The sequence below is a fragment of the Chelonoidis abingdonii genome, chromosome 3, assembly GCF_003597395.2.
Source record: "Chelonoidis abingdonii isolate Lonesome George chromosome 3, CheloAbing_2.0, whole genome shotgun sequence".
Lineage (NCBI taxonomy): Eukaryota > Metazoa > Chordata > Testudines > Testudinidae > Chelonoidis > Chelonoidis abingdonii.
Genome location: NC_133771.1, coordinates 52,102,857 through 52,174,945, shown reverse-complemented (window position 1 = coordinate 52,174,945; position 72,089 = coordinate 52,102,857). Strand labels below are relative to the sequence as shown.

General features: G+C 42.7%; 1 protein-coding gene across 1 annotated transcript; it reads left to right on the top strand.

Annotated features, from left to right (window-relative positions):
- The first annotated feature begins 30,464 nt into the window (after positions 1-30,464).
- Positions 30,465-70,076, top strand: LGSN (lengsin, lens protein with glutamine synthetase domain). Its single transcript, XM_032796443.2, has 5 exons — positions 30,465-30,494; positions 36,710-36,784; positions 47,468-48,464; positions 66,018-66,196; positions 68,877-70,076. The coding sequence occupies exons 1-5, from the start codon at positions 30,465-30,467 to the stop codon at positions 70,074-70,076; spliced, it is 2,481 nt and encodes an 826-aa protein (XP_032652334.2).
- Positions 70,077-72,089: the final 2,013 nt, after the last annotated feature.

Below are 72,089 nucleotides of genomic sequence, written 5' to 3'. Positions count from 1 at the left end.
TGTCCATAGCCAGCCCCTGCCACACCCCCTGCCCTGCCTGTAGCCAGCCCCGCACCCCCTGCCTGCAGCCAGCCTCTGCTGCACCCCCTACCCTGTCTCCAGCCAACCCCTGCTGCACCCCCCCTGCCCGAAGCCAGCCAGCCCTGCACTCCTTTGTCTCAGCCAACCCCTATGCACTCCCCTGTGGCCCTGCCCGAAGCCAGATAGCCCTCCCCCTGTTTCCAGCCAGCCCCGCACCTCCCTTCCCTGCCTGCAGCCAGCCCCTACCGCCAGTCAGCCTCTGCCCTGCCTCTAGCTAGCCCCACATCCCACGTCTCCAGCCAGTCTGGCACCCTCCTGTCTCCAGCCAGCTCCGCACCCCCTACCCTGCCCACAGCCAGCCCCGCACCCCCTGCCTCCAACTAGCCATGCCCCATGCTCCCGTTTGCAGCCGGCCCCATATCCACTGGTGCACTCCAGTTCCCAGGGCAGTAACCCTGCACACCTGCTTCAGTGAGGGGGGCAGGGAGCAGCTGGGACCCACACACGTGCACACCTAGGGTAACTGGACAGCAAGTGTAAAAAATTGGGACAGGGGGTGAGGGTTAATAGGAGCCTATATAAGAAAAAGACCCCAAAATCGGGACTGTCCCTATAAAATTGGGACATCTGGTCACCCTAGCACACCTCCAGGGAGTGGCGAGGACCCACACATGTGAAACGGAGCTCATTTTTCATTCAGGCCCATCTTTTTAAAAAAGAACTTTAGGTAGGATTAACATATAGACGTATTTTCCTGGACGTCAGGCATTTTGGTTCTTAAATCACGGTCTGCACTCCCCCTGGGAAAATATGGGCATATGGTAACCCTATTGATACAAAAAATACATTCTGTGGCACATCCCTTAAGTCAGAACTTTTTATAGGGAACCGGTTGTTAAGATTTTGGCAGCTCATCACTGCTTAAAGCTATATTTTATTTAGTCTCAAGCACTTATACATGTTCACAGCAGGTTAGTAAAACATCCTCAACCCCCAATAATTACCAAAGTTTGGTGTGACTTTTGAGTGGTACAGAGGGATTGGCCTATCTTTCAGCTGCTGTTTGGGGCTCTAAACTGAGTCCATGATCCCAAAGACTCCAAACTTGTCCCATCTTATTTACGTTAGTAGACAATGAGACATTGATCAAAAAACTTGTTAGGCTAGCAGTTTCAGAAGCTAAGCAAGAGGTTTCCTCAGATTACTAATTAGCCAGATGTGTTCCTGCAGGGTTTGCATGTCTTGAGGCTCTTACAGATCCCAGAAGGCAAATATAGATAAGCTTCTTGCTTTCCTCTTAACAATCAGACCCCAGCATGTCCAACAGAGATTTTATCAGGGAGGGGTACAGGGTCAGGGAAAGGCTGAGCAAAAGGATTAGTCCTCCTGGGTTAGTCATACTAAGGCTGCACAGGCCTGCAAAAAGGCCTATTAGTTTTGGCTTGCTGTTAGCAACGAGTATGATAATCAATATTACCTATTGATAGTGGTCCCTGGCCTTTTACTGGTCTGTAAAAATCACCCTGTACAACATCAGCCGGAAAACCCCCATGTGCACTGTTATGAGGATAATCAGGACATCAGTCTGCAGAGCTGTCAAACTATTAAAATGAAACTTTGCAGTTCTTCATTTTTAAAATAGGATGTTCAATTAAGGCATTTTTGTTTGGTTGGTTTTGTATTTGTTTTGATCTGTTTGGTTTGAAGTTTGACATAAAATGTATATTTCAGAGGAAAAACACACACACTCCCCAGCGTGTCAGCTGCTGGCTGCACAGCGCTGAAGTACACCCCCAGGGCTTGGGGTGCAGTGTGTTCCAGCCTTCCATGGGGATCCCCTATCCCTGCCCCTACTGCTCCTCAGGAGGCTGTGGGGAAATTTTGGGGCTGGCTTCCGCTCACCACCTTGACAGTACAGGGCCAGGTTAACCTTTTGTGGGCCCAGTGACAAACATATCTGTGGCCCCCACGGGGGCAATGGAGCATGGTGCGGGGAGGTCAGTCCACGGAATGAGGGGCCAGCCAGGCGCATTGGGCATGGCATGGTGGGAGTGGCCTGCTCTGCCCAGCCCAGTGCAAGGGCACAGTATACAAATTGGCAGTTGCCAGACGCACACTTGCCCACCCAGTCCTGTGCTGCCAGCGTGCCTCTTCCCTTCGGTGGTGGGCCCATGCTGTGTCACGCAGCCTCTGACTCTCTATGCCCAATATCCCTCGGAACTGGTATTCCAGCAGCCCCCTCCCACAAATGCACAGTGCCTTGCACCCCGCTTCACAGCATCCCTCCTCATTGCCAGACTACTACTGCCCAATGCACTTCCCCACAGCCCACCACCACAACTACACAGCAACCCACTCAGACCCCCGCACTGCCCAGCACACAACCCTCCCCCACCTTCCCCCAACAGATCCCCCACTGTTTAGCACCCAAAACACACAAACCTCCCCCACTTCCCAGCAGCCCCACTGCTTCTCAGCCCCAGCACTCCACGAACCCCCCAGAGACCCACTCCCTCACACCCTGCCCCACAGCCACAGTCACCGGCCCTGCTGGGAGGTCTCTTCGTTTGACAGGCTGAGTGGGGAGTGCGGCCACGGCCGGTCCAGTGCCAGGGTGGGGAATCACTCCGGCTTCTCGGCAGTGGTGCAATCAGCCAGGCCAAGGTCTGCCCCTGCCCTGGCCGGGCTCCCTCAGGACTCACTTGCCTGGAGGTAGGGTGACCATAGGTCCCATTTTGGCTGGGACAGTTCCCTTTTTAAGCTGTGCCCTGGCTGTCCTGACTTTTTTTTGACAAAAACGGGGATTTGTCCCATTTGCTCTTGCCAGCTGATCAGTTAGCAGGAGCAAATGAACAAAAGCCCAGTTTACCAAAAATCCGGGTGCGCCCTCCCCCAGTAGGACGTGGAGGAATGTGTGTGTGTGGGGTGGCGATGCGAGGAGTCAGGTAGTGGGCTTGGGGAGTCACCCCAGTCCCGGGTGGAATGGAGTTCGGTGGGGGGAGGTTGTGGCCAGCCCAAGCCCTTGGCAGCAGTGCAGGGAGTTCAGGGGGTGTCGGCCACAGGTCCTGGCAGTCATGTGGTGTGTGGGGAGCTGGGAAGGGGTCAGCCTCAGCTCCTGGCAGCGGCGTGGGGAGCTCAGGGGAAGGAGTCAGCTCCAGCCTCTGGCTGTGACGTGTGGAGCTCAGGGAGGGGAGGAGAGGCCAGTCCCCAGAAGTGTGGAGCTGGGGGTGGGTCACCAACCCTAGCCACACGGCATGGGGCTTCAGCTCTTTCAGCCCTGCTATGGTCAGGGCGGGAGAAGAGCTGGAGGACTGGAGTAGGGGACAGAGAGGAGCCCTTGGCCAGCCTGTGACCCAACAGGAACAAGCAGTGGGTGGGTGGGGGACAGAGGACAGAGAAGAGTTGGCAGGGCCTCAGAGTGCGGCCCAAGCAGAGAGAGCCAGGGTCCCTTCTGAGCCTGGGCCTGGTGCCATGGCGCCACAGGCACCATTGTAAACCGTGTACTGTGACAGTGCATGCTGCCTGGGAACCTCTGCACACGTAGCCTCAGGGAAGGCAGAGGAGGCCTCAGAGCAAGGGACAAGAGCAGAGTGGGGACCAAGTGGCTTGCCTGCAGGGAGGGAAGAGCGGCAGAGTTCCTAGCTCAGCATGTCTGGGTGAGGGATGACTCCCAAAATCCCAGTGGCTAGGAGCCACCTCCTGCCTACCAGCTTTGCTCCCTGCTGTGGGCAAGCTCTGCACAGTAACAAAGAAGAGCCAGAACCAGAACTACCATGAGAGGAGCAGGAATAGGGAGTGTGCTCGGCCAGGCAGTTATAGTTCTTCAGGTTGCTGTGGTGTGTAGCCAATGATTTTACTTTATTATCCATTTAATGTGTGACATTATGATTAATCAATATGTTATATTACATATATTCATTCTATGTTAATTAGAGTTAATCTGTAGGATTATAAAAGTATAAGATTGATCAGTATTTAGAGGAACCAAGTGTTAGACATGAGTAAGACAAGTTGAAATGCAAGAATCTGTAGGTTGAGGCCTGCAAGGGGTGGGCTAGGTCCCCCAGGATCGGTACCAGCATTTCAGCATTCTAAATGGTAATCTGCAGGTCAGGAGAGAAAGTTCCTACTTGTAGTTTTCTGAAAATTCCTGTATTTTTAAAGATTCAAGTGTCATGAACCTTCCCTGACCAGCCCACATTGATGTCAGTGAACCCCAGTGATCACCAGTCCTTGCATAACTATAGAAAAGTAGCCCTTTCTGTTGATATACTCTGTGGCAAGGTGTTCTGGGGCCAAAATAGGGATATGCATGCAGTCTATCACTCCACTACAGTTTGGGAACATCATTGCTGCAAACCCATCCACTCATTAGTTTCTGCACATTGCTCAGAATCACAGTTCTGTGTGGCAGGCGATGATTACCGATCCAGCACAGTGGCCTCCATAGTGGATTTCCCAACTCCAGATTGATTTCTGACTGACTGGTAGCAATCTGGTGTTTTTCATAGATTCATAGATTCGAGGGCTGGAAGGGACCTCGAGAGGTCATCAAGTCCAGTCCCCTGCCCTCATGGCAGGACCAAATACTGTCTAGACCATCCCGCATAGACATTTATCTAACCTACTCTTAAATATCTCCAGAGATGGAGATTCCAAAAACCCCTAGGCAGTTTATTTCAGCGTTTAACCACTCTGACAGTTAGGAACTTTTTCCTAATGTCCAACCTAAACCTTCCTTGCTGCAGTTTAAGCCCATTGCTTCTTGTTCTATCCTTAGAGGCTCAGGTGAACAACTTTTCTCCGTCGTCCTTATGACACCCTTTAGATACTTGAAAACTGCTATCATGTCCGCTCTCAATCTTCTCTTTTCCAGACTAAACAAACCTAGTTCTTTCAGCCTTCCTTCATAGGTCATGTTCTCTAGACCTTTAATCATTCTTCTTGCTCTTCTCTGGACCCTCTCCAATTTATCCACATCTTTCTTGAGACACAATACTCCAGCTGAGGCCTAACCAGCACAGAGTAGAGCGGAAATAACTTCTTGTGTCTTGTTCACAACACACCTGTTAATGCATCCCAGAATCACGTTTGCTTTTTTTACAACAGCATCACACTGTTGACTCATCTCATATTTAGCTTGTGGTCCACTATAACCCTAGATCCCTTTCTGCCGTACTCCTTCCTAGACAGTCTCTTCCCATTCTGTATGTGTGAAATTGATTGTTCCTTCCTAAGTGGAGCACTTTGCATTTGTCTTTATTAAAACTTCATCCTGTTTTTACCTCAGACCATTTCTCCAATTGTTCAGATCATTTTGAATTATGACCCTATTCCTCCAAAGCAGTTGCAATCCCTCCCAGTTTGGTATCATCTGCAAACTTAATAAGCGCATACTTTCTATGCCAACATCTAAGTCATTGATGAAGATATTGAACAGAGCCAGGTCCCAAAACAGACCCCTGCAGAACCCCACTTGTTATACCTTTCCAGCAGGATTGGGAACCATTAATAACTACTCTCTGAGTACGGTTATCCAGCCAGTTATGCCCACCTTATAGTACCCCATCTAAGTTGTATTTGCCTAGTTTATGATAAGAATATCATGCGAGACCGTATCAAATGCCTTACTAAAGTCTAGGTATACCACATCCACGCTTCTCCCTTATCCACAAGACTCGTTATCCTATCAAAGAAAGCTATCAGATTGGTTTGACACAATTTGTTCTTTACAAATCCATGCTGGGTATTCCCTACCACCTTACCACCTTCCAAGTGTTTGCAGATGATTTCCTTAATTACTTGCTCCATTATCTTCCCTGGCACAGAAGTAAAACTGACTGGTCTGTAGTTTCCTGGGTTGTTTTTATTTCCCTTTTTATAGATGGGCACTATATTTGCCCTTTTCCAGTCTTCTGGAATCTCTTCTATATCTCATGATTTTTCAAAGATAATAGCTAGAGGTTCAGATACCTCCTCTATTAGCTCCTTGAGTACTCTAGGATGCATTTCATCAGGCCTTGGTGACTTGCAGGCATCTAACTTTTCTAAGTGATTTTTAACTTGTTCTTTTTTTATTTTATTTTATTTTCCAAACCTACCTCCTTCCCATTAGCATTCACTATGTTAGGCATTACTTCAGACTTCTCGGTGAAGACCGAAACAAAGAGGTCATTGAGCGTCTCTGCCATTTCCAAGTTTCCTGTTATTGTTTCTCCCTCCTCACTGAGCAGTGGGCCTACCCTGTCCTTGGTCTTCCCTTGCTTCTAATGTATTGATAAAAAGTCTTTGTTTCCCTTTATTCCTGTAGCTAGTTGGAGCTCATTTTGTGCCTTTGCCTTTTTAATTTTGCCGCTGCATTCCTGTATTGTTTGCCTACATTCATCCTTTGTAATTTGTCCTAGTTTCCATTTTTTATATGACTCCTTTTTTTTTTTATCTCATGCAAGATCTCATGGTTAAGCCAAGGTGGTCTTTTGCCACATTTTCTATCTTTCCTACCCAGCGGCATAGCTTGCTTTTGGGCTCTTAATAGTATTCCTTTGAAATACTGCCAACTCTCCTCAGTTGTTTTTCCCCTCAGTCTTGATTCCCATGGGACCTTACCTATCAGCTCTTTGAGCTTACCAAAATCCGCCTTCCTGAAATCCATTGTCTCTATTTTGCTGTACTCCCTTCTACCCTTCCTTAGAATTGTGAACTCTATGATTTCATGCTGCAAGTTTCCACATTGCCACTTGCTTTTCCATTGTCAGTGTAGCTATCGTGTTGGTGTGCCCACATTCAAGGACTGGGGCAAGCTCAGTGCACAGATCCAGGAATGTGGCTTTGTGCATCTGAAAGTTTTGCAGCTACTGCTACAGTCAGTGTTTGTTTCTCAGGCCCAGAACTGGTGCTCCACATCTGCAGCCACTCTGTGAATACCATCAACAACCTTGACTTGGTTCTCGTTATGTCCTACAGCAATCTGTCCTCCAAGGAATCATGTTCCCCACTTATTCGGTTCTTCTTGCAGCTCTGCAAATATGCCAGGATCATGCATCCTATGCTTGCAATGCTCATGAGAATAATGAATAGCTGTGCAGGCTCCATGATTCTGTTAGAGATGGCAGACACTGAGGAGGGCTGTGTCGGTTTGTGGGATTTTGCAAAAAGGGTGCAAAAATTATGGGATACAGATAACATTATGGGATGAAGACATTGCAAACTGGGAAACTGGGTGCTTCCAGTCACCCTTGTGTGACTCATTTTTGCCCCATCACGTGAGCCAAGGTGCATATGTATAGACATAATAAGAACAGTTTATGGAATGCAAGGTCCACGTAGAGCATCTTGAGACCTAAATTGGAAGAGCAGAGAAACATGGAATCATCTATAGGATTGCATATGAGATCATTGTAGAGTGGGACCTCCTCAGAATCAGCTGGTCTTGTGATGAGAGGGTATTAAGAAGGAATGGAGTGAAATATTCCCTTGAATGAGACCCACCATTTAATAGAGATAAAGATGATGATCATCACTCTTATAACAAGAAAGTACAGATGGGAAGCTGTGTGGCATCCTGTGGAAAATTTTGATTTTGCAGAAACTGCATTTTTCATCAAAAAGTAATTTTGATGGAAAATTTACAACCTTTTCTGACTATGTTGTGACTGATAGAACAGTTCAGTGGCCTAACTAAAGTGTCATCTGGACAGATTTCTAGAAAGCAATAGGGGAGAAGTCTGGAAATTTATTTTAGATTACTATGAAAAAGACGCTATGGTCATTTTCTGGTTCTATGGGCAGGCCTGCTAGTTAGGGGGAACTTCAGATTCTCAATACATGGAGGAGGATAGAGAAGGGTTTTTAATTTATTAATTGCTGAGGAACATTTTAGGAAAAGGACAGCCCATACAGAAGAGCCACTTTCATGAAAATGGAATTAGACGACTGGCACAGAAATGAACATGGTTTTGCGGGATTATTTCAAACAAGGTCCAACAGGTTATTTGAGCCAAACAGGAATCCTTCACAAAATAAAATCCAGCTGTGGTGAAGGAATAGGAAGGAGCATAAACAAGGACTAGTAAAATGTACACATTGTATGTAAAATGATATATTTTATAAGACAGTGAGAAACACTGTATGGAAAAGTCAATAAGGGTAAAATTATAATGCTGAATTCATTGTGCCTATCAGCACTAATAGCTATCTGAAGTTAATTTCAGGTGAGGTCCAAATGATAGTAACAAGTATGACTGGGTTCTGTGATTATGAAATATCATGACTGTATCGTGTGATATTGCCCACGACCCTTCCTTGCATCTTGCAAGATCTGCATTTAGAAAGAGGACAGATTTGAATTTGAAATTAAAAGGTAGTGTTCTATATCTTTAATATGAAGAAAAGCTAAAAAAAAATGACAATAGTTTTTGATTAGTGAACTTGTATCATGTCTGTGTAAATGAATATTAAGTCTCAAGCTTTGTTTGGCACAAAATGTCAAAGACGGAGGCATTTTTATAATGTTATTTTGCCAGTTGGGGCACCAACTCACTTAGTAAAATAAGAAAAAAGTCAAATCAAAATAAAATCTATTTTCATCTCAGTCTCTACCACAAGAAATACCTAGGTGAGGCTCCTGCACCCCAGGCTGCACTGTGCACATGGCAGTAGGGGGCGCCAAAGCAAGACTTCAAGAAGGACACCTGCAATTCAATCAATAGTCTGTCATATGCCAGCAATGCCCCTCTGCTATGTACATCGGCCAAACTGGACAGTCACTACAGAAAAGGATAAATGGAAACAAATCAGATATCAGGAATGGCAATATACAAAAACCTGTAGGAGAGCACTTCAACCTCCCTGGCCACACTATAGCAGACCTTAAGGTGGCCATCCTGCAGCAAAAAAACTTCAGGACCAGACTTCAAAGAGAAACTGCTGAGCTTCAGTTCATCTGCAAATTTGACACAATCAGCTCTGGACTAAACAAAGACTGTGAATGGCTTGCCAATTACAGAACCAGTTTCTCCTCCCTTGGTTTTCACACCTCTACTGCTAGAACAGGGCCTCATCCTCCCTGATTGAACTAACCTCGTTATCTCTAGCTTGCTTGCTAGCATATATATACCTACCCCTGGAAATTTCCACTACCTGCGTCTGATGAAGTGGGTATTCACCCACGAAAGCTCACGCTCCAAAACGTCTGTTAGTCTATAAGGTGCCACAGGATTCTCTGCTGCTTTTACAGATCCAGACTAACATGGCTACCCCTCTGATACTAGTCTGTCAGAGACTGCAGAGGACTGAGAGCAGCTGAGTGAGTTACAGCATCCCAGATGAACCTAGTGGCACTAGTGCCACTCTGCTATTGTAGAACAATAGTAGAATTGATTAGCTTCAGGTGGAAAGACAAAAACGAACTGCAGCATCAACTGTATGGAAATAAAGATATACTTTTCTGGAGATGCAACCATAATCCAACTGTGTAAAACACTTTGGCTTGAATTCCGTGCTGATATACACCCACTGAAGGCAGTGGAATTGCACGGGTTGCACAAATTGTGAATTAGTATTAAATCATAGAACAAGGTTAAAAATACTTCACCTAGTTTGTAGCGGTGTTGTGAGGATTGGCAAAGTTCTTCATTTTATAGTGTTATTGGAGGATTAATTAATTGATCTTTTCACAGCTGTTTTGAAGATGAAAAGTACTAGAAGGGTATTATTTTTACTAATACTTAAGGACAAAAGATACTAGTTTTATGCAAATATCCATTGTAATAAAGAAGAACCTCATAAAAATCCCTCGGAGTTCTATCACACAAGGAGAATGGTTTCTACATGGAATGTTTTTCAAAGTTTTCCATGAGACAACAGTAGTTCTCTAAAAGGAAAGGAGCCATTTCTAACAGCAGTTCCAATGAAGTCTAGTAATAGATAATGCATTTAGAATTATTAACCTGAATACATGAAACCAACTATTTTTATTTATTTTCAATTATAAAACAAAGTACTTATAGGTGCCCATGCTATGCACTGAGCAGTCTAGCCCACAAATTAACACACACATACAGAGGGACTGCCCATGAATATAACCACCTCAACTTAAACTCTCTCACATATTGGGGGATAATTCAGTTTGTTTTATGTTTTATGGGCTTAGTTATTAGACTAAAGAGGGCTGCCTCTGCCAAAAGACTAACGCCCCCCCCCCCCCGGAAATGAAAATGGGGGAAAATAGATTGAATCACATGAAGGGAATATAGAATGAGCATCGCTGACAAATGAACAGGGGCGGCTCCAGGTCCCAGCACGCCAAGTGCATGCTTGGGGCGGCAAGCTGCGGGGGGGGGCACTCTTCCAGCGCTGCGAGGGCGGCAGGCAGGCTGCCCTCCAGCGGCTTGCCTGTGGAGGGTTCGCTGGTCCCGCGGCTTTGGCAGACTTCCCGCAGGCACGCCTGCGAGAGGTCTGCCGAAGCCGCGGGACGAGTGGACCCTCCGCAGGCAAGCTGCGGAGGGCAGCCTGCCTGCCCTGCTTGGGGCGGCAAAATTGCTAGAGCCGCCCCTGCAAATGAGTCACTATCCACCCAGTCCAGTGAAGAAAGAAACCCATGCTTCAACTATATTAGGAATCTAAGCTCTGCTCATAGGTGTACGGAAACCTCATTAATGTAATGCATACATATATAAAAAGAATAGACCCTCATGACCCTCAGGAGGATAATAAAACAAGCTTTAATATTTGGCTAGCTGCATGCTTTTAAACAAAGATATTTTTCGAAGTTGATTAAATAAACAAGAAAGAAAAGATAGCATGACAAATTGTGAATCCTAGGAGCAATTTGACTGACAGAGGAAAATACTTGGTGTACTTGCAGAGCTACCTTGTGTCACCACAGCAGCATGAAATATAAACCCAGAGCCTTACCCCAGGCAAGGAAAACAAAAATGGAAACAGTCTCTTCCCTCAAAATCCATGTTTCAAGTTCAAGCATAACTGAGGAAAGTATCTTCTTGGTCCCATTCTCTGCTGTTCTGCTGGTGTCTGGTAACATTCCAAAACCAATAGAATATCAGAAAGCAGCTACTATGTTCAATTACAGTGCTGGCTACTATTAGGAAGCAGGCTACTGGAAATTAGAGCTGGTAGGAAAGTGGGCTTTTTGTCCCTTATAAACACATATGGTGAAAAATTTAAAGCTGAAAATGTTCAACCAGAAACTTTTAGTTTAAACCAAAAAAGTGGATTTGGAAACACTGCCATGGTGCCTCATGGGAGTTCTGGTTCAGTGCTCCATGCCTCCATTCTCTAATTTTTGTTCTTGGATGGTTGGTTTTTCAATGAAAAGTTGAAGTCTTCAGCAGAAAGCTAATGCTTTTTGCAAGAAAATTGTTTAGTCAACCCCCCCAATTTTCAGTGGAAAACCAGTTCTGACGGGACATTTTCACCCAGTGCTACTTGCAACATTCATCAGTATCCAAACTGTGACGCACAGAAAGTAGAAGGCATAGCTATGTTTTCCATTTGCAAAACTGTGCTAAGAGCACATTCTAAATTCCACTTGTTATGGTATTACCATTCTATGCAGAAATTATAAACAGAAAACTAGGTGAAAAAAACATTGTTGAAATTGCAAGGTCAAACTCTTGAATGTAAGGAAATGCCAGATTTATGGTTGTCTGTGCAACCCTATTTCTGTCTCCTGATGCATCCATCCTCTGCACTGAATGAGGCAGGAGTCCTGAGGGGAAAATAGTTTGTAATCATGTAGTTAAAGACTGTATCAGAATGCAAACACACAAAGGAGCAGAATTAAGGTCGCATGGAGAATCATAAATCTGGCATTTCCTAACTTCTACATACTTTATTTTGCAAACCTAAATAATATTTTTAAGACAGGTATTTTTAAAAAAGGAAAAAAGGTCAAAATAAATTCTCTTATGTGCATCTGTAACAACCCCCAAATTATGCACCACCATCATCAGTGTTTGAATCCTCAACCTCCAGCACCACCATATAGCTTGCTGCCACTTGAGGACTAACTGCTTTCTTCAGCTGTTGGGGAAGGCTGTTATTCAAGAGTGGGGGGAAGGCCCGCTGGGTCCACATTCTGCATCCTGCGTTAGTTCGTGGAGGAAGAAGCCCACCCTTACCCACCTGTTTCTTTCTCTTTCCCCATCCCTTGCAATCTCCCCACCTCAGGATCTGGGGAATTTCTGCCCCATCTGGTGCCCCCAGATGGTGCATGGACTATGGGGGTCACATCCTGTATCAAAGGGGTCTCTGGGAAGTTCTTTCCCTGACTCTTTTGCTGTCTGTCTCACACATGGGAGTTGGGGGGAGCACCCACCCTATATGGTGGCCCCAAGGAGGGTAGAGTCTGGGGGATGGCTATTTATTGGGATGGGAGAGTCTTGCCTGGTTCCTGCCTCATGTGGTGTCCCCGGGTAGCATTGGTCATATGAAAAACCTAAGGGAAAGGAGAGGACCAGCCCAGCTCTCTAGTCCCATAATGCTGCAGCACAACTATGGTCTCAGAATATTTGTGCATTTAGTTATTTTAATAGACTACTAAAATTTTTCAGTGAGGGGTAAAGAATTGACCAACCTCAAACAACCAAACCTTTACCCCCATCATAAAGTGTGGGGCTTTGGGGCCTGCATACCAGGAACAAGGGCCCCAAAGCCCCACACTTTCAAAGGACCACCACTGCCTTTCTGTGAAGGGCCAGTGTTATGTTATCACTATGGGCAACCCAGACACATCCAACAGGAATGCCCTATGATGGAATACAACTATTTAGGATGCCTCTTTGGCCAAGTGGGGGAGAATACAAACCTACCAAGAGAACTGACTCAGAGGCCCTTCATGGTCATGATATAAATAGGTCTACATTCAGGGGAAGGACTGATAGATTCGAGTTATGGGCAAACTCTCTTCAGTGGGACTTAGTCTCTCCCAAAGCCCTGGATTCATAAATTTCCTGCCTCCTTTGAGAAATCTGTATGTACCAATGACCTCTGCTGTTTTTCAGGTAGCAGATCAGATATGGTACCTCTGGGTAGGAGTGGCAGATCACTCTACTCTGGCCAGTGATCCTTGGATGTGGCTGGAAACATGTTTGGACCTTCCTGGGAGGGGAATTAATTCCTTTCAGCCCAGACCCCCTTCAGATTCAAGGAAAGTACTCCCTTGAGGATGCCTGGGACCTCTTACCCGTCACTCAGTCTGATCTTTCTGAAGTCTCACAAATGTTCCAGAGCTCACAGAATCTGCCAATGACATCTCAGAAATGAGGATGAGCCTGTGCCTGTGCCAGAGGCAACTCCATGGAGCCTGGAGAAGAATCTTCCCTAAGGATAGATCTTGGGGATGGAACATCTGAATGGTTTGTTGGTTATCTTCCACTCACGGACACAGCTCTGCCCCCTTTCCATCCTACAGCATCCTGAGTAAGTACCCCTGAGTAGCACCTTTGACATTGCTGCAGCTCAACATGATGATCAGACACTCTGGGAATGTTCCAACCAGCTCGCCACAGTCAATGGGGTTATTTCCTCTGAAGATTCATCTTACCAGTTTCCCTGCTTTAAATTACAGAATGAGATTTTGTACATCCCCAAACTAAAGAACCCACTTATCAACTCCTAGTCCCCCAGCCCACCTGGAGGGAGCTTTTATGATTAGTCCATACTCTTCCCATGGGTAGACAACTAGGTAAGGTGAAGACCAATGGAAGATTGTTGGCCCAATTCTTTTGACCAAGAATATATAAAGTAGCCACCAATTTTTCTTATCTTGCCTTGATTTCCAAAAAGTAGCCCCAAAGGGTCTGGACTGGGTCCCTCTCCTCCCTCCACACTTCATTGCAATCCCCTTTGAGTGGGTAGGGATTGATACAACAGGACCTCTGGAGAAGTGTACCCAAGGTCACAAATTGATTTTAGTTCTTGTGGACAATGCCATCCAATATCTGAAGGCAATTACCTTAGGACACCTTTACCTCCAACCTATGTGAAAGCTACTCCAAGAGTTTTCCCAGGTTGACCTTTCTTCAGAAGTAGTTACTGATCAAGGGACGAATTTCATGTCCCAGGTGCTCCAGTAAGTGTGAAAGAATGACTGCTCCAGGCCTCAGTCTACCATCCCCAGATGGATAGTCTGGTGGAGCGGCTAAATGAGACCCTCAAGAGTATGTTAAAAAAGCTTTTGGGAACATTGGGACCAGTGGCTTCCCTATCTTTTGTTTGTAGTGCAGGTGGTACTGCAGGCTTCCATGGGCTTCTCCCTTTTTGAGCTTCTTTAGGGAAGTTAGCCTCGAGGAATGTTAGACTTTGATTAGGGTGTCCATCCGTGTCTTAAACTATCTCATTCAAATAAGGGAAAGGTTAGAACGCTTGGGCCACTTTGACCAAACTAACCTACCTCAGTTCCAAGAGACTCAGAAGCAACAATATAATAAAGATGCTAGAGTCTAGGAATTTCAACCAAATGCTCCTATTCCTTCCCAGCTGAGATAGCAGGCTCTTGGCCAAATGGTAGGATGATATTAAGTGCTCCGTTGAATGTGGCTGTTAGATCAAGAAGTACAGGAAATATTAAAATTGGGAATAATCAAGGAGTCCCGTAGCCCCTGGTGTAGTCAGGTAGTTTTGGAACCAAAGCTGGGTGGGACCATCCAATTTTATGTAGATTCCAGATAAATGCCATTTCTGAATTTGATGTATATCTGATGCCCTGAGTCAATGATCTGCTGGATCACCTTGGCAAAGCCCACTTTATCACATTAGATCTAACTAAGGGCTATTGGCAAATTCCCTTTACTCCTGACTGCTGAGGAAAAAAATGCCTGACCATGCAGAACTAAGCTGGCTCCAAACCACGAAGGACTCGAATGCCCATATGATACATTATTATTTAGCCTTACAGACTTTCTGATTTTGAATAGAGCATCAGCCCAGAAAGGACCACTGGAATGCAGATTTCCTTTCAAGAACCAATGAAGACTGGGGACTCTGTGGTGAGTGTTTTGGCAGGCCCACTCAAAGATGGGGGAGTTGGGGTAGGTGAAGATGAAAAAGGATACTGTTCCTCTGGGGATGCAGCTGGCTTACTGGCTAGTTAGCTGGCTGATTAGTTCCACTCACTGCACCTGGGAGAGAGAACTGGCACTTACTTGGCTGATCCTCAGAGAAGAAGGCAGCAGGAAATGGAGGTGGGGTCAGCAATACCCTCCAGAAAGTTGAGGGGCCAGTGTCTGTGCACCCAATGGGCTGCTGCTGGAGCAACTGTATTACTAAGGCTCTGAGGTAAGATCCAGGAAATTTGGGCTGATGAACTTACTGGTGAGGGGAAGACTTGGGAGAAGGACTATTCAGCCTGCAGACTTGAGAGAAAAGTTTGACATTTTGACTGGTTTGTTAAGAAGGCTTGGAATAAAAATAATAATAATAAAAACACCTCTAACCCTGCTGGAAACTGCTTCCTCAGATTCTGTCAGCAGCGCTTCAGACAGATTTACCTTACTGAGAGAGCGGCGGGGGCACTATAGGATAGGCCCCAATCCTTAACATTCAATACCATTATTGTTGTTGTTATTATCTGCATTACCATAGTGCCTATGAATCCTAGTCATAGTCCAGAATCCCATGGTGCTAGCTGATGTACAAACACAGGACAAAAAGATGGTCTCTGAAACACACTTCTACCCTTAGGAACAGTGAACACAAAGTGCAAGGCTCTGTATTCCACTCTTCTGTGTTGTACTTCGGCCTTGATCCAGCAAGGACTTGCATGGTGTGCAGCAGGATGTGTTAAGTTATTGCACTCCACTGAAAATGGGAGTGGAGACTTTCAGTAGGGACACTTATGGTTACACATTGGGTGGTGGATTCTGAGCTAAGCAGAATCACTGCATGCTTCTTTTCCCTTTCCCATGTCTGCAAGGTAAAGAGTGGACAGTATGCTAATATTCATCATGCTAATGAGGTGTTTATATACCTGTTGCTCTCTTAGGCTTTAATTCTGTTACTAGGCAGGAGTAGCTTGGCAGCCGTGCAGCAGCTTTCTTGTTATTACAGGGAATGGTTCCTTTGCACTCACTGTCCTTCTAATCATGTTTTACCTTGTACTAATATACATAACACTCTGTACTTGAGCTATACAAGATCAATGTACTATACAGGGCATTGAAAATGGTAAGTGCCAGGCATTGTTACTGAAATAAATATATTTTAAAGAGCCTGAAGTACTTGAAGTGGTCTGAAAAAACCTAGGGGTCTATTATCACCCCTGTCATAAACAGATGGTTAAAGGTTAATATCTCTTTTACCTGTAAAGGGTTAAGAAGCGCAGTGAACCTGGCTGACACCTGACCAGAGGACCAATAGGGGGACAAGATACTTTCAAATCTTGGTAGAGGGAAGTCTTTGTTTGTGCTTTTTGTTTGGTTTTGTTGTTTGCTCCTCTTGGGGCTGATGGGGACAGACCGTACACCCTGCTTCCCAATCTTTCTGATCAGTCTTTCAAGTTTTCAGGAATTGAGTAATAGCCAGGCAAGGTGGATTATCTTTTATGTGTTGTTTCTTACCTGTAAATGTGTCTTTTGCTGGAAGGATTTTTACCCTGTTTGCTGTAACTTTGATCTTAAAGCGGCGGGAGGGGTGAGGGGGGGCAGGCGTCCCTCTAGCTATATGTCTGGTAACCTGTAAAGCATTTTCCATCCTGATTTTATGAGATAACTTTTACTTTTTTTCTTTCTTTAATTAATTAAAAGCTTTTAAGAACCTGATTGATTTTTCCTTGTTTAAAATCCATATGGGATTGAGTCTAAACTCGACCCAGATTGGTGGGGGGAAAAGGAGGGGATGGTTAATTCCTCCTTGCTTTCAAGATTCCAAGGGTTGGATTGGTGTGAAGCTCTCAAGGCACCCAGGGAGGGGAAAGTCTGGGGGGAAAAGGAGGGGGATGGTAATTTTCCTTGTTCTTAAGACCCAAGGGAGTTTGGCGTCTGGGTCCCCTAGGGAAGGTTTTGGGGAACTAGAGAAAGCTGTGGCCAGAACACTAAAATTCTGGCCTGGTGCAGCCGTACCAGATTTAAGCTAGTAATTAAGCTTAAAAGTGTTATGCAGATCCCCACTTTTTGTACCTAAAAGTTCAAAGTTGGGGGAAAAACCTTGACAACCCCACATCTTTCCGATCCGCCCAGAAGTTAATTTCTGTCATAGGATCATAGAACATAGACATCAGGTTGGAAGACCTCAGAGGTCCATTCTAGTCCAACCCATGCTCAAAGCGAGGACCATTCCTAACTAAATCATTCTCAGCCAGGCTTCCTCCAAGCCTGCCTTAATTACCCTAAGGAAGGGAATTCCGCCACTTCCCTAGTGTACCCATTCCAATGCTTCAACACCTCTTCTGAGTGAAAAAGTTTTTCCTAAATATCAACCTAGCCTTCCCCCAAATGCAACTTGAGACCATTACTCCCTTGTTCTGTCATCAGGTACCATGAGAAAGTCTGATCCATCCTACTTTGGAAACCCCTTTCCAGGTAGTTGAAAGGCAGCTATCAAATCCCCCCTCATTCTTCTCTTCTGCAGACTAAACAATCCAGTTCCCTCAGGCCTCTCCTCATAAGTCATGTGCTCCAGCCCCCTAATCATTTTTGTGCCCTCTGCTGGATCTTTCCATTTTTCCACATCCTTCTTGTAGTGTGAGGCCCAAACTGGACCACACTACTCAGATGAGGCCTCACCAATGTTGAATAGAGGAATGATCACATCCCCGATCTGCTGCAATGCCCCTACTTATACAGCCCAAAATGCCATTAGCCTTCTTGTCAAGAAGGGCACACTGTTGACTCATATCCAGCTTCTCGTCCACTGTAACCCCTAGGTCTTTTTCTGCAGGACTGCTTCCTAGCCATTTGGTCCTTAGCCTGTAGCAGTGCATGGGATTCTTCCGTCCTAAGTGCAGGACTCTGCATTTGTCCTTGTTGAACCTCATCAGGTTTCTTTTGGCCCAGTCTTCTAATTTGTCTAGGTCCCTCTGTATCCTATCCCTAACCTCCAGCGTATCTACCACTCCTCCAAGTTTAGTGTCATCTGAAAACTTGCTGAGAATGCAGTCCACACCTTCTTCCAGATCATTAATGAAGATATTGAACAAAACCCGCCCCAGGACTGACCTTTGGGGCACTCCACTTGAAACCGGCTGCCAACTAGACATGGAGCCGTTGATCACTACCTGTTGAGCCCGACGATCTAGCCAGCTTTCTATCCACCTTATAGTCCAATCATCCAGCCCATACTTCTTTAACTTGCTGACAAGAATACTGTGGGAGACCGTATCAAAAGCTTTGCTAAAGTCAAGGAATAACACATCGACTGCTTTCCTCTCATCCACAGACCCCAACTCTCCAATTATTTGTCTCCTCCACTTGCATCAATTATACCTCCTGCCCCTATCAGCTCTGCCACCTCCATTATCTGTACCAGTTCTGCTCTCCCAGCTTCACCTTTGCTTCTCCTGCAGCTCCCAGGGTTCTTTCTTTACCCCCACTCCCAGGACTAGCGTAGGTGAAGCCGGGTTCCTCTCCCTTTCCCAGGCTGGGGGCTACAGGAATGGAGAGGGGCGGAGGAAGAAGAAGAGGATATACTTTGTTGCTCACAGGAGGGGAAAGAGTAGGGAGTCCAACCTACAACAATAGGCATAGGACCTACTTACTATACTTATCTGCAATACTATACTCATATGGATGAATGTTGTGGGCAAGTTCACAGGATCATGCCATGGGTGCCTACATCTGGCTGATGTCTTGTGTCTCCAGGTGCTTCATCAATGGGCAGTTCCTGGTGGGCAGGCTGCTAGGTAAGAAATCCTTTATCTCCATCTTTCAATATAAATCTGCATCAATCCCACCACCTCATTTTACTACCATTTTACTGTTCAGACCATTCCACTACACTTTCCCTCCAAGTGGCTGTAATAAACCTAATAAATAATGATGTGTGTTCTGACTGGACACTTCCTAATCACGGGAGACAGAGGGTACCTGTCGCCAAATAGTTATGGATGCCAATTTTCTTTCCTCACAATGTGTCATGTTCACAAACCCACTGGAATGGTGAGAGGGCTCACCTTTGTCATCCTAAAGATATGGTGGAGGTATCTCCATCTGTTAGGTGGCACACTTCAATATAGCCCTCAAAGTGTTGCTAGGATATTCCTGGCATAAGTATACCTCCTAATATAGCAGTGCCACATGGAATACCTCCCTCTGAAGGGATAGACATTAAAAAGGTAGTAGCTGATGAACCACAAAAGTTTCCACCAAGAGGATGTAGTCCGAGGAAAACTTGGAGCTTCCAAGGTCCACGTAGGTCTAAGAGCCTCACTTGGAGCTGCCTAGGATTCAGGCTCCTGCAGGAAGCACTCTACATGAGGGTACCTCAATGTAAGTGAACCATGTAAGTTAGAATTGCCTAAAGAAGTGAGATTTATGGATGATAGTGCAGGGTTTAAAAAAAAGTACCCTTGTGTTTTAGTGGGGAAGTGCATTTTGCAGGTGGAGGTTAAAACACAGCTTGTATAATGCTATGGACATAGCTTCATAATGCTATGGACATTGCTATGGCAAGGAGTGTACTGTCTGGATTCTTCATAAAAAAGCTCTAGGAAGAGTAGCAGAGGTAAGTGCTCCGAGCATGATGATGGCCTTGGTACAGAGACCATGCATATATATTTGCATGTCTGGGGAAAATTGCATATTGCACATTGACGGGTGTAGGATAATCAGTAGTGCCAATGCATCTGCTACTTTATTCAGAGCTACAGGCTGACTGTCCTGTTTCTCATGCAAAATAGAAGTGGCCTCTTTCACCCACATAGCTTGGTGCAGCTCACATATATGAATTATCAGTGTGGCCCAGCAAATTTGTGAGCTCTTATGCATATTGCCTCCTCAATTGTGCTGTTTCTTGCACCAGGGACTTTTTTGGTTGACCAGAGCCTTACCAATTTGTCTGGGTCATGGTGGTATGAGGTTCTGATCATCCTCCATGGTCCAAGTGTAGGAGGCAAAAGCTCATCTGGGTGTCTCGCTAGATGAGGTGGGACAGGTGGGGCAGGCTGGATTTGTGTGGAGGCCTGTAAGGGTTGTGTGAAATAAATGAGAATTAGGCACCTATGCACTTTTGAAAATCCCACTAGGCATCTCTCTGCCTCTTTAGGCACATAAATAGCTTTAAAAACATGACCCCAAGTCTCTGGTTCATCAAAGGGATGCTACCTGCTCTGGTCTGGTGAACTGGCAGGACATTAAATTAGGGATGGGCAAACCACATAAGCACCTATCTGCTGTAAGAACCTTCACCTTTTAGTTAGATCTAAATTCTCACCACATCTTTTTTGAGATTCTGAAGTATTTAGAGAACCTTCCCCCCATATTTTACTTGCATTTGTACTTTTGAATTCCAGCCAAAACTGAAAGTGGAAGTTCCAAAATGCTGTTCTTCTGGCATTTCCAGCTGAGACCAAAAGCACTGGCTATCAGAAATCTGGTAAGAAAGTCTTTCTAGGGATATTTTCCTCCTAGTTTTGCAGGCTGAAGAAATAAGAATAGTCAGGACTAGGGAAGATCAGACCATTTTCATTAAAATATGCTATATCAAAGCTGAAACATTGCTTGGAGACATGCTGGTTTCAACAAAGTTTTTGTTGGGAAGGTTAAGAGAGAGAGGGGGTAGAGCACTGACTTGGGAGGTGGGAGTGATCTGTTCCACTGTGGAACAAAACTAAATTTCAAAAACTTGAAAGTTGTCACGCTATAGAATTGTCATCCTTTGGTCAGTTCTAATCTGGGACAGTACAAGTCTGAAGTGCTCCCATTGTTAACTTAAAACTGCAAGAAGCTTGATAGGTTGTTATCAGGATGTACAACAAAATAATTTGAATTTTAACTGAGTTTTGGCCTTTAGTTTCAGAGAACAGAAAGATGTTCCGGGACCAGGGGTACAGTGTAGGTTTAACTAGCCTGTAGGCCTCTGTTAGTTATTCCCAGCAGTATTCCTATACTAATGTAGATTTCTGTTAAACTGAAAGCAAATCCTTTTGCATGTCTAAAAGTTTTTACTTGCGACTGTTCATGACAAAATAAGTTTTGGAGTGCTTGCATTTCACACTGCATTACAGGATGATCCCCTATATACCTCTTCTTGATCTGAAGCATTAGTCTGTGCAGATGGTGCCACCTACTGTAAGTAAGGAACATGACAACATCTTCCATACAGTTGCTGTCATTTAGTTGCCAGGCATCAAGTTTTGAAGTGGAAACCATCTGTGTTTGGGAGTCCTTTCAGACCTCCCATCTGCCTCATTATCTGAAAGGCCATCTTCCACGAGGAAATACAGCAGGCTGATTGAAAGGGTCCCTTCCTTTCTGAATGCACCTATTCTATAGAAGTCTCTTTTCATATTCAAATTCTGTGCTACTCCAGTAGAAAAAGGGATTTAAAATATAGTGAACACTTTAAGCCAAAATTTCTGCTGGATTAATTATATGCAATCCCACTGGCGTCAATGGGATTCACCTGTGAACTTCAGTTAATACAGCTGCAGAAGAGGCAGAAGCATTTCGTAGGCACAGTGTCAACTCAGGCTTACAATGAACAAACATGGGGAAAAAGGGCATGTCAAGTGGGGTCCCACAGGTATCGATCCTGGATCTGGTTCTTTTCAATATCTTCATCAGTGATTTAGATAATGGCGTAGAGAGTACTCTTACAAAGTTTGTGGACAATACCAAGCTGGGAGTGGTTGCAAGTTCTTGGAAGGATAGGATTAAAATTCAAAATGATCTAGACAAACTGGAGAAATGGTCTGAAGTAAATAGGATGAAATTCATTAAGGACAAATGCAAAGTACTCCACTTAGGAAGGAACCATCAGTTGGACACATACAAAATGGGAAATGACTGCCTAGGAAGGAGTACTGTGGAAAGGTATCTGGGGATCATAGCTGATCACAAGCTAAATATGAGTCAACAGTGTAACACTATTGCAAAAAACAAACAAACAAACAAAAACCAATCCCATCATTCTGGGATATATTATCAGAAGTATTGTAAGCAAGATACAGGAAATAATTCTTCCACTTTACTCTGAGCTGAGTAGGGCTCAGCTGGAATATTGTGTTCAGTTCTTGGTGCCACGTTTCAGGAAAGATGTGAACACAAAGAAGAAAGTCCAGAGAAGAGCAACAAAAAATGATTAAAGGTCTAGAAAACATGACCTATGAAGAAAGATTGAAAAAATTGTGTTTGTTTAGTCTGGAGAGGACAAGACTGAAGGGGGACATGCTAACAGTTTTCAAGTATGTAAAAGGTTGTTACAAGGAGGAAGGAGAAAAATTGTTCTCATTAACTTCTGATCCAAGATTCCATCTCAGAACCCAAATGGGTGGAGGGGGAAAATATGAAGGAAGAAGGGATAAAACTAATGACCACAGTTTAATATTTAAAGTGGCCAGTGAACTGCATCATCCTTTTACAGAATCTCTCTCACTCTTGCTTCCCCATAGAGTTTCATAGAGTTGCATATGATTTTAATCACACAACTTCCAATAAAGCCACTGGAAAGACTGAAGGGTAATTCCTTGAACTCAGCCTTGAAAACTTAAAGGTTTCTGTTTATCCTCATATCTAAGAACAAGAGCATTTTTAACAGTCCCAGGAACAGACATTGTCTCACATGATCAAAAAGTACATTATATGAATGTAATTATATTAATTAATGTGCTGCATTAGTATAAGCCCAAAAGATTTATATTCCTTGGGTCAAGAACCCCTTTATAGACATGTGAAGAGAGATATATAGGAATATTATTCAGACCACTAGGAGATAGGATTTACAGAAGCCAAAAAATCCAGTCATTATGCAGCTGGCAGATAAAAGGGGTGCAGTAGCAGCTATAGCTATAAGATATTAGATAAAAGAGGTTTTGAGACAGCCATGACTCTTATATTTTATTATTCACTGACCCTGCTAATATGCATGGCAAGTACACAGAAGCTATACTTTTAGATCACATAAAGGTATTAGCATTTTTATTGAAAAAAAAAATACAGCCAGCTTGACTAGAGATTTATATATTGCTTAAAATACACAAATCATGCCCTAATTCAGCAGTCTTTGGTGGAAAAGAGACAGTTATGGGATCAGTCTATAGAACCGAGGAGAATTTAACCACTCACTTTGTTATGGGATGTGCCCTATTACTGTTGACCTTCTAACAGAGTCCTCAATTAGGGGGAGATTGGGACAGAACAGTCTACTGGCTGAGACCTTTCTATTCATACAGCCAAACACCCAATAGGTCCCCAATCCAGCAAGGTGCTGAGTGCCCTCATCTCTGTCTTATTAAAGCCAACAATTTGATATCATAGAAAGTGAAGGTGCTGACCATACTCTTAAGAATGGCTACTCAACCTTCCATTTTAACCCACCACAAAGCCAATCCTGCTCTTATCAGAGTCAAGAACATAGCACCATTAATGACAATAGGAGCAAAGCTCACTTTGAACAGTAAAAATAAATGGCAAAATAATTTCAGACACAGTTTATCTGCGTTGTAGTTTTAAACAATTTTTACTCACTTATGAACAGTGTGGAATTCTGGCGTCTCTCATGACAGCTTTCAGAAACTACTTTAGACAGAAGAATCTGTGGTGCGACCAGATTCTTTGTTGCACACTTAAGTAGTACCAACCACATGCATTTAAAAATCATGTGTCAGGTCCCAAAATACCATGAGGCTGAATTAAAAATCACATTTTTAAAAAATAATAATTAATGTTGGGTTCTTTAGATTTAACTTTTGTGTTACGAAGCCTTAAGGGGGTACTTGCTTCACGTTTTCAAGCTTTTCTCACAACTATGTGGACTAAAAACACACTTTATTATTATTTTTACAATGGGAAGCAGAGAGTCTCGCTAGGCTGTCAGGCAATTAAAAATATTAATCGCGATTAATCATGAGATTAAAAAAATCTCTGTTAAAACAAAGCGCTGTAAAACAATATTATAATATCATTTATTTAAATATTTTTGGAAGTTTTCTATATTTTCAAATATAAGGTCAGGGCTGGGGGCTCTGGGCTTCAGCCCTGCTTGGAGCGTCGGCCCCTCTTGGAGTGCGGGGCTTGGGGTTTCAGGCCCCCTCGGGGCACGTGGTTTGTGGTTCCAGCTGCTCTCAGGGCTTCAGCCATTCTTGGGGATCGGAGAATGGGGCTTCAGCCCCCTTTGCCCCTCCTGCCACCCAGGGGTGGCGCAAGGTGGAAGTTTCGCCTAGGGGGCGAAACTTCCTTGCACCGGCCCTGGCCATAGTTCACCGTTTCAGGCCAATGAGGACTGCGGGAAGTGGCGGCCAGCACATCCCTCAGCCTTTGCTGCTTCCCACAGGAAGTGGCCCCTGAGAGGCTGTTGGGTGGGTGGAGGTGATCAGCAGTGGGAAATAGAGCACTAGGGAAAAATCACTAATGTGAAGCACCAGTGAGGATCCACACTGACTTCAAGAATTCGATCTACAGTCAGTAGAGTCAGTCTGGATCAATGTCTCTTCAAAATCACCTTCAAAACACCTTCAAAATCTGGAGTGTTGATTCAGGCCCATCTCTAATTACTGTGATTTTGAAATTTAATGCCAGAGCAAAAAAGATACTTTACATACAGAATAATGTGTTGTTTGCTCTAAAAATGTAGCAAGAACACCTCAACCTGTGATTGTGCAAGTGCATGCAAATTAAGCAAGGTCAAGACAAGTAAGTATTTGAATGAGAGACCTATGAAGAATATGCAAGGTGCTACAGGAAATGATGTTGGAGATTCAGTAGTGTGTCTTGTAAATAAAAGCTAGAGCACAAGGAACTACATCACATACGTTTACTACCTATGCTAACTTCAAAACTTTGTAAAAAAACCCAAACCCTTCCATGTCTGGCAAAGAGGAAAAAAGCAAAAGATTACAAAAGGTAAAAAAATCACCTGGAATATTGGAAATAATGGAAAGTATAAAAACAAAAACAAAAAAAATTACTTGACTTTCTCCTATAAAGAATGATAAAAACCCCACAAAATTTTGAATATTTATATATGATATAACTTTAACACAGGAATGGCAGAATATTCCCTATCTACTAATCATTAGTTCTTCATAATTTGAAAAGTATTTAGTAGGTTGAAGAACAGAAAATAAATCACATACTATTCAATAAGTAACATTAATAAAGAGTTTATAAATTGTTTGCACTCTGTACAGAAGAATGACTAAGGGGTGTGAAATTTATCATAGTATCTGGCATTTTGTTTTAATGTTTAAATTATAGGGAACTCACATTGAGCAATTATTTCAAAGATAAATTATGTTAGCGATTTCAATAACATGCATGTGACAGGTTTAGTTTTTATGAACATAAAATAATTGCTTATACTTATTTGTTGATTAGTATTGGAACATAAGGCATCATTTTAAAAACAATAGCTTTACATCATTAACTGTCTTTGAAGTCAGTTTTTCATTGGCTCAGCCTTCTTGTTTGTGGGTGCCATTTGTGCCTGCAGTTCGTTCACTTGCAAAAAATGGAGTGCACTTACATACCTAATTACCTGATTGTGGTGCAGCAGAAGCATGGATTCTGGATAGAAGCACCAGTGAATGGAGTCTTGTGTAAACAGCAACAGCAAGAGTGGGGGAAGTGTGTGGAGGAAGCACAGCAACTGTTGTTGAAAAGCTTTAGTAGGGGTAGAGTGGCAACAGCATTAGAGGGACGAATAGCAGAAGGATGTCTGCAGTAGCTGGATGTAGAGACCTGCAAGTACAGTGCCCTGCTCATGTTTCTTACTTTATAGTTTGATAGGCAGCAACATACCCATGGAAGTCTTGAGACTTGCCTAGTTGGAGTCCTTTGAAATCTCTGGTGGAGAATAAATGTCAGTTATAAAATATATGGAGAAGAAAAAGGCACTTCCTACCAGAAAAAAGGAGGAACGGTATATAAAACAAGAAGGCAGGGAGTTGTGAAAGAAGATGAAAATATATGTACTTAATAATGAATCTTTTGAGTCGGATTTTCCTATGGGAATAGGATGACCAAATCTCTTAGATGACTTTGAAATCTCAGCCTTTAAGGATTAACATACTTTTTGTAGATTTAAGATGGTAAAGTGGAGACTTAGGTTTCCTGAAGTAAGTCTTCATCTGACATGAACCTAAAAATAATGGAAAAAAAAGAATAAACATTTTCACTCAGACTCTCAAGCAGAATGCAGGAGTTGGATCTTGTTCATCCCCTAAACTGGGAAAAAAGGCATCACAGGAAGCCTCCCTCAAATATGATGTCAGCACTCTCATTTTTATTTTTAGCAGATGTCATAAACAGATAATTAAGGGTTAATGCCTCTTTTACCTGTAAAGGGTTAAGAAGTTCACCTAGCCTAGCTGACACCTGCACAGAGGAACCAATGAGGGAACAAGATATTTCAAAAGGAAGGAGGGAAGTTTTCCTTTGTTTAGTTTTTCAGTTTCAGCTGGAGTGAAAAAGATCAAGGAACCAGCCTCTTACCAGAGTAGTAAGTTTTAGAAAGGGATAAATAGGTTTATGTTTATTTTCTTTTGTACTTGTCTTGGTGCAAATTAAGGGAATTATCAAATTTGGGTATTCTTGTGTGTATTAATGTTTTTGCCCAGGGGAACATCCTCTGTGTTTTGAATCTGTTGTCTGTGAGAGTAGCTGGTATGCTAATCTCTCCCAGAGGGTTTTCTTTTACCTTTCTTTTCTTTAATTAAAAGCCTTTTTTTCTTAATACCTGATTGATTTTTCCTTGTATTTTAGATCCAAGGGAGTTAGATCCAGGAGTTGGTGGGAGAAAGGAGGAGGGATGGTTAATTTCTTCTTGTTTTAAGATCCAAGGGGTTTGGATCTATGTTCACCAGGAAATTGATGAATTCTCTCAAGACTACTCAGGGAAGAAAAATAGTGCTTAGGGGTGGTGGCAGCGATACCAGATCTAAGCTGGTAATTAAGCTTAGAAGTGTCCATGCAGGTCCCCACATCTGTACCCTAAATTCAGAGTGGGGAAGGAACCTTGACAGCAGAGCTTATGTGTCTCTGGTGATCTATTTAAGTTAAGAAAAACTGGCAGTAACCTGCCCAGTGGTGTCCCTCTCTGAAAAATCTTCCCAGATAGAGGTGTGGACGTGATTTTCTTCTCATTTATATGAGTCTAAATTAGGAGTAACTCCACTGATGTTTATGCAGCTTCCCCCATGTAAAACCAGTACAAGTAATAATAATAAATAATAATAAAACTTCTATCTTGTCCATATAGCTCAAAGAACTTAAGAGGAGATGGAATGTTTTCACTGCTTTTGTAGCAACTAGATGTGTAGGACCAGAAACTGAAATCAGCAGTCAGGCCCTGACTACTAATACTGTTTGTAGGTCAACTTGATGGTGCAATTCATAGAAAAAAGATACAGGCACCCACTAGGGAAATTTCCTAGCTGGAGCATTTTTTTGTGCAGCAGCTGCCACTGGAGAGGCTGTATCATTTTTGGAGCTGGAGTTTTGAGATAATGAACAGTTACAACACTACCACCACCACAATCTTTACCTATCTGTGATAGAAAGTACATATACATATTATAATGAAAGTAATATTTGATCATTTTCATGCTACTTGGTCATTTCTTTATCTATTCTGTGAAGTGTCTAGGGATTTAGATTAGTGTTTGATAAACTAGAATAAATTGAAAAAAATTAAATATACTCATTAAAGAATTATATAAAATTACAATATAAGCAATACCTCCCAAAGAGAAAGCAGTTATTTTATATCAGCTCTCTTTTCCTATCACACAATGGCACATTGCACAGGTTTGTTGTGGCTATCCTTCTAGAGACTTCACAAAGGGCATGTCTTCACTCAAATATTAAGCCATGTTAGAACACAGTCTTGGGAAGTTGTGTTAACCAATGCAATGTCAAATGTGACTTTGTAGTCAGTGCAGACCAGGGTAAGTCAATTTTAAAATCATGTCAGCCGGTCGTGGTTATCCAGATCCAGATCCAGATCCATTAAGGTTCTTTTATGGCAAGAACTCCAGGTAGTCCCGTGCAAATAGTGAGGTAACAAAGCTGTTACATGGATGATGAAAGGCCTGGCATGAAGCCTGATAATCACTGAAGCTAAGAAGGGAATAGGGCTACCCAGATGTCAGAAATAGGAACCATCCAGCAGAGGAACCACTCAGTTAAACTAGTGAACAGGGCTGGATGTGGGGCTATAAATAGATTTTCACTAAAGATTCTGGGAATATAACTATAGTAAAACATTTGTTATTGATGATCTCCTGTATTAACATGGAGCTTTCTTGCCCTAATAAAAGTTTATTAGAGAACTGACATCTTGTTTTCTGACTTCATGCCCCTCTGCCACTGGATACTGAGTTGGGGTAACCTCAGGAGATTAAAAGTTGGTAACTTCTGGAGTTAGGCCAGTTGGTAACTTTGATCCTGTGATTCGTAGTGATTAGTTAGTCCAAGGGCTAGTGGGGATATTGCAGTACCTTTTGGCTTCTGAACCAAGCTCTGGAAATGCTGAGATGAAGAAAACGTTGACAAGTCTCCCTAGCAAATTCCATGGGAAAGATCACTTTTCTTACAGAGAAAACACTCAACTAGCAATTGAACAGTTAAACGAGCGCAGTGTATGACAGAATAAAGGATTATGGTTTTACTGGTGAACTATTAAGTTTCTATGAATATCAATACCACCTTATAAATTATTAATGAATAAAGGCTAGATCATGAATCTTAGCATTTTAAAATTTTAATGAATTTTGTAGAGCAGAAAATTGTAGAGGTAAAGATTTTTTTAATTTTAATGCGTAGTTCTTGCAATACAGGCAATACAAATATTTAAATACAATTTTAAACTTTAATAATAAAAGCACATTCATTTCCCCAAAACTTAACAGGGATACTATTAAAAACACAGTAATATTTCATGCTTACTTCTGCATGAGGAGAAATCGCTGCAGCTCAGAGGATTCCAGAGGGCTCACTCCCTCAGGACCCAGACCCTGGCTATCGGGGAGGGATAGTTCAGTAGTTTGAGCATTGGCCTACTGAACGCAGGGTTGTGAGATTAATCCCTGAGGGGGCCACTTAGGGATCTGGGGCAAAATCAGTACTTGGTCCTGCTAGTGAAGGCAGGGGGCTGGCCTCAATGACCTTTCAGGATCCCTTCCAGTTCTACAAGATAGGTATATCTCCATATACATTCTTCCAGCTCAGGCAGACTGGATAGGATTTCATTCAGAACCTGCCCAAGCTGCTCCTTGGCTATCTGGAGGACTCTATGTGAAATATTTACCTCCCACTTATGAAAAATTCATCCCTGTGCAGACAGCCCTGTATTAGGCCTACATTCACCACTTAGATCCCACGTAAGCCCACAAGCCACAGAGTCTGTCAAAAAGGCTTAAATAGTTCACAGGCTTGTGAGGGGTCTCAAGTTCAGGGCAACTGCACCTGCATTCTCCCTCTGTGGCTCCTCAAAGGCATCACCTCTCTTGGGGAGAGAACTTTATATCTCTCTGCTTCTTGACCAAGATTTTTCCAGGTTACACAGTTCCCTGACTAGACTTTGCTACGCCCAGGAATACTCCTGGGAGAATTCTGCACCAAATCATTAAAAATTCTGCGCACAATATTTTAAAATTCTGCAAATTCTATTTGACAAAATAATACTACGTAATCATACCAGTTTCAATTATTTTGGCAATTTATTTCAAAACACCTGTCAGCAATTATATCTGTAACAATACAGACACACACAAAAATCCCCTCAGGAGTGAAGAGTTAAAGAGAGTTATGACAACCTCTCTGTCCCCTCTCCATCCAGAACGCAGCCTGAGGGTGAGGCAGACACTCACAACCTCTCCCCTCAGAGCCCAGCTGCAGGATCCCCCAGCCAATACACCAGAACCCCCTGCTCCCCAGAGCCCAGCCATGCCCCCCCAACCCAAAGACTCATACCCCCCTGATCCCAGTCACAGGCCTCTCCCAACCCAGACACTCCTCCTTCCCCTCCCTCAGAGTCCAGTCATGCCACACTCAGACTACACATCTGCTCCCCTACCCCTCAGAGCCCAGGGATCCAGAGGAGAAACAGCCTGATGCTCGGTGCTAGGCTTGAGTGAGTATGCTTGGAACTACTGCTGCTAGGGACTCTCTAGCTCTCTTCCCCTCCTCCCAGCAGTGTCTTCTATGTGTGAGCTGGGCTCTGCTGGGTCCAGCAGTCCCTAGTGCCGGCCAGCAGCACTGCAGCCCATTTCTGTGGGGGAAAGGAAATTCTTCGTGCACAACATTAATATCTGCAAACTTCTGCATTGCGCAATGGTGCAGAATTCCCCAGGAGTACTGCAAGTAAGTCAGACTGCTTAAACAGGTCTGCATCTACACTTTCCTCTCTCTTGAAAGGCTATAAATAATGTAATTGCCAGGAGTTATGAGTTACCACACAGTTCTTTCTAAGCATGAAGCATTACAGAGAAAACATAAAAAGAACAATAAAATGTTCTATAGGCATGCTAAAAGATTACCAGAGATCATTTATCAGTTTTATGGGGACCACTAGGCTAAAGTCTTTCCACCCTTCACAGGAAGGATTATGCCCCCCTCCCCTCCTTGGATAGAAGGTCCTGTCCATTTGCTGGATCAGAAAGAAGGCCCTGAGTCAGTTTAAGTTCAGGCTATTTACCCGCAAAGTCCTTTCTTTGTTGGTTCAAACTGGATTCTCCAGAGACCAGTATATGCAAGCTGCTTCGGGTAGTGATTTCTCTCTGGAGGTGTTATAACTTGAGAGAATTTACCTAATCATCTCTCACTGTTCTTAATTCCTGGAGGAACTGTGGTTACCCTCCCACACATAATTACATAGAATTCCTGGCCCACAATGATACATAAACTTAATACAGTAAGATTTATCAAATACATTGTAGAAAAATGCCATATCTGACACAAGAGGTTCTCTTTTATATAATTGTACAGGCCTGAATTTCACCAGCAATTCCACTGCTTGACAATCCAAGGAGTAAAATCAGTCCCTATGAACAAAGAAAGAAAGAAGGTGGGATGTACATAGAGCATTGTTAAAAAGGTGAATACATAAGTGGAAATCCAGCCCTCAACTTTGCAGCTGCAGAAGTTCCCCTGGCAGCAGAGCTGGGATGGTAACTCTGGTCAAAAGGAGAGGAATTTGGGCGCAGGGGCAGGATGGGGCCAGTGCAGAACCTTGTTCCATGGGGCTCACTGCAGGACAGTGTACTCACGGGAAAGCTAAGCATAGGGCTAAACAGCCTGCCTCTGAATAGAGCTTTTCGTCCTCCCACCCATAGGTGGCGAGTTGTAAGGGTCCATGGTGTGCTTACTGTGCTTTGGGAGACCCCATGCTTCAGGTGGACGCACGGTCCAGAATGGCCTGTGGGGTAAGCGGGGGGCCTGGTGCTGGCATCAGTGAGCGACCTGGTCTCAGCCTGCCCTGCTCCACCAGAAGGGGTGGAAGCCGAAAGAGGCAGGGTGGGCACTTGGGGGAAGGGGTGGAATGGGGGATGGGAGAGGGCAGAGAAGGGGTGGACTGGGCCCAGGCTGCTCACTGCTGCCAGCGCCAGGCCCTCCACTAATTCCCCAGGTTGCTCTGGACCCTGTGTCCCCCTGAAGCGCGGGGCCCCCCAAAGCACAGGGCCCAGGGTGGTTGCCCCAGTCCATCCTATGGATGGGACAGCTCTGCCTGTACCCTGAGTCCCCATGAAGTGTGGACAGGGGTGAAAATAATTTACAGGATTTACCGGTACTGCCAGAGTCCTGTGGGGGCATGGCCTCATCTGGAAGAGACGTGGTCTCAACCAGAAGAGGCAGGGCCGCTTAAGATTTAAAGGCCCCGGGGCGCCAGCTGTAGCTGGGAGCCCCAGAGCCTTTAAATCAACAAGACTCCCAGCTGCAGAGGTGGCTATGAGCCCCCGGGGCTCACTGGCAAATTAAAGGGTCCAGGGCTCCGGCCACCGCAGAGCTCCAGGCCCTTTAAATCCCCACTGCAACTCCAGCTGGGATTTAAAGGGCTTGAGGCTCCCGCAGCTGCAGGGAGCCTAGAGCCCTTTTAATCCCTGCCGCAGAAGCCGGTGCAATCCAGCTTACTTTCACCTCTGAACATGGGGTCCCAAAAGCGTGGGGCTCAGGGCAGTTGCCCCAGTCCAGCCTATCGACAGGACGGCTCTGCTACCCATTCTGGGCACCAGCAAAAATTATACAAACCTGATGCCCATGCTCCCACCCATGGTGAAACTGCGCTGGGATACTTCATTTGCTTCAGTGAAGCTGCTTTATGTCCAAAGGGAGTGAATTCCTTTTCCTTGGCACTTCCGCATATTCGCCCTGGGCAGGATTTGGCTGTCATCGCAGTACAATGTAACTATCTTGCTGCTCTATACATTCTTAAAATAGGAAGTATTGGGAAAATAAAAACATAAGACCGGTCATACTGGGTTCATCTAGCCCAGTATCCTCCTGTCTTCCAACAGTGGTCAATGCCAGAGAGAATGGACAGAACAGTGATCCATCCCCTGTCATCCATGCCCAGCTTCTGGCAAACAGCAGCTAGGGACATTCAGAGCATGGTGTTGCATCTCTGTCCATTCTGGCTAATAGCCATTGATGTACCTATCCTCCAGGAACTTATCTAGTGCTTTTTTGAATGTGTCATTTATTTTTAATAGTGCCCAATGTAATATGTGAGAACAGAAAGATCAAGTGAGCTTGATTCTTCCCTATCTTTTCATTTCATTGATTTATATGGGTGACCTTGTAAAAGTGCTTTGTTGCAAGGCATGTGTATGACTTTAAAGATGGGAAAGTTAAATAGCAAAAGCAGTATCTCTTCAGAGTGCCTATTCTCCTAAAATGATTATACTTGAATAATAGCTATTTCACTGTATTTTATTTAAAGCTATTATTTTCTTGACAGCTGTCAGCTGGAGCACACAAACTACAGCATTGTACAATAATACAAAATGAAATTTAAGAACTCTGTTCAGTGGAAAGTGTTATTTTAAAGGATTGGACAGTGTATTAGAAGGAAAGTCAGAACACTATAAGTCAAAGTCCATTTCTTCATTAATTCTCTCAGTTCACCCTTTCTGTGGGGACTTCAACTTGTTTCAAAATGGAGTCCAGTTAAGGTCTTTTTCCCAGTACTGTTAGATATCAGCTTCAGTTTTGTAATGATTACTTGGATTTAGTGTGTCCATTGCTCTAATACACAAATTCCACAATTAATGCAGCTGACAGCTTTGCAGTATCCATCATTTGAGCTATTCAACCTTCATTTTGTTTAAATGAATTCTCTACAGGTCTCACATGAACAGCTGAATCTAATCTTTTTAGCTGTGATTCTCTATATAAGACTTAATTCCTTCAGTGCATTCAATATCTTAATTTTGTTTTGAGAGAAGCAATCCAAGGATCTGCTTCCCAGAACCAGAAAGGAAATGGAAAAGACCATTACGTCAGAGCTAATTTGTTCATTTCATATAAGAACCACTGGCATTTCTGTTGAAACACTGACAAATTTTAATAATTCCAATAAATGTTTAAAAAAACTTGTAAAGGGACACTAACCCTAAATTTATGTGAAAGCAGGTTTTGACAAAACTCTAAGATGCACAGAGGTATTTCCATGAATCAGTATATAAATTCCAGCATTTATTTATAAAGAAACTTTCCAAATACTGTGTTCCCCTAATTAGCAACTGTCAGACCTAGAAATGGACTACTTTTTTTTTTTTTGATCAGAGCTGGCGGAAAGGGAGTTTGGGGAAGGGAGAGAGGAGAAGAACAAATGATGAACAAACATAAAGAGGGAAAATATATTAGGAATTCTTTCAGTTTTCATTATCCATAATGATGTGAGTAACATAGGCGAGGTAATTAATGAATATCGTATGCTATATTTGTCACGGTCCATGTCAGAGGCCTTTGCTTCAATCTCTGAGCCAGATTCTCAGCTAATGTGATCAGCATAGTTCCACTGAAATCAATTTATATCAGCTAAGAATCTTACCCTTCTCTTCTTTTCCCCTTCCCCAGACACCTGAACACAAAAACAAATAGTATTTGTGGGAGAGCATGGAGGAGGCTGACGTACATATGAGAATGGTTGACCCCTCACATCCCACTGAAATCATGGCACTACTTGCAATGGAAAGCAGTGATCATGTTTGCAGGAATGGGCCTTTAGTAAACTCAATGGGGCAGACACAACTCCATCTGTTCCTTTACGGTTTTTAGCAAAGTGTAAACACCTAAATAACCGACCAATCAACCAACCACTCACCAATAATTTCCTTTTCCTATTAGGCAAGTATCAATGCCATGTCATCCATGTGTATCAAAAATATGGTAAAATTGCTCACTACCTACAAAAGTGCTGTCAGGAACTAAAATAAATGTTTAAATGCGTGGATCTGGAATGGAAAGAATTCCTATGCTATTGTATGGCAAGGCTGCTTCTCTCCAGTCTGCACTCAGAAGACTGTTGGAACGCTGTCGTGCAGTAAAATGTTACCTTACCAGTCAAGGGAAAGAATTCTGCAATTCTGTAAACTAGAGATTTATATCAGCTGGTAATAAAATAGATGCACTGCAGGAGACAACCTCTGAGAATCAGAATGTTTTCTGCATTTCTTCCACTCTACTCTGGGCACTTTCCATAAATTCAATCTGGAAAGTAACCTACATAGCAACAACAATTCTATGAGAAAATGAATGCTTCTCCTAAGGGAAGCATGAAAAAAGAGACTTGATGAATAATTATTTGGCTATAGAATTCATGCAGCAGTAGGGATATGCAGAAAGAACAGATAAAGACTGTGGCTAAGCCTTCTGCCAAACCATTTGGGGCAAATTTTGCTTTATGTTATACCAGAGCAGCTCTATCATTTGACTTCATATGGGTTTCACCAGTTTACCTGAGAAAAGAATTAGGGCCTGAGCTGTGGATCCCACCACATCTCACAAGCTAAGCAAGGCCAGGTAAACACTTTACTGTAGCACTTGAAATTAAGGTGTAGATGGATGCACACAGGGCAAAGCCCACAAGCCCCACAAACAGAGGCTTACAGACCCATTGCCTGTACCCCAGCAGTCATCTTCCCCTTACCCTAGTACATACACTGGGGAAGTGGCACAGTGGGGTGCACACTACACTGTGGACACATATAAGAGGTCAGCTAGAGGACCTTGCATAAGTTCCAATTAAACATTATCCTTCGAATTCCTTTTCACCCTATTAAACAATGAAGAAAAATCTATGTGCAAGTGTGATAAAGATGGGTGAGGGAATATCTTAGCCCTAGTCTACACTGGAGGCGGGGTGGGGATCGATCTAAGTGACGCAACTTCAGCTACGTGAATAATGTAGCTGAAGTCGACATAGATCAACTTACTGTGGTGTCTTCACCGTGGTGAGTTGACTGCTGCTGCTCCCTCCGTCGACTCTGCTTGCGCCTCTCATGGTGCTGGAGTACAGGAGTTGATAGGAGAGGGCTTGGGGATCAATTTGTCGCATCTAGACTAGACATGATAAATTGATCCCTGCTGGATCAATTGCTGCCCGCCGATCCAAAGTAGTAGAAGAGTAGTAGTAGGAGGAGGAGGAGGAGGGTAGTGTGGACATTGGATCAACTTCTGTTGGTGAGAGAGACAAGCTCAGAGCACTAGTAGCACCTTGGTCACTTAGGGAATTTCATAAAAGAGAAGATTACAAGCTTCATTGGAATTAACCTGTCATGGTGGGGATTGTTGACACTTGGGAGCAATGGCTGGACCTAATGAGTTAATTAGCTCAGTCAGATAAAGATATATGATTGGTTGAATAGGAAGTAAGGGGGACACTTGGAGCCTGAGCTGGGTTTAGTGGAGATAGTTAAGTGGAAGGCACCTCCTGACAATTCTGTGCTATCTTCTGCAATGTTGGAATCCGACAATTAAAGGTACACATGGGGAAAAGAAAGAACTGTGTGTATGTTATGAATAAGAGACCATGAAAACAGGTAGCTGAGCGAGCCCTGAATTCTGACAGATCTTGGAAGTCTTTTTATGGGGGAAAGCAGAAATAACCAAATGCTTCAACATTAATGAGTGACACAAGCACTCAGAATTACAATCTGGTGCTACACTCTGTTCTTACAATGTGCTTTTCCTTTCAAATTTCTGTCTGTGTGCCTCAACAATATATTGTTGTTAGAATGCCCAGTAAAGGTTTTACTTCTAAGGAGTCTAACAATAGATTCTATTCCAGAATAAAAAATGGTTCATTGCATAACAAAAACCTTTTGTGGGGAAAAAAGTTGAGCAAAACAGTTTTATGCTCAGTTCTCTTTTGTTTTCAGGCAGTCAGCTAGAAATGTGCACTTGTCAGTTTACTACTTTAACACTATTCTAGCAAACTGCCATGACACATGAGGGTTTGCTTTTTATTGTTCATCATCTGCCATGGATTTCTGGGAAAAGAACCTTATAGAAACTCTGTTCAAACTAACCTTTATTGTAGTGGCACCTATAAATATTGGGTGCAATTTTATTACAAGACAGTAACCATTTCTCATGGTGACTTGAACCAGAATGTGCTGGAGATGGACAAGCAGGAAGAGCTCACTCATCAGGTAAGACATTGATTGTGAATGGTTTCAATGCAGACCTGTTGATACAAAATATTTTCTGATTTCTGGCTTTCAAGATCTGTGAGTGGAACAACATCTCATCTTACTTATAGTGCAAAGCTTTTGATCTACACACAAGAGACATGTTGTGTTCTGAACTAATAGAGGGTCAGAGAGACACAGGGAGAGGGAACAGGGTCTCTTGTACAATGCAATAAAACCCCCTAAACTGCTTTTTGAAATTAGATCTGGTTATTCTAGCATCCTACATCTTCCATTCTTTATCAGAAGCCCCTGAATCAGAGGGCCAAAGTCTGATCCCATTTACACATGTAAATCCAGCGTGACACCACTGATGTCAATGGAGTTACTACATGTCCTGGGACAAGAACTGACCTGAGTTACATCAGTGATAATCTGGAATAGTTCTGATGACATCAATGGAATTGCTCTGGATTTATACTGGTGTATTTGAAAGCAGAATCTGATCCAGGTGTGTAATATATATATTACCTGTTTTTTTAATAGATTATAGGAAATCTTGTTATGAAAATGTGAAAAAAGTTGTCTCAGTAAAATATTGAGAAATAGTTACAGCGGCTTGGCTGTCATGGTGAATCCAGCCTTCTCATGGCTGTAGTACTCTTCTCAGATACTCGATATGCCAGAGATACACCTTGTCTGAGTCACTGACTGTCTCTGTGACCATATGTTAAGTGAGTCATAGAAGTTAGATATAAAGAATTATTAGATCATTAAATCCATCTCCGTCTTCCAAACAGAAGATGAACCAGATATTGATGGTAGACTTGGAGCCTGGTTTGGTTCTCATTTGCACCAGTGTAAGTTGGAAGCAACTGTAGTGCAACAACATTATATTGGTGTAAACACCACTGTTAAGGCAGGATCAGGTCCTTCATTTTGAAATCATACCACCACAGAGCACTTTCCTCATGGTGTAGGTGGCAATATACAAATGGAAGTGCTTGCAAGAAATCTTGCACTGCTGCCAGCTTTACATGGACAAGCCTGTTGTATGGGACCAGTTTCAGAATCAAAAGCCTTCAGAAGCTAATCTGATAATTGCATGTTTAATACAAAGCTTTAGTATGGGAGTAAGACTATGGCAATGAGGTATGTGAAAATAAACAGACTGAAGATGTGAATTACATTAATTGTCATGCTTTTTCACATGAAGTAATGTAATAGTCCTGGTGTCCTAGGTGGTACCGCTAGTGCATCCCCTTGGTATGAGGGTGGCCTCTCTCTCATCCCCAAAGACCCTCTCTGGCTCTAGGTGTCGCTGTGGCACTGAATTGGAGTGCAGCCTCTCAGCTGCAAGTCTTAGGGATATGTTTCCCCCCTCATGGGTATAACTGCAGTCTGAAATAAAAGAAAAGGAAAATGAAATAATCCTGCAGCCCACAGTCTGGGCTCATCCCACTGTTCCTTGGATAGCACAAAGGTAAATCGTCTCTCTAAAGGGGGCTGGGTTCCTAACCTCCTACGTGTCTGAGAGGCTCAGGCTGGGCATCTTGGGCACTAATGAAAAACAAAGCAAAGTAAGTGGTCTCTCTACCTCTCAAGAGGGTCCAGATGGCAGCGGCTCTTCAGCAGCGATATGGGTAAGTAGCCCCTGCTCTGTGAGGCCAAGAAGTTCTAGCTCTGCTTCCCCCTGAATGCCACCCTCCACTGGGGTTGGATCCTCCCTTTTAAGGAGATGCTCCTCTTCACATTTGACAGCCCCTACAGGGACACTGGGCTGGGGCTGATTATGCCCAGCAGAGCTATTTAACTCTGTACTGACTCGGGTGGTCATAACAGAACTTGGGATCCCCCATCAGATCCCAATTCCCCTATTTTCTGTGTAAAGAAGTCCATAATGCTGTGTTTTGCTCTGGCATGATGTTGCATGCTCGAACAATTGGACTGGAGAGCTAAATACTATAGCATAATAGGAGGGTTCCTCTCAATCATGGTTTTTAGCCACTAGAGGGATGTGTGATCTTTAATGAGGGAAAGGGATTACATAGTAATAATATCTAAGGGGACTCTATGGACTATACCCATGACTGCTGGTGCCTCCTTTTCAATCATGAAGTAGGCCTTCTCACTGGGGAACAGCTTCCTATTTAAGTACAGAATGGGGTGCTCCTCAACATTCACCTCCTGTGATGCACAGAAACCAGGCCTACATCTGAGTTGTTTGTCTGCAAATTATTGAGAAATGCAAAGTGAAGAGGACTGGCTTCTAGCACAACCCATTTTTCAAGGTGTTAAGAGCCTTTTCACAGTTGTCAGTCCAGTTCATCTTCTTCGGACTACAACTTTTTCTTAAGTCCATCAGAGGGACTATGATGGTTGTGAAACCAGGAATAAATTGCCTGTAATAGCCAGGTAGCTCAAGAAAGCATCTTACCTGTTTCTTTGTTCAAGGAATAGGACAAGCCACCAATGCCTGCTCTTGACTAACTAGTGTGCTACATTGTTCTTCTCCCATGTTATAACCCAGTTAGTGATGTCTTTATTTACCAATTTGCATTTGGCTGTATTGGCCATAAGACCCGCTTCAGCCAGTGATTGGAGAACAGCTCATATTTGTTGCAAAGGCTCATCCCAGTCTGAGCCGCAGGTCCATTAAATGTTGAAATTTTACAGCTTCCTCATGTAAGCTGAGGGGCATTATTATGAAGTGCAAGAGCCTGAAGAGTGTTAAGAAGACTGTTTTTTTCTTGCAATGCAGGTGAAAAGGGGATCTGCAAAAACCCTTTTGTAAGATCTAAAGTACTGATATACCTGATAGGCCTTAGACGTACCAATAGCTGATCCATTTAAGGCATTGGATCACATTCACTTTTCAGAAATTTATGCAGAAGTACATTGGGTTTTGAGAAAAGAATGATGGGACTTTGCCAGTCACTTTGGGATTCTTGGACTATGTTTAGTTCCAGCATAGCTTGCAACTCCTCTGAGATGGTCTCCCACATCATCCAAGGTAAGGGCTGAGGGTTCTCCTTCATTTGCTGTTGCAGGACTTTCTCAATGTGGTGGTGTATCAGCCAGATCCTGACAAGGTGCAGAGGAGAATAACTGGGGGAAGGCTTCAAAGTGTAAAACCTGAGCTTTTTTGTTCAGGCAGGAGTTCAGGTCTCCCATCTTAACTTGCATTGGCTCTTGGGGAATTGACACTTGAAGCCCCAGCTCTGGCTCTAATGGATAAGTAGTTAACACCTTTCTGTAGTTTTCCATGCTTATACAGGTTCACATAGTAGAGCCTAGTTTCTGTTTGCCTCCTGGGCAGATAGACATCGTTATCCACAAGGATGACCAACAAACCACTTGAAAAAGTCTTTGCCACCGGGCTAGCAACTCGTATTCCATGTCGGGAAGCAATAAAATAGTATTTGGTCCTCAGGCTGGAAGGTCCATAGGTGTGCATTCTGCTTGTATGATTATTGTTGTACTTGCAAGTCCTGCAACAGGTTTTCATGAGCAAAAACTCCTCACTTCTTGAGGTGCTCTCTGAGTTGGATAGCATACTGGACTGTACTGGCCACCTTTGGGTACTTCTCTTCCCAGACCTCCCATAAGAGGTCTAGTCTTCCTTACGACTATTGCCAATATAATAGTTCAAAGGGAGAGAATATGGTGGAAACTTGTGGTACCTCCCTTACAGCAAACAAAAGGGGTGGAAGTAGCTGATCCCAATGCCTGGAATTGGAGGCCACAAATTGCATCTCCTTCAGATTTTGTTGAATCTCTCAACTAACCCATCTTATCTGCAGATCATAGGGGTTATAGTGACATGATCCTCAAAAGGGAGCATAGCTCCTGCATTGCCTGGGATGTAAAGTTATTCCTCTAATCAGTCAATATTTTGGGGGGGTGGGATCCGTAATCACTAAGAGTTTCATAAGTTTCAGCAGGACTGCTGTCACCTTTGTGGAGCATAGCATGATAGCCTTTGCGTACTAGGTGGTGTGGGCTACAATTACAAGAATGTATTGTATCCTACCAGCTTTTCTGTAACCAGCAGGTAAAGGGAAGAGATAGCTCAGTGGTTTAAACATTACTCAGCTAAACCCAGGCTTGTGAGCTCAATCCTTGAGGGGGCCATTTACAGAGAGGGGGACACAACACAAACAAACTGTCAGGGACAGTACTTAGTCCTGCTAGCAAAGGCAGGAGATTGAACTTAATGACCTTCCACCTTATTATTAACCCACTATAGCCATCCTAATTTGCTTGAAGGGAGTTTTGATCAGGGGAGTGGAATCAAGGGGGCCTTTTGGGATGCACTTTGGGGTGTGTAGTGAGGCAGTGTGGCTCCCACCACCCCAGAGAGGAACAAGCCCTTCCAGACATTGGAGTGGGCAGAGCTAGGGAGCTCTGAGCCCATGCTTCAGAGGGTCAGACAGCAGCCCAGAAGTACAAAGGCTTAACCTGAAAACTCACTGGAGGGACAGCCACCAGGGAGGCCAGATGCCTCCAGCCTGGCCCATGACTGGGAAGCTCCTGCAGCCCTAGATGCACCCGAGGGCAGACCTGTCCACCCCCACTATCCAGTGGAGTTGCTTGGCCTGCCCCAAGCCAGCTACCCAAAGGAGCTGCCAGATCTGCCTCTCACCAACTACCCCGAGGAACCCATGGTGCTGGACCCCACGGAGGACACCACTATGACCCAGGTATCACCAGTGGGGGAGTCTGGAAGTAGCCCACGGGCAGCCGACCCTAGTCTGGCTGCAGCACTGCCAGAGCCCATGTCAGTGTGTTGCGACCAGGATCCCCACTGACACAGCAGTGGGTCATCTACCACTGCTAGGGCCCCAGGCTGGGATGCACTGGATTGGAAGGCCTGCTTCCCCCCTGCCACCCAACTCACAGATGGCAGGCTTCCCCTCTCCCAGGTCCCTTGGAGGCCTGGGCTCATTACTACTGCTCAGCCCTGCCTGAGAGCCTGACTCATTGTTGTCACACCCTGACCCAGGACCTGGGCTTAGTGCTACTGTTTGTATTACTACTGCTCAGCCCCTGCCTGAGGACCTGAATGCCTGACTCACTGTTGCCCTGCCCTGACCTAGGGTCTGGGCTTACTGTGATTATTTCAGTTGCCACAAGGGCCGCCAAGGGAGACTCCCGCAGCCAGACTAATTCTCCCAAGACATCAACAGTGTATAGTGAGGCAGTGTGGCTCCCCACCGACACAGAGAGGGGCGAGCCCCGGATAACCTCTTTACAGGGTGGTTAATTGGCTCTCAGAACAAGAGGCATAGCATTCTCTGACCTCTTGGTGGTTGCCAGGCTGCTAGAAGTGAGCCAATACACAGGACAAGGTCTTCTCCCAGCCTAAGTTCTCAGCACAAGGGATGTCACATTCTAGCTGCAGGAGTGCCTGGCAATACAACCAGGATAGCAGTAATAGGGTCCTCACTTCCCAGTTTGTTTATCATGGTCAGTGCAGCATAAGCATTCTATTTAAAGTATAAAATGGGGGTCCTGCCTCAGGTGTTGGGCATTCTACCACCTCATCATTCACAGCAGCAATTTGATTGTAGCCCTGGCTCAGCACAGAGCCCTCAAGTAGACAAAATCTATGCCCCTAATCTGGGCTTCTAAATCCAGCAATACAATTTTCTGGCTACTGCTCCTGTTTGTGACCTGGATGCATATCTTGGGGACCCTGAACTCCCCCTGAAGAGAGTCAGCTGGTTCTCCTAACCCTTCTGGTCCCAATGGTCCCAGACCTGCCACTGCCTCCTGTTTTTGTAGCTTGCAGATAATCTCCTGAAAATGTCGCCAATCCCAACCAATAACCACAGTGATGGCAAATGTCAAGAACAGAGACACTGGGAGGGAATTCATATGCTATCCCACTGTTACTGGAGATGTCTGCTGTGGTAGTCCTTCTAATCCCTGTGAATACACTGGAGGAAGATTGTCTCACTTGGGGCTGCCTCTGCCCTGGCCAAGGGAGTCTGCACCAAAATCTTACTACATCTGAAGTCCAGCAGATTTACATCCCATTGATCACTTAGGTTTCTGTCTTACAGAGCTTTCCCAGCCTGTCACTGTTACTTGCCCAGAGGCAGGGACGGGAGCTGTCATCCTAACTGTTAGAAGACTGGAGATGAGGGTACTTGTTCCTGACCAGCAGAAGGTGCTCTCCCCTGACTGGGCTTTACATCAGGCTGGATGAGCTTCTTAGTATTCGATTGTCCCCTTCCCTTCCCATCTCTGGGGATTCCTTAGTTGACATAACATTGATACCTATTTGATGGTAGCAATTGGGGATTTGCATTGAGGATTTAGACTTGATTGCAGCCATTGGTGCCCAGCCAATAGAGTAACTGCACTGGAAGAAACCTGTAGTATAGATGGGCGAAGGTCTTGTTTACGCTGATGAAGCTTATCCCTTCTTGAAACTGGAGTAAGCTCCACCAGTGTCAATATCAACTATATGTGTTGCAGAGGTGCAACTATACCAAAAGCTGTAACGAGGGCCAATTCCCAGGGTAGACATGACCAGGTCTGGAATTTGGCTTTATGTAGAAGGAGTATAGCTTTTCCCTTGGCAGCTGAACTGTCTCATAGCCCTAGAGTCATAAATATAAATGAACATTTTAATTTTTAATATGAAAGATTGCTGCATTAGGACATGGAAAGAAAAAATAGGTCCATTTATTTCATTGCAGAAATCTAAAGTTTCAAAATCTTTCCAAATGAACTTTCATATTTTATGTATAGATTGATGGATATACATATTTCTTTGAGTTTATTCATAGGAGGTGACATTCATCCCCGTGCAAAGGGACAAGAGAAGGTATCCCTGGAGCCTCATGTTAGGGACCTGAATAGTGCTAGGCCTTGTGTTCTCAGTATCATAGCAAATTTCACCCTTTGAGTGGGATTTTTTAAAAAAAAGGTGTGCCGCTTTGAGGGAAATGGGTACAGTTTCCCTTCAAAGACTGGTAAAATATCTGTCATAGAATTATAGAATATCAGGGTTGGAAGGGACCTCAGGAGGTCATCTAGTCCAACCCCCTGCTCAAAGCAGGACCAATCCCCAACTAAATCATCCCAGCCCAACCTTAAAAACCTCTAAGGAAGGAGATTCCACCATCTCCCTAGGTAACCCATTCCAGTGCTTCATCACCCTCCTAGTGAAAAAGTTTTCCCTAATGTCCAACCTAAACCTCCCCCAAACATGTCCCAAGGTCCCAGTTTCTTTTATGGAATAAAAATCCTTGACACAGTGCCCCAGATCTGTAAGATCTTAGCATGTTTGCACTGGAACTTTTCTGTTAGTTGATATATATGTAGCCAGTAATTTTCCTCATGTCTATTGAGTAGAAGGGGCTATTCCTTGCAGTATGGATTATAACTTGTGTTTATGAAAATGTTTAGAATGGCATCACTGTGGGTGGATGGTTCTCTCATATTGTATATTTGATCTGAAGAGATCCTATTTTGTCTAGCAATCACAAATGTGGTTGTCATACAGAATTGAAAGTATATGGCCAGATCTCCTGGTTGCTGTCAGTATCACTACCATAGTTACATTCAATTTATATACTTTTCAGAGATCAGCACTGCGGACATCATGCTAGAACTGAGTTCTGTTTCACCTGACATATCCAAGAGTAGATTAAAGATTTTTGAAATGGACAGCCTTGAACAGTATAGGACTGCATTAGGGAGCACAGAAAAGAAATACAGATGTTGTTATGAATAAGTTAAGGGTATCAAATTATTCAGAAAACAAAGGAACTTTTAAAGGCTAATTTTTACAAAAGAAACCACTTAGAAAAGATGATATTTTTATACTGTCAGACTCTGCCAGGGAAAGAGGGTCTAGTGTTTCAGTAAATTCTTTAAAAATACAGTCATGTCAAGAAAATTTCTTAGCTTGATCTCTTTTCTCTTTTTTGTTTCAAAGAAAACTTTTCTATTTGTAGAATCCCTTTAGAAATTTTTTATTTCCTATTGATTTTGTGTCTTTTCCCATTTGCAAATGTTGTCCCCCATACTCCTCAGTCAATTTCCTATATTGATAATAGGGAAGTTTAAATGTATATGGCTTTTTAGTTTGCTTCCTTGTTTCCAGAAGCAGTAATGTTGGCACAGCTCTAAGACCTGAGCCTGTTTATTATTGGGGGTCAAATGAGCAAAAAATATAGTAGCTTTTTGACAGACAGACACATTAAAGGAGAACCATATATTTTAAATGAACATTGAGGTAAGCAAAACTTTTGTGCTGGATGCTCCCATTAAAGACTTTTAATTGCACCTGGACTCATAAGGAAGCCAGTGTAGAGATCTGAGCACAGGTGTTATGTGTTTCTAGTGGCTTGTCCTACTTAGAAGGTTGACAGCTAGATGTATACTATAGTAGCAGAAGCTTCTGGGTGGCATTTATAGATAGTACTAAGTAGAGCACACTACAGTAGTCTAAAGTAAGGATGAGAGAGGTTTGAAAGACTATTGTGAGGTCTATTTTAGGGGAGGACAAGTCACACCATCTTGGCCAGACAGTGCTGGCCAAAGGTACAGTGGGCCATCGCTGCTAATCAAAGGGTAGTGAGAGAACCTAGATAAAAGGAAGCCATTAATCCTGTTGGCAGAAGATAGGCAAATGTTACATTCAATATGTGCTACAGACACCACTGTCTATTGTTCTTAATGTTTCCATCTGCCAATAAACAACTTGTTTGTCTTATCTAGACTAGTATCCAATTTGCTTTCATCCGGACCCCTATTTCTTTCAGACACCACAGAAAACGATGAAAGTGCAGAATATAAGTTTGGAGAGTTTGACGGCATAGATCTGAATGTCTTCAGTATATTGATAAAACTCAAACTCAGAACATTTAATGATTTCCCAGTAGCTTTTTATCTATACATTCAAAGCTGATTCAAGCAAATCAAGGGGTCCTTGGCTAAGTTATTTAGTCCCATATATACATTTAAAGTAAAAGTTGTTATTGTGTCTTTGTTGTTGTTTATAATAGCGTAGTTTTATTTGGGGATGTTCCTAATTTCTATCTGTTTTTTTTTTCTTCTTCACTTAATGCTACGTATTTCTGCAGACTTGAATGTCATGCATGGTGTTGCATGTGTGAAATCCTCTATATATTGTTAATGCTATTTAAAAAAAGCAAGCTAGCTGTTTGAAGTTTTGGCATTAACTTTGTTATTGCTGCTTGTTGCGGCTTTACCCTCATTTTCTGCTAGGACATCCCTACAGCTTCTTGCTCTCCAGATGGCATCTTTAGAGAAGGGAATATTACATACTTGGTCATTCTGTTTCTTTGAAAATATCGTCTTGCAGGATTCTCACTCCTCCTGTTGATAAGGTTACTTTTCATGAGGCTTTTCTCTCACATCCTTTTTTCATCTTTCCCTGAGGCACATTTTTGATCATTTCAAATTTGTGTTTCATTCTGGGTGCTTTGCCCCTGCTAAGTAGGAGAAACTGAACAGAACATAGATTTCATAATATTTAAGGCCAGAAGGGACTATTAGTTCATCTAGTCTGACCTCCTATATGTCACAGGCCATTAAATTTCACCTAATTACCTCTCTATTGAGCCCAGCAATATAACTTGTATTTGGCTAAGGCATATCCTCCAGAAAGGCACCCAGTCCTGATTTGAAGACATCAAGAGATGAATCACTTCCCTTGGTAGTTTGTTCCAGTGGTTAATCACCCTTAAAAATGTATACCTTATTTCCAATTTGAATTTGTCTGGCTTTAGCTTCAAACCACTGGTTCTTGTTATGCCTTTCTCAGATAGATTAAACAGCCCTTTAATACCTGGTATTTTCTCCCTTTGCAGTTACTCACACACTAATCTAGTCCCCTTTCAATCTTCTTTTCAATAAACTAAACAGGTTGAGCTTTTTAAGTTTGTCACTGCAAGGTATTTTCTCCAGCTCTCAAATAATTTGGGGGGCTCTTTTCTGAAGCCGCTCCAGTTTTTCCACATCCTTTTAAAAATTGGGACACCAGAACTGCACACAGTATTCCAAAATTGATCTCACCAATGCCATATACAGAAGTAAAATCACTTCTCTACTCCCCTATATATATACGTCCAAGGATCATATTTGCCCATTTGCCATAGCATCACACTGGGAGCTCATATTCAGTTGCTTGTCCAGTTTGACTCCTAAATCCTTTCAAAGTCACTTCTTTCCCAGATACAGTTCCCCATTCTGTAGTTATGGTCTGCATTCATTGTTCCTAGATGTATTAATTTAGCATTTGGCTATATTAAAAACACATTTTGTTCACATTTAAAGGACATTTATGCTTGGCAAGGGGTGGCACATACCAGGCAGCAGGGAATCCAGCTTGTGCTGTACCCTGTTAAACCCTCCCTCAATGGTCTAAATACTTGAAGAATAGGGATCTGAACCAGTCTTGCTCTAAAGGAGCTAAAACCCCACAGTAAGAGTTTTTCAAGAAGATATCTTCAGAGAAGCTGAATTATATGAAAATTATATGGAAATTATACAGAAATTATAAGTAATTTCCCCCATAGAACTCTTTTTCAGCAATAAATAACAGAAGTATCAGGTGATAATAAAATACAGTTGTTGGTGCTGCTCCCTCTGTCTTGTATTACTCTACCCTTGTTTCATTCATGCATATTATTTGGCTGTTTATTTTGTTGATGATTACAGAAAACATTTGGAAATGACTATGATGAAGCTGATGGAGGCAGTATATGTGGTTTAAGAAGGACAAGAGGAGTCAAAGTCACTGGAAAATACATTCTCCCATTAGAATGTGAAAAAATGGCAATCTTCCACCCTACAAACACTTCAGATCATTCTTATCTGCAAAGAGCAACTAGTCATGTAGAACCACCTGCAAGTACATCCTTTCAAAACACATCTAATTTCCCTAACACACAAGATCAAAAGGGGGGCGGAAATGGAAGCTTCCCTATAGAAATCAGTGTGAAAGAGAATATATTGAGGAAAACAGAAGTCCACAAAGATGATGAGGGTGGGAGAAGAATGGTAGAAAGAAAGATGGAGATGCCTGAGGGAATACAAACATCAAGCAAAGGGAATCAGCCTTTGGGAATGGAGCCTGAGAGCAAAGAAGAAAAATCTGGGGGTTCAGACGTAGCGAGCAGAGAAGATAAATCTGGAGTGACACAGACAGCAAGTAATGAGGTCAAATGTGGGGGAACAGAAGATGAAGAGGAGGATGCAACAGAGAAAGAGAATAAAGGTAATTTAACAACCCAGGAAAAAAGCACCGAAGCATCTTTCATGCTGGGGTCTGGAGTTTCCAAACAAACATTGCAAGAGCTGAAAAACCTACTCAGAAACAATCCTCTGCATGGTAACAGGGCCAAATACACTGGCAACTCCAGCAGAACTTCTTCCCATATACGTCTGCCAAAACCCAATGAAAAAGCAGTTGACAAACAGGGTAGATCCTTTGAGTCTCTTTTTCTTCATTTTGGAGGGGAAAATCGAAAGCTCCACTGTATAGACAATTATGTAGCAGGGCTGCCAAACCTCTTGTTTCACAGCTCTGCTGGCTCTGATCAGCAACAATCAGAAGGCAGCAACATGGAGCATCCCAGTAGGAGACAACCACCAGCTTATAAAGACACAGGCAGCACTCCAGGAATTAAATTCGATCCTTCTCCAGACCAGACTGGTAAGAAATTAAACCATCACCTACTGTACCACTCAAGTACGCAGTTAAATTGTTTAAAAAAGAACCCCAATCTCTTGTCAGCATTAATGGAGACACTTGTCAATAGCAGTTACTGTACATGTGACTGGACTTGATTAAAAGTTTTACAGTACTTCCAGCCTTCTTCTTCTATAGTAAGGTGTTACGGAGCCCGACTGACTGCCAGAAACTGCCATGCACAAGTAGTCATGTCTTGTTCACTAAAAAATGAAATATTTTCTCATTTACACTGGACATAGGCAATATTTTCCACAGTAGTGCTAGTCACTGGAAAGACTTGAAATCTGAGTTTCCTGAAATTTCCTTTTTGTTAACATTTCCAGCAGTGAAAATTGCTCCCATGTAGGGATGATGTTTTCAATTATTAGTCCTAAGAGGACTGGAATGCCAAAACATTTAATATGAAGAATAGGGTAAGAAAAGCAAATTAAACAGAGAGCTTACACATATCTTCATTCTGTTTAATAAGACGATTTGGGAAGTGTTTGTAAAGCCAATTAATTGCTACTAATAGACTGTGGTTTCTTTGAAGTAATAAAAATTAAACTACTGGGCTAGCAGGATCAGTAAATGGAAAGTTATTATTAGCTATAATGGTATAATGAGTTTGAGCAGGTTAGTTGTTATTCTGGGAAGTGGTCAACAGCATAAACATTGTTAGTGGGCATTGTTAGGTCACAGACTAATAAGAATGTAGGAGGATGGTACTCAGATCGCTTTACTAGCTTATAAGACAGGGCCAATAATTTCATCTATGATATACTTTTACCAATGATAGAAAACATTATTACCCTTGCCAATAGTTGATATCAATGGATCCATGATTTAATATCATGTGACTCATTATAAAGTTATCTAACATTTTAAAAAAATCTGCTTTCTGCGGTGTAGCGGTTTTGCTAAAGATGCTCTGACAAACAGGTAATTTTGCAGATGGCAAACAATTCAAGCCACAGGAAGACATAATGTAATCACCCAAGTTAAGTTTTGAACAAGACACTTGGATGCATGAATAGTTGTGCACTGCTATGCTTAATTGAGTGAATTAAATCCTAAAAGATAATCTTTTAAAGAGAAGATGCTTCAGAAGTACAGAACAATGAAAATATATATTGCGGTCAGCTTTCACTGTGATCATATTTAATGTATGAGATCAGTAGACAGCCAAGCGGATTTTTTTCTGCATAGACTATATCCTCTTTCCCTTCTAGATTATTTTATGTATTTGCATTAATGAAAGGCCAGTGGAATTCATTACCAAGTCCTTCAGATTGCCACTAGTTTTCCCCTTAGTTCATAAAGCCCAGTTCCTAAACTGCAAAATGAGCATAGGAATAATGTCTTCAGCATTCCATCAGTCCTTTTTGCCTCATAAATATGTGCTGTTTTAAACTCCAGCTGACCAACTGAATCATTGTATGCAATGTTGTTGTAGCCGCGTTGGTCCCAGGATATTAGAAATACAAGGTGTGAGAGGTAATATCTTATATTAGACCAACTTCTGTTGGTGAGAAAGAAACTTTTGAGTTTACATAGATCAGGTCTGAAGAACAACTCTGTGTAAGATTGAAAGCTTGTTCAATACAAAATATTTCCTCACCCACTTTGTCTCAGCTGCATCATTGACCATTATGCAAATTATAGTTCAAAACTTATAAGGTAAGGAAGCTATAAGGAAAGGGAGACCTTGTTTTGCCAAATGTAGAACTCACCTGGATTTAAAAACACATCTCAGAACTCTTGTGAACCCAAGTTCCATTTGCCTTTGGTGAAGCATAAGTCCTAGGCTCCTGTATGTTTTTTGTACATTTTCACTGATACTGCTGTCCCAGAGATAGGGTAAGACTTATTTAAAACAAGAATTTTTCTTCTTTGCATAACAATGGTTTCCACTTAGTTAGAAATATGTCGTTTGAAATTTGATTTTCACTGAAAAACTGCAGCTTAAGTTAAGGGAGAAAAGTTTTACAACACCAGGAAAAGTTAAACAAAATCCAAAATATTACAGTTGTCCTATTCTCACAAAGTATTTATAATGGACTAAATCCTGCAGTGTTTACTGAGTCCCTAACCAATATTCTACTGGCACCAGCAGGAGTGTTGTTAGTTTAAAGCATATTAGATTTATCCTAAAATGTTTTATTTTATAATTAAATTATTATTAATTTTGATTTTATTTAACAGCCTGAGCCAAAACCTCAGATCTGAACACAAATTGGGGGTTGGGGGTGGGGAGGTTGTCTTGAAATGCAAACCTTTATTCAAATCCATATTTTGCAAATGCTTCATATACTTAGAGTGGGTTAAATCAAAAGCTTTCTTCCAAAACCTTCCAAAGTTTGGGGTGCCAAAATCTAGATATGGAACCAAATTGTATCTTCTATCTGTGATGGGTTGGATCACATAAACTGCCACCTGATGTGCCACCTCTAAGCCCATTTTCCCTGGCAGCTTGGGACTTCAGAACCCTGCCTGGTTGTGCCAGACACGCTAGCCTGCTACAAACACAGAACCAGGTCTGAGCCACGTCCCCCAAAGCTGCAGGCTTAACTAACAACAACTTAAGATATGTTCCTATCTCTAGCACTCAGATACCCAACTCCCATTGGGGTCAAAACAGCAAATAAATCCATTTTACCTTGTATAAAGCTTATACAGGGTAAACTCATAAATTGTTCACTCTCCATAACACTGATAGGCACAGCTGTTCCCCCACAACCTCCAGGTATTAATATATATTCTGGGTTAATTAATAAGTAAGAAGTGTTTTTATTAAATACAAAAAGTAGGATTTCATAGAATCAAAGGCTATCAGGGTTAGAAGGGACCTCAGGAGGTCATCTAGTCCAACCACCTGCTCAAAGCAGGACCAATCCCCAACTAAATCATCCCAGCCAGGGCTTCATCAAACCCGACCTTAAAAAGCTCTAAGGAAGGAGATTCCACCATCTCCCTAGGTAACCCTTTCCAGTGCTTCACCACCCTCCTAGTGAAAAAGTTTTTCCTAATATCCAACCTAAACCTCCCCCACTGCAACTTGAGACCATTATTCCTTGTTCTATCATCTGCTAGCACTGAGAACAGTCTAGATCCATCTTCTTTGGAATCCCCTTTCAGGTAGTTGAAAGCAGCTATCAAATCCCTCCTCATTCTTCTATTCTGCAGACTAAACAATCCCAGTTCCCTCAGCCTCTCCTCATAAGTCATGTGCTCCAGCCCCCTAATCAATTTTGTTGCTCTCCGCTGGACTCTTTCCAATTTTTCCACATCCTTCTTGTAGTGTGGGACCCAAAACTGGACAGAGTACTCCAGATGAGGCCTCATCAATGTCGAATAGAGAGAAATGATCACATCCCTCGATCTGCTGGCAGTGCCCCTACTTATACAGCCCAAAATGTCATTAGCCTTCTTGTCAAGAAGGGCACACTGTAGACTCATATCCAACTTCTTGTCCACTGTAACCCTTAGGTCCTCTTCTGCAGCACTGCTGCTTAGCCATTCGGTCCCTAGTCTGTAGCAGTCCATGGGATTCTTCTGTCCTAAATGCAGGACTGTGCACTTGTCCTTGTTGAACCTTATCAGATTTCTTTTGGCTCAGTCCTCTAATTTGTCTAGGTCCCTCTGTATCCTATCCCTACTCTCCAGCATATCTACCACTCTTCCGACTTTAGTATCATCTGCAGACTTGCTGAGGGTGCAGTCCATGCCATCTTCCAGATCATTAATGAAGATATTGAACAAAACTGGCCTCCAGACTGACCCTTGGGGCATTCTGCTTGATATCGGTTGCCAACAAGACATGGAGCCATTGATCACTACCCCTTGAGCTCAACGATCTAGCCAGCTTTCTAACCACCATATAGTCCATTCATCCAGCCCATACTTAATTTGCTGGCAAGAATACTGTGGGAGACTGTATCAAAAGCTTTGCTAAAGTCAAGGAATAACACATTCACTGCTTTGCCCTCATTTGCAGAGCCAATTAGGTTAGTCAGGCATCACTTGCCCTTGGTGAATCAATGCTGACTGTTCCTGATCACTTTCTTCTCCTCTAAGTGCATCAGAATTGATTCCTTGAGGACCTGCTCCATGCTTTTTTTCCAGAGACTGAGGTTTTAAGTGGTCCCAAGTAAAAACAGACAGAACGAAGTGAATTACCAAGCAAAATAAAACAAAATATGCAAGTCTAAGCCTAATACAGTAAGAAAGTGATTACAGATGAAATCTCACCCTAAGAGATGTTCCAGTAAGCTTTATAGACTAGCATCTTCTAGTCTGAGTCCAGCAATCACTCACACCTCTGTGGCTACTGTCCTTCGTTCCAGTTTCTTTCATGTATCCTTTGGGGGTGGAGAAGCTGTCTCTTGAGCAGCTGAAGACAAAATGGGGGGTTTTTCCAGGGCTTTATATAGTTTCTCTCTTGTGCGTAGAAACCCCTCCTTCCCCCTGTGTAGAATCCCCTCTGCTCACTTGTGTAGAATTCCCTCTACAAGATGGAGTTTTGGAGACACATGGGCAAGTCACATGTCCATGCATGACTCAGAGCTTTACAGGCTGAACTACAGTCTCAGGGAAGCTCAGATGTGGATTGGCATCTCTCAAAGTTCATTGTTAGCTTAAGTGTTTCTTGACTGTGCACTTACTGATAATAGGCTTTTCTCAAGAAGCTGACCAACTGCTTCACTGAGGCTACTTAAAATCAAACAAGTACATAGCCAATATTTATAACTTCAAATACATAAATGATACATGCATGTAAATAGCAGGAATATGATCTAACCAGTAGATCATAACCTTTGCAGAGATATGTTACATGGCACATCTAGCATAAAACATATTCCAGTTATGTCATCTTTACACTCATAAGCACATTTCTATAAAGCATTATTGGGTGCAATGTCACACTATCCACCTCTAATTTTTTAATGTGGAGTCAAACATGTTAGATAATTTAAATACTATAACATATCCATCTGATTTCTTACTATGCTGGACACAACACACTTCAGAACTTCATGACGAGCAAGGACAGAACTCAGATCTTACTGTTCTAAAAGCACAGTGTTCTATCACTTGAATAAAGGAGAAGCTCCTTCAGCAGTCAGCAACAGAGGACCAGTGACACAGCTGAGAAATTCTTATTCCATTTGGTAAAAAGGAATGAGACCCATTCACACTAGTCACTTCACTAACAACCCTCTAAAAATAGCTAGTCTACTCATCCTTCCCTTTAAGATTTTGCAAATTGCATAATGCAGCCAGCCACTGTATTTCTCCCCCTCACAGTTATTGTTCTGCTCACATTCGTCATAGACCTCCCTGCCCTCCCCACTCCCTCCAAAAAAAATAATCAGAACTGAGACAAAAGAAGTGTGCTCAAATTCACATTCAATTATAGGGAAAAAATCCTTTGACCTAGAAAATGAAGCAAGATGTTTCAGCCAGCTAGAGAAATTATTCCTTGGGTATTGTCAGTTAAACCAGATCTGAAACTACAGCTTCTTGAAAACAGTGCATCACTGTAGAAACATGGAAGGTGTCAAGTGCTGGTAATTATGCAAACATTTTCATTTACATGAGTTTATGCATTTGCATAAGCACCTATCTATGATAATAGCATGCACTTATGCAAATAGAGTTCACTCCAAGCTAGACATTACTAATCAAAAGCCTTCTAGGCTTTTCAGAAATGCTAGAGAAATAGGTAGAAAGAGAGGCCTCTGACACTGAAGAGATGCAGTTTATTTAGTGTATGCAATATAATATATAACTAGTTCATAGGCCATAGCAGTCTGTAATGTAATATGACCACTTCCTTTCACTTGTCTCACTTTAAAATATTTATTAATGACAACTTATGGTTGGGCCAAATTTGGAAGTCCTTACACAGTTTTTCAGTCCTTGTTTTGGCAACACTCCCATTGATCTCAGATCCACACATACCAAAAATACAGAAAGGGAAGAAAGACTGTGGTCTGCAATTCCTTTTCAGAGAAATTTCCTGTCCTTTTGTGTGAACACTTTTTAAGAACTGGATGGGGATTGATAGGCCACTTGAGTAAAGTGTGTTTTAAGGAGGAACAATTGGTGGAGGCATTAGATTTGAAGTACCAAGACTCAAAAGTAAGAGTGGATAAGGACATAAAGCAGACAGATATGTGGCATTAGGGCAGGGTGAAGCATGTGAGGGTAGAATGGAAAGAAATGAGCATAGAGAGGTACTGTAGACAGAAGCAAGGTTGGAAGCAAGGATATGATCAATAAATTTGACCTGGAAAGTGCAAGGGGAAGCCATTGTTTGGCATACTCGTAAATTTATATTTGTATAGAAATTTACATGCCTCACCAATCTAAGTACTTAATAAATTGTAGATTTAGACTGGAAGTGGAAATGCAGCCCTGTAGCAGATACAAATGAATATTTCACCAATACTGCAAAGGCATATAATTCATAATGGATTCAAAACCCAGTGGGCTAAGTGAATATTGATACTACTTAAGTGAGAGATCTTCATCACATCCACATTTCCAGGTAGCTTAATCAGGGTGGTTCTGCTATATGCAGGACATAGGCAGAGGCAGAACAAAGGAAGCCCTTGCAAGGGGTGTGAACTCCAAATGCCATGAAGGACTATGGGAACTCCCTATGACCCAGTAGTGAGAGGTCTTAAGGATAGGGCATGACAGAGTCAGTGATTACTTTGTAGACCCAACATAAGAGAATCAGAGGAACCAGTGCAATAGCCACTGAGGACATACTCTGGTGCCACTTCAAGGCTCAACCCTCCCATTATTTCAAGTGGCTAAAGCAAGACACAACTGGTCACTGACCTGCTGCAGCTGATGGCCCCAGCACCTCACTCATCAAATCTGTGCCACACTCAGGCCTCACTTTGCAGCCTGGTCTTCCCAGAGGCTGTGTCACTCACTATCCCTGAGCGCCCCTGCAGCCAGTAAGCATGCCCAGGAGCTGCTGAAGCCTCTGCCCTCCCTTGCTCTGCCCCTGCTAATGGTGTGCACAGTTTGTAATGTGTGTATAGCTGTAGGGGCCACTAAATGTGGGAAAAGTTCAACTTCAACCAGGACAGGTTGGCCAAAGTAGGCCAATCCCCTGAAAATAGGGACTGTTGAGAGGTATGACAGCATGAGCGAGAATCCCATCCTTCTGGTCACCATGGACCTCTCCACTGTGCAGCCTGTTTTAGGTGGGTAGTGTGCTAGGAGCAGGCTTTATTCCTATTACCAAACTTCCCATATAGTCCTCAATCAGGCCAAAAATTTCATTCAAGTCAGTGATATTTTGCATGAGTGCAGACTGTGGGACTGGGTCTGTAGCACGTGGGCAGTTAGTGCACAATTAGTCCCAATTAAGACGACCAGGTTTCTTGATCACACTGTGCCTTTATAGACACCCCAATGAGAATGTGGTACATGTGTGTGACCAATACCCAATTGTTAGCTGTTTGGGACATTCTTAAAGGAACAGAGTGCTATTCTTCAGATCAATTCCATGCATGCTTAAAAACCCACTTACTTCAGTGAGAATTTCGGGTGCACAAGGGAAGGAGGACATGAGTGGCAAGTCTGTAGAAATTTTGGAGCCCAGAACCCGCTCTCCCAACCAGGGCCAGCCTTAGGATTTATGGTGTCCTAGGCGGGATTATTAAACTGGTGCCCCTGTGCCTGTCTTGCTCTTAGCAACACAAACATAATCTTATTTTATTGGAAAACTTGCCACATGCATGTTATTAAAACCAGTTTAACGTAGTTAAGCACACTGTAATGCTGATGGACTAGCACTAAAGAAGTAGCACTATAGAAAAAACATTCTGATTGAGAAATGATGCAAAATATGATTAATTTTTTTCCTAATTTTCAAACATTTTATTGGAAATTTCTATGAAGAAGGTATTGAAAAACAAGGATTTTGTTTTTAATTAAAAGCATTTTCTGCTTTTTTGGCTGCCAAAATCAGGCAATAATGTCATCAATATGACAAGACAAAGTTGATGTCTTGTTCATCACAAGAATAGCAAGACCAGTCAAGTGTTCCTGACTCCTGTAGAAAGAGCGGAGATAGTTTTTTAATGAGTTTTAGTTTTGGAGAAACTCCATTCTCCTGAGCCTGCTACTGTAGGAATTGTCAGTAGAATACGAGTGCAATGTACATATTAGATATATGTCAACAAGTTTGCTGATATGAGTAAATAATCTGTACAATGTCCATCATCGGGCCTATTTTGCACTGTGCAACATGGATGACAGTCGATACTCAATTCTTGCATACAGTTCAAGTCCCTATTTAAATCAAATGAACATATAGCCGTGCTTTAGAAGGCTTTCTAGGTCAGGGTCCCCAATGTGGTGCCCGTGAGTGCCATGATGCCCGCAGGGGCAATCTCAGTGCCTGCATACTGGCGGCGGACAAGCATCTGCTGAAAATGCCAGTGAAACTCACACGGGCATTCGGCGCGCGATGCACTCTGGATGACTCCGACTTGCTGCCGAATAAGCAGCGCATATATCCAGAGGCGTCCATCGCTGAAATGCCGCCGAATTCGGCGCATTTTGGCGTATGCTCGTCCACTGCCACGGTCCTTTGTTCTGGCGGGTGCCAGACGAAAAATGTTGGGACCACTGCTCTAGGTTCTTGCACTTGTCATTAGTTGCTCTTGTTTTCCTATTTTGTTGAATTTAGTCCTGCTCAGCCACTCTACCAGCTGAGTGAATGGAACCCCAGGCCGACAGCAGGTTGAGTGGCTCAGCCAGGGTCTCAGCCTGCCTTCTCAGCCCGCTGCCAGCCTGGGGTTCCTTGAGGGTCCCCAGGCCAGCTGCAGTGGGTGCTGAGTGGGGCCAGCGCCAGGACCCCGAGGTGGAATGGCAGAGGGCAGCCGCCGGAACCCCAGAGCAGTGGTGGGCTCAGCTCCTCAGCCTGCCGCTGCGTGCCATCAAAAATGAGCTCACGTGCCACCTTTTGGCATGTGTGCCGTAGGTTGCCAACCCCTTCTCATATACATTAGTAAGGAGATGAGCATATTACAGTTGTTGAGCGGCTCTATTAGCAGTAACAGGGCTATAGGAAAGTCAGTCAACATTTTTTGTTTCTTTGATGAAAACTGGCCCACTCCCTTCCCCATACCAAACTTGTGACAAATAATTGTCAACTTAATTTTCTGTTTTTGGCTAAGACATTGATTTTTAAGAAAAAAATATTGAAATTGAATTCAGGATTGTTATGAAGCGTTTTTGGGGACAAATTTGTTAAACGACAATCTCAATGGAAACACAGTACTGCTTTCATGCTTGGCTCACCCCCCAGCCTGCCGGTTCAACAGTTGTAGTAGAGGAGGAGATAGTTGGAAAACTGCAGGACCCCAAAATCCATCTCTTGGGGTGCAAAGTGGCAACAGCAGCAGCAAACCCTCAAGTCCGATCACATGCCAATGGGCACCACAACCAGCCCTGCTGACCATGGTGAAGTTAGCACAGCATCTGATCTCAGGGACGGGGCACTCATGAAGCCACAGCAGCTCATCCTGCCCTGTGCAGCTCCCCCTGGATGAGATGGATCAGTGCCAGCCCGGGGGAGAGGAGCGCTTTCCAGCTAGGGTGTTCAGATCCAGATGTTCTGGTTTTATAGGGCCAGTCCCGATATTTGGGGCTTTGTCTTATATAGGTACCAATTACCACCAGCTAGGGTGACCAGAGAGCAAGTGTGAAAAACCGGGATGGAAGTCGGGGGGAATAGGAGCCTATATAAGAAAAAGATCCCAAAATTGGGACTGGCCCTATAAAATCGGGACATCTGGTCACCCTACAGGTGAGTTCCTTCCCTCACCCCTTCCCAGAGACCCCCAGCAGCCATTCCCCTCCCTCAGACTGTACTGCAATAATCTCTCTCTAGGACCCAGAAGCCCTGCTCTTACATGCTCCACTGCTTCCCGTCTGTCCAGGCTCCCAGCAGAGCAGTGCCCCCAGACCTAGTGGTGCCCTAGGTGGCTGCCTGTTCTACCTATGGCTAAGGACGGCCCTGCCCCCAACTCTGCCCCCCCCAAACTCCGCCCCTACCTGCCTAAGGCTCTGGGAGGAGGTTTTTTTCTGGGGGAGGTCTGAGGTGCGGGTCCTGGGCTGGGGATTAGGGTGCAGGCTTTGGGATGGGGCAGGGGAGGGGTGTGCAGGAGGAGGTGAGGGATGCAGGCTTTGGGATGGAGTTTGAGTGCAGGATCTGGGCTGAAGGTGCGGGCTTAGGAAGGGGTGAGGAGTGCATGCTCTGGGAGGGAGTTTGGGGATAGGAAAGAGTGCAGAGGTGAGGGCTGTGGGGCTGAGGATGAGGGATTCATGATGCAGGAGGAGGCTCAGGGATGGGGCAGAGGATTATGGTGTGGGGGAATGAGGGTTGGGGCTGAGGATAAGGGGTTCATGATGCAGAAGGGGGCTCAGGGCTAGGGCAGAGGATTAGGGTGCAGGGGGATGAGGACTGTGGCTGGGGATGAGGGATTCATGATGCAGAAGGGGGATCAAGGCTGGGGCAGAGGATTAGGGTGTGGGGAGGATGAGGGCTCTGATTGGTGCTGAGGGGTTCGTGATGCAGGAGGGGGCTCAGGGCTAGGGCAGAGCGTTGGGGTGTGGGGTGAGGGCTGTGGGGATGAGGATGAGGGGTTCATGATGCGGGGGGCTCAGAGCTGGGGCAGACAATTAGGATGCTCTGGCTGGGGATGAGGGTTTGGGGTGTTGTAGAGGCTTAGGGCTAGGGCAGAAGGGCACGGTATGGGCAGCCTGCCTTGACATTAGTGAATGGCAGGCACTAGAACCCTGGGGCAGCAGACAGCAGTTCTGCTGGGAGCCGCTCAACGTAGGAATGTGCTACTTCGGCAGCACAAGCAGGCACGGGAGAGGCACCCACCCCTTTCGTTCAGGCAGGGATGCGGCAGGGGGAGAACACGCAGAGGGAGGGGTGGCAGGCAAGGGACGGGGCCTGATCCAGGCAGGGCCGGGGGAGAGACTCAGCTCCAAATATTGCTGGAGCAGGGCTCCCAGAATATTCCTGGTGCCCGAGCACCACAAACGTATATAACCTGCCGCCTATGGAGGATTGAGCCCTTCATACAATTATGTAAAAATGCCTAAAAATACTGCCCTAAGAAATTAAAAAATACTTACATTTATTAAAAGTTCCTCTGCTAATTTCCCACTTCAATAAAAATTATGAAAAACGGATGACTGAATACATGAATTATTAAAGTATGGAGTTTGTCAGTTCTGCAAATGTTTTTTCTCCCTCAATATATGACCTTATATTAAGTCATTTATTACTATGTAAGACACTAAGTAACAAATCACTCACAAAGACTTCTATCTAGTACTTAAGTTAAGGATTGAAATATCAAAAGTATTTAGCATTGTGGACTTATTCCCATTGATGTTAAGGAGTTTTGCCATTGACTTCAACTGAAGCTGGAGCTTGCTGTTGGTTACAAAAGTCCTACCCAGCCCTGATTCATATATAGCTTGAAAAGCACTGATAATAATGGTTCTGCCTCGCATGCTTGGGCAGTCACAGATGTTGTTCTGTGGTCTTCATATGACCTACCTCTCCTACCATTACTTTAGCGTATCTTCTTGTTGTGGAGGTTCCTCAGGACTACGTTCTCGGCCCACTCTTCATCTCTCTCCATACTGTGTCATCTGCTTCCCTGTGTTGATGATTTAGAAATCCAACCTTTGGATCAATGACATGTCTCCCTTCAACCAATATGTATCTTTGCCTGTTCTCTGACATCTCTTTCTCAATGTCTTGTTGTCATCTTTAACTTATATGGTCAAAACTCAGCTCCTCTTTGTTGAGGAAACCATTATACTCCTTGTCATTTATGTCCTTCTCCTTGTCCCTCCTGTTCGCATACAAATTCTGACATTTCTTTCTTCACGCTATCTCTAAAGTTTGAGCCTGTTTTTCAGTTTAGAGAACAAAAACTCTATCAGGACATTATTTTCCTCTTTGTTCACTATATGGTTCTATGCTATACTGTAATCTTGGTTCTCCAAGACACTATCAACTTCCATGAGGGTGGGGGGGGTCTTTTGCTGATACATTCTAATAATGACATATTTTCAATATTTCCATTCTTTAAGTCTCCTAACATTTCGTTTTCATTTGTGACTGCTGCTGCACATGGAGCAGAGATTTTCACTGTGTTATTCACAATGAGGTTCAGACTTTTTCCTGAGTTTTGTAGTTAATTTAGAACCCATTAAGGTGTCAGAGCAGTGCAAGTTATTTGTTGAAAAACTGAAAACTTGAAAACATTTTTGTTTTCAGTTTTCAACAATCAAAACCCTGAATTTTTTTGTAAAAATTCCTATTTAATAAAAAAAATTCTCATAGAAAAACAGAAATTTAAACTGGGTCTAGTGATTACACAAATCAATAACACTACTTCAATTACAATCTGGGTCCTGTTTGGTAAAAAGAGTGTAGCAGAAAAGAGGGTGTTCAGAGAATGGAAATGAGAATAATTAATGGCAGGAAAAAAGCCTCATTTGAAGAGAGATTCAAAAGACATGGAAACCATTTACTTTAGAGAGGAGACAAGGGGATAAAGATGTACAAAATGGTTTAGAGAAGTTTGAATAGGAACACCCAACCTACCTTGCATAAAATGAGAATGGACATTTGATGAAAGTGAGGCAACAAACTAAAAAGAAAATACTTTTTTTCATAGAATGCAAAATTACTTTTTCCCCACACAAAGCACAATTTGTTTGTGGAACTCATTGTCACTGGATATAATTGCGGCCAAGGGTTTAGCAGGATTTAACTTTCATATGGATAACAAGAACAATACTAAGGTTTAAAAAGAAAAAGTAAAACAACCCCCCCAAAAGTTTGGAAGGGATATTAACAATCATGCTTTAAACCATAAAACAACCTCAAAGTAACCGGTATTAGGAAGAAACTTTCCCTCCATGCAGATTAACTACCTCCTGAAGGATTTTTCACAACTTCCTTTGAAGCATTTGGTACTGGGCACTGTCAGAGAACAGGATACTGGACTAGATGAATCACTAATCTGAAGTGGTCTGACAAGTGTAGTCTATGGTTTATTTTTATTTCCCTAAGCCTATATTTCTACTTAAGATCATGTAAAGAAAAAAGATCATTAATTTTATATCAGATTTTCTTGATATCATATTACCCAACAGAGTTTTCAATATCAGTACATTTGTTAGGTCAGCTTTTCTTTACCCTTGCTACGTTCCTATGCAACATGTAGTAAAGTGTTCCTCCTCTTCTGTTCATTTGTCCAGCATTTAACTGCTTAAGAGCTAACAAATTGTTCACTTAGATGTAATGTGGTTTAATTAGCAAACATGGGATAGAAATTCCTTTGAACAACCAGCGAATCTAAAAGGGTGTCATCAGGAGGAGGGAGAAAACTTGTTCACCTTAGACTCTAATGATAGAACAAGAAGCAATGGGCTTAAACTGCAGCAAGGGAGATTTAAGTTGGACATTAGGTAAAAGTTCCTAACTGTCAGGGTAGTTAAACACTGGAATAAATTGCCTAGGGAGGCTGTGGAATCTCCATCTCTGGAGATATTTAAGAGTAGGTTAGATAAATGTCTATCAGGGATGGTCTAGACAGTATTTGCTCCTGCCAGGCAGGCAGGGGACTGGACTCGATGACCTCTCAAGGTCCCTTCCAGTCCTAGAGTCTATGAATCTATGAATGACTCACTGACACTGGATGTGGGCTTTTTCTTCTGGCAAGGTGCTTCTTGATCACTATAAAAAAAATAAATCCAACACCAACCATCCACTCCAGGCACATGTGGAACTGATATGTTCAAATCCTTTCATCCTACTTGATGTCCAATACTAATGATTTGGATAAGAAAGGCAAGTCTTTCTTGATGTTAATAGATTAGGCAGTAGAATTTTCTTAGAATATTTTGTAGTGATTGCAAAGCCAATAGCATGGGGACTGGGGTTGAATATTTAATAGGCCAAATTACGAAGTCCCTACTCTGTTTTCTCTTCAGTGGGAGATGGAGTTTTGCCTGAACAAGGATTAGGTAAAAACTAAGTAGTGAATGCTTTTCTATACACTACTGATTTGTTATACACATGTGAAAAAATGTGGTTTTGCTTCATAAAAATTGCCCAATATGTATGCATTTGCTTTTTTAAGGAATCAAATTTACAAGGGAAATCCAAAGTTCCTTTAATTTAATTACACCTCTACTCCGATATAACGTGCCCCGATATAACACAAATTTGGATATAACGCAGTAAAGCAGTGCGCCAGGGTAGAGGTGGGGGGGCTGCGCACTCCGGCAGATCAAAGCAAGTTCGATATAACGCAGTTTCACCTATAACACAGTAAGATTTTTTGGCTCCTGAGGAAAGCATTATATAGGGATATCATGCCCACTAAGAAATAAGGCAAGTTACTGATGTCAAACCAGGCCTACCAAAATTATGCCCATTATTTCTTACATACAGCAAACAGTGAAAATTGTACATGTTCCTTTACAAAATACACAGAAAGACAATATACTTTGGGAGAAGGAGGATTATTGTTATTCATTATTTATTAATTATTCAAAAACAAAAAAGTCCTTCAATATGAAATCCAATTAAGATTGCTAAACAACAACAGTGTTCTTATGTATCATATCATTTATAATATCCAAGCAATTCAAAGGAAGAAAATGAGTAGTTAAGGGACATAATAAAAGTTAAATTGATCATATGAGGTTTGATCCAAACCCACTTAAGTCAATTGAGAAACTTCAGTTACGTATAATTTCAGTAACTAATATATACTGGTGGTGAAGAACTTTTAGCTGTTGTTTTTGAGCTCTGTCATGTTATATTCAATGGGGAAAGTGTCTAAGTGTTAATTTATGGTAAAATTACACATGTATGAGGCATTGCATTTGAAGTTGTTTTATATGTCAGTGTACATACAGTATATCTGTTTTTTTTCAGATTGGTTTTGTGTTGTGTTTATATTTTGGGATTACAGAAGAAAGAATAACATTTATTTTGGATCAAAGTTAAATTTATTGTGTTGTTATAAATTACACACATAGTTATCCCTGACAAGTGTTTATTATGTGTGACATACAAGATTTCAGACAGGAGCCATTTTAAAATCTGAATCTCAAAAAGTGTTTACAGAGTTGAAACCAAATATTCAGGAAACATTCTAATTGTCAGTTAAAGTTTACCAGAAAAATATGACAGAAAGAAGATTCCCTCCCCCCCCATTTTTCTGAGCCATAAAAAGAACAAAAACCAGCCTTGTAACTAATATTTGAACCCTAACTAGTGAGAACCTACCATGTCTGCGGGATAAATCCACACCCATAGAACCAGAGCTAGAGCCTTGTTCCTACAGCCAGAAAACCAAAACAAAACACCCCCCCCAAATAATAATAATAATGGGTTTCTACCACTTGAGTTAAAAGGAGAATGTTTTAGCTGTCATGTATAGAAAGACCCTAATGTTCTTTTTAAGTTACGACCACCCAATATGGAGTAACATGATAATAAATGCATGATGTGTGCTGATGCTCACACAGAAGTCAAAACTAATGAGTTTCAGTAAAAATCTATGTTCCAAGGCAAAATTATAGGATAATAAAATAGGGTTTGTAATGGAAATTGGTTGTGAGAGAGTACTGTCTCTCCATCATTATTTTTTTATTTATCAAGAATCCAAAAATATTCTAGCTGCATGTATGTGACTTTTGCTCTTTACACAACAAACATTATACAAAGGAACCAGAAATGTGGGGTCGGATTAACTCTTTATTGAACATACAGAACATGGAAGCCTTCTTACAACACATACTTCTGTTCTAGTGAGGTTCTGACAGCGCCTAAATAATCGAACGTGCTGACTGTCATTATAGAATTCAGAAATTAATTAAAGAAATACTACCCTACAATTCCTAAAAGTCAAAGTAAAAATAAGTCACATCCTTAAACAGCTTACAATTGAAACACACAAAAACCGCAAAGACAGCATGAGGATGGAATATATTTATTACTATTTTTCCTCCCCCTCATTCTTATTATTTTATTTTTTTCTATCATTTTTATTTTTGTTTAACCACCTGTCTATGTGTTTGGTTGCCTTTCTCCCACATACTCCAATAAAACGTATCGCTTTCCTCTTAATTTTACTCACCACATGCCCATATTACTTATGTCTGCTAATATAGCACCTCACACAGTGGAGTCCTAGTCCCCGGTGAGGGCTCCTGGCCCTGTGGTAATACAAATAATAATGATACTTGCTGCTTTTCAATCAGAAACTGATTGAAAGTTGATCCACTGATATCTGAGGGCTTGGAGCAGTCTGTGGTTGTGATGGCTGCTGTCATCTCTTTGGACTTTCAAAAAAATCTCTCCTTTGGACATGCAACAGTATTGTCTAATACTACTGAAGCCTTAGCATCTAATTCTGTTCTCAGTTACACTTTAGTTCCAAATGAAAGTCACAGTTTATAAAGTCTAACTTAAATACAGAATAATAATATTAGTTATAAATAATAGAGAGTGGAACTGGAAGCCAGTTGGCAAGGATCAGGACATCTGTCAGAGTAAGCTGCTAGCCTTGATTCTCTGCTCCACCAGTTATTTATGAGTTTAACACCATTAATTTCAATAGGATTACACAGGCACAGAGCAGGTGTAACAGAGTGGAGAATGAGGCCCAGTACTATCTCCAGGGAGAGGTGACAAATCTAGAGACCCTGCCTTCACAGTTCTTCTCTCTGTGGCAGGGGAGATTACAGGCCACCTCAGAATCCTGCTGTATTTGGAAGGGGCTAGAAGACAACTGACGTCTTCTCTCTACAGTCCCAGACTTATGCATGATTGTTGGGGTGGGGAGAGCAACAGGTTGGTGATTTTCAAGGTCACAAGTGGAAGTAAAGCACCTAACTTCCACTGACTTTCAATGGGAGTTAGGTTTCTTGCTGTCCTTTGTGCTATTGAAAATCGCCCCCACTAGATTAATAGGCTCCTCCCTCAGATGTTTTCTACTGCAGCATATACTCCCCCATGACTATCAGACTATGCACAGACACTGTGCAAGTGGTTTGTAAAACACTCGCAGAAAATAACAGTCATTGTACTGGTTCTCCAGGACAAAAGTGGACATCATTATCTAGACTGTCCTCTTCCAAAATGTTTGCAAGTGGCAAACCTTCTTCCCATTTGTTTTTGCAGTAAGTAAGTCATAGTTGAAAGAAAAAAAGTCAAGTTTCTATCAAGGGTTGCTAGTTTTGGTTGGACATATTCCTGGAGATTTAATCACATGACATAATCTTTAATTAAAAAGATTAATCTTTAATTCCTGGAGACTCCAGGCCAATCCTGGAGGATTGGCCCGCCTATTATATCACATTTTGTTTGCCGGTGCTTTTTAGTGAAACAGCTTGCAATGACAGCATTATTAAGTTTGTCTGACATGAACACTGCTCTTTATTTTAAAGATCACAGCAGAGAGCCTGACGTAAACAACCCTGGAAGTCAATCTTCCCTTGGTCTGATCTCGCTTATTGAACACATTAAACAACAGATGGCCAAAGAAAATATTCAGTTTGTCAGATTTGAAGCAACTGACCTGCATGGAGTGTCAAGATCCAAGAGCATTCCTTCTCGTTTTTTTCACGTAAGTTTTTCCACCTCTCATATTCTTATGAGCTCTCATGGCCCTGCCCTTATGTCTGTGATACATTGCCTTATAATGTGTACACCAATTTAAGCCTGCAACAAATCAAATATTCTCTCCTCCTCCCATCCTGATTAGTACTCCCCAAGGATTTGGGCTTTTCTCATTACCCTGAAGCATCATTTCTCTGCCCTGCAGAAATACAAATCTAATTAAGATGGTAATTTTCAGTACTTTCCACATTCAATAATCTCCCTCTGCAGAATTATCTTTTCACATTCACCACAATTATAAAGATTCTGTTTTACCTGACATGAGTAGATTGCAAGATGAGACCCAAGAGAAAATATCAAAACAAACAAAAATGATTAGATGAAAATCATCTCAGTTATGAAGTATTCTCTTTTTAACCATCACATCATATAAGAAAATATTATAGACTGCATGATTGCTTAGTAAATATTTCCTATACTGATATAGAATATAGGAGTCAAATAGAAGTCAAATTATGAAGCTCTTGATAGCATGTATATATATCCTGACCTTTAAGCTTTTTTTCCCTCTGATCCTTAACATGGGTGATTAATGCTGTATTTTCACTCTCATATTATTATGAATATTTCACAGTCTACTGAGCAATCACAAAAAAGATACCAACATGACAGAAAATTGAATGCTTTCATTTCAAGCATCTTTTGAAGCTAACACCATTTTCTCATTATTTTGCTTTTAGATTATGCTGCAACCTTTTAACTCTAGCACTTAGATACATTTACTCTTGATGTCATTTGATGTTAGCAGAAAAACTTTTTTCAGTTAGCTTAATGCTTTTGAGAGGTGGTGGGTAATAGCACCATCTTTTTCAATCATTAACTCACAATACAGGTGCCCATCTTGGGTTATTCAAAGTTATCTGTTGCACTCACATTATTCATGGACCTCCATGTAAATCCTCAAGTATTTTAAAAATAGAAAAGACTTTTAAATTTCAAGAGAAATCATGTAGTTTTTTATGAATGGGGCTGTAAAGTGCTCATCCTCAACAATTTTTAAGTGTTGCCTTTGATAACTAGATAACCTTACCATGATGATCATCATATTGCTTAGTACAAGTGATGGGATGACACCACACAGTATAGGGACTATATAGGGAATTTTGTGACTACTGTAGTAATATTATCTAGTTATCAGAAAGAAAGGAAAAATATTGACTCAATGTATATAGTTTGAAATAGAAGAGCTCTGTGTAGTTTAAAGGCTTGTTCCTTCCAGCAAGAGTCCCCAGGTCCAATAAAAGATATTACCTTAACTACCTGGTCTCAGTAATTTTGGTAAGAATTATTTGCTTACAGTCAAAGCTAATTTTAATATTTGGTAAAGGGAAAAGTTAAGAAACTTCTGTCCACTTCTGGGGAGAAAGAGTTGTATCATTCACTTTAGTCTTGAAATCTCAACATTCCATCCCAGTCAGTCAATCTACCTAGATAGTGATCCTTTCTCAGGGCAGTGGGAGAAGATTCACTAAAAATTTAGGGTTAGTTTCAATCCAGAGTCTCTGTGGCCTTCCCACAGGCAAACTGTATAAAAACTCTCTCTGGCTTCCATATTGCTAAAAAGGCTCACTTGCTGTAGTTCGTGTTCTCTCTCTCCATATATAAATAAAAAGACAGGTAACAAAAAATATATTTGTATTGGCGTTGCATGGGTTTCCACAGTACAGAACCTTAGCACAGTATTAAGCCAGATTTTCAGATGATGTAACTTGGTATAATTCCAGTGGAACTATAACAGTTTGCACTAGCTGAAGATCTGGCTGTAAGATACCTTCTGGAGGTTCTTCATCAAAGATACAGTTATTATAATTTCCATCCATATCAGTCTTGTCTGCACTTGACTTATGCATTGCCCCCATTCATGTCAATAGGAGCTACCTATGGAAATGAAGGGGCAACTTGAGCAATTTATTGGTCCAGCTGTCTGCATGATGTTTAAAGAAGGCACGGAGGTGTTAGAATTATTTATCATTTTGAAGCTGCTTCCTATTTTTTACCTAAGCAAAGTCAGCTAAGTATAAATCTAAGCTTCAGGTGTGAAAAGTCTATATTCCCTGTAACAAGTTCCCATCCTGGCAGTGCTGGTGCAGCTGTTTGTCATCTGAGGTGGACAAAGTGACTGTAATGGAGTTTAAAGGGCCAGACTCTCCACTGTCTTGTGCAGTCATTTACATCTGTGCAAAGTAGATGTAAAATGTCAACATTATGTTAGGAAAATTCTCTTGTGCCAGACTTTTACATCCAGTTTTGCACTTGCTTTGCACTAGATAAAGGACAAAACAGTGGAGATCTGGAGCTCTAAGTCCTGTCAGTTCTGCACAGGCATTATTAATTATTATTTCTTAAACACAACAGAGATTTGCATACAACCTTGCTCAACGCTTTCCATCCTTACACTTTATGCACCAGCTGGTTGCCACCCTCCAGGAGTAGCTACATGATAATGGTGGTTAACATACAATCTATAGTTTCTGAAGCACTTTTTGATTCTTTTGAGGAAAAAGGTCCTATTGGCCAAATGCTAAAATCTTTACTTAAGATTTGGGCATATTATGTTATATATGTAAAATATGATTAAAGTTCAGCTGTCAAAGACTCAGTAATCCATTATTCTCCCCCTTGTTTAGGAAAAAGCAATCTATGGTGTGTCCATGCCCAGAGGATACCTTGAACTGACCCTGAATCCTAAGGACAGTGAAGTGGACCACATAAGTGCAACCAATTTTAATTGTGACATACTCCTGAGCCCTGATTTATCAACATTTAGAGTTCTACCATGGACTGAACAAACTGCTAGAGTGATATGCGATTCCTTCACTGTACTGGGAACCCCTCTATTGACCTCACCCAGGCACATTGCCAGACAACAGCTGAGCCAACTTCAGGACAATGGCTTGTCTTTGCGCTCTGCCTTCACCTATGAATTTTGTATTTACGGCATTGCTGAGATTGTAAATTCAAAGACGATATCTTTTCCTGCAGCAAGCATACTCAATAGCTATAACCAGCTTTTCATTCAAGAACTCATTGAAGGAATGTATCTCACTGGTGCCAACATCGAGAGCTTCTCTTCTTCCACTTGGCCTGGACAGATGGAGATCTCTTTTCATCCAGAGTTTGGCATAGGTGCTGCTGACACTGCCTTCACCTTCAAAACAGGCATTAAAGAAGTAGCAAAAAAGTACAACTACATTGCAAGTTTTTTCACAGAGAATGGATTCTACAATTCGGGGATTCTGTCACATAGTCTGTGGGATTTCAATGGCCAAAAGAATTTGTTTTCTGTTGATTGGGGGGTTCAGGCGCTCACCGATGTTGGAAAGAATTGGCTAGCAGGGCTCTTGGTACATTCCGAAGCTCTCAGCTGCCTGATGGCTCCTACGGTCAGCTGCCGTAAACGCTATTCCAAATATAGTAAGGAATCAAAAGAATTTGTGACAGCAAAATGGGCATTTAATGATAATAGCTGTGCCTTTAACATTAAGTGTCATGGTGGAAAAGGCACTCAGATAGATAACAGGCTAGGTTCAGCTACAGCAAACCCCTACCTGGTACTTGCTGCTACTATTGCTGCAGGCCTGGATGGAGTAAAGAGAAAACTTAGCTTCCAGGATGTGTCAGAAGAGAACCAGAAGACTGCTCAGTTGAAACCTGCAGCAATCCCTTTGAAACTAGAAGATGCTCTTGCTGCACTTGAGGGAGATTTGTGCCTCAGGGAAGCACTGGGTGATACCTTTATTCGATACTTTGTTGCCATGAAACATTATGAGTTGGAAACTGAAGAAGCGGAAGCTGAACGGAAAAAATTTTTGGAATATTTTATTTAGAATCAATTAAACAAATCCTATCTAATTAGTAGAAAAAATTAAATCTGAAGCAATGCTGTGTAAATGCTTAAAGGTTAATGAAAAAAATTGGAAATTAAAACTATTTATAAATGTTTGCTATTTTTTCCCCCCAACATCTTGTTTTGTAATATAGTAGGTGGTGACTGCATGTTCCTGTATGAGTGGACTCCACAGACTGGAGAACTAGTTTTCATGACGAAGTGCTAAGAGGCTTTTAATTTTTTTTATAATTTCTAAGAAAACCTTAAGAAAGAAGGATTCTATTGAAGAAAAGATAAAAAGAGGAGGTGAAAGGACGATGTTCAAAGTAAGGAAAAGTAATAGGAAGGTGGAAGAAAACAGGAATAGCAGGGAGGGAACATCTTGTTCCTATTTTTCCATTTTCCTCCTCTTCTGCATGGTCATGAGATTTTCCTCAGAGGTGCGCAGTGCAGCTTGAAAGGTGGAGCAGAGGAATCAGATGCTGAGTGTACGTCAAAGTGGAGGATGAGAATGATGAACATTTTGGTGGAAAAGCAAAGCAAAGGAGTCATGGGTGGAGGACAGTGTGTAGAGTAGAAGGAACTAGCATCTGAATCAGAGAGGTGGAAGTTAAGAGCAAAGAGAAGGGGACTGAGAGTGATGTATAAATTAAGGATATTGATTGGTTGGAAATTACAGAAGGGCCAGGTGGCTTGATGGGAAGTGGGAGAGGGTAAGCAGGCTGAGTGAAAGGAGATGAAATGGTAGGTAGAAAGGACAAGAGAAAATATTACTCAATAACGATGAGGTTGGAGGAATGCATGGGCAGCGGGTATCACAGACCAGGTGAGGCTGAGCCTCCGCAAACAGCCCAGGGTGGCCCCATCCATACTCCACCCCCAGGCCACTTCCTGCCTGTTTCACCACTGTTCCTCTGGGGCTCTGGCTGGGGCAGGCCTGGCACTGGGGGCACACCACCAACCCGGCACTCCAGTGCTGGGGGCAGCTGTGGCAGGGGGTGCTGACGGCTCCAGTGAGGGTGCTCTGGGCTCCAGTGGGATGGGGAGGGGATAGGCCTTGGGCAGAAGGGGAGTGGCTGGAGGCTAGCCTCCCCTAACAGACAGTTCACATGCCACCCCTGGAGGAATGGCAATTTTCCTGAGAGAAGGAGTTAATCCAGGATTGAAGATCATATGAGGAGATGATGGTAAAGAGGCAAGAGGATACAGAGTTGAACTGGACATCAGGGTGAAAATTGAAGTCACCAAGGATGAAGAGAGGGAAACTGTGAGAAAAGAAAGAGGGAGAGTCATTGTCAAAACCAGAGAGGATGGTCGAAGGGGAGGAGACAGTGGATAGTAGATAGCGGTAGCATGAATAGAGTCTGACTGAGGACAAGAAGTGGGAGATAATGTGAGGGAGAAGCAAAGTGCTGGAAATGGCAGGGGTTGGAGTTACTTTTGTTCTCTGTATTATCTCTCTTGTACATACCTCTCATGTGTCTCTTGATATCATGTCTGTCCTCTACTTTAAACCCCAAATTGAATTTAGCAAGCTGTTATACACTAATCACCACTTTCTGATGTGCACAGGGCCGGCTGCAGACACCAGCACAGCAAGCAGGTGCTTGGGGTGGCCAATGGACAGGGGTGGCATGTCCGGCTCTTCGGTGGCAATTCGGTGGGGGTTGCAGCCGAAGAATGAAGCAGCAGGGCAGAAAAGATGCCACTGAAGTGCCGCTGATCGTGGCTTTTTCTTCCCCCCGCCCCGCTGCTTGGGGCAGCAAAAACGCTGGAGCCGGCCCTGTATGCTCTAGTTCAACCACATTTTTCTGCCACAATTGTAGCAGAAATTCCCAAGTGAAATTTTATGTCCATCTATGGGAAAGAACCAAGATTCTGTCAGTGTCTCTCCTGACAGTTTGATTTGAAGGTTGACACATGCATGCCTTTATTTATTACTGGTGGGTTATCCTCTCTCTCTTTCCTTCAATAACATTGTACTAGAAGCTTCCCACTGTATAGTACTAAT

Coding starts and splice junctions, on each gene's coding strand:
- LGSN (XM_032796443.2), top strand. CDS start 30,465: ATGGTGCAGAATTCCCCAGGAGTACTGCAA. Junction 48,465..66,017: donor TCCTTCTCCAGACCAGACTG/GTAAGAAATTAA, acceptor TTTATTTTAAAG/ATCACAGCAGAGAGCCTGAC. Junction 66,197..68,876: donor TTCCTTCTCGTTTTTTTCAC/GTAAGTTTTTCC, acceptor CCCCTTGTTTAG/GAAAAAGCAATCTATGGTGT.